The 71,625-nt window shown below is 52.8% G+C and overlaps 1 protein-coding gene across 1 annotated transcript; it reads left to right on the forward strand.

Annotated features, from left to right (window-relative positions):
* Positions 1–15,535: 15,535 nt before the first annotated feature.
* On the forward strand, positions 15,536–18,487 carry LOC308611715 (forkhead box protein J1-like; the record flags this gene model as incomplete). The annotated part of the gene is made up of 2 exons (XM_081260392.1): positions 15,536–16,033; positions 17,720–18,487. 2 exons carry the CDS (start codon positions 15,536–15,538, stop codon positions 18,485–18,487), a joined length of 1,266 nt encoding a protein of 421 aa, XP_081116518.1.
* Positions 18,488–71,625: the final 53,138 nt, after the last annotated feature.

Consider the following 71,625-nt stretch of genomic DNA (forward strand, 5'->3'; position numbering starts at 1 on the left):
TAGGTTTTCCTGCTTTAGTGAAGAAAACGGCTGGTGTTACAGTAGCAGAAGGATCACAGCCCTGGCGGCACAGCAAAGGTGAGGTGAAGAGACGTTAGCAGCTCAGCGTGCACTAGTGTTTGTAGGCTATTGGAACGAGTCTCTTTACCATCGTTCAGGCCTCAAGTAGATATTTTTTTTTTTAATTGCAAGAGTTGGTTTACAATGTTGTGTGAGTTTCTGCTGTACAGCCACGTGAATCAATTATACATATACATATATCCACTCTTTTTTTAGATTCTTTTCCCATATAGGCCATTACAGGGTACTGAGTAGAGTCCCCTGTGCTCTACAGCAGGTCCTTATTAGTTATCTATTTTATATATAGTAGTGTGTATATGTCAATCCCAATCTCCCAATTTATCCCTCCCCTCCCTTGCCCCCCGCCATAACCATAAGTTTGTTTTCTACACCTGTGACTCTATTTCTGTTTTTTAAATAAGGTCAATCTTATCTTCAGTCGGAAGAATTTTGTTTCTAGTAAGCCGAGAAGCGAAGGAAGGACCTACATATAGAGCAAGGAAGTGGCGGGTGGGGGGGCGTTAGGCGAGCTGGGAATCCCACCTGGAATTGTAGGACCAGGCGTCCCCGGAACCGGTGTCTCTTCCGTCTGCTCCTCTGAGGTGCCTCCACAGAAGGGCAACCTCTAGAGCAAACCTGGATCCCAGCCTGGATGCAGATGTCATGCTAGTCGCTTCTGCTTTGGCCATGGCGGTTGCTTGGTGGGTGGTGTGGTGTGCAGGGGGTGCACATGTGCACATGACCACTCTCTCCTGGCCAAGTAGTGCCGGAGGAGGGGTGGTCGCCCAGGCTGTGTCTCTGTCGCCCGCACACGCCAACCAAGCCGGGGTTGGGCGCTACCTCCCCTCGGTTGATGTCTTCAGGGCGCAAGGCTCCGAGTTCTCCATTGTGATTGTCATCCCCAGTAGAATATTTGCTTCTAAAAGGCACAGGGCAGTACGTGGTTTCCGCCTGACATTCCATATGTGGTTTCCACCTGACATGCTGTACACAGTAGATGTATGTTTCTTCCTCTGCCTTTCACCAAGGAAAAAAAAAAAACGGGTGGGGGGCTTGAAAAAATAACATCTAAATCTGTCCCCTTCCCATCTTACACGACTGTAGGTTTCTGGTCAGCCCCTTAAAACATCCTCAGAATAGCAAATTAAGTCTCAAAGAAAATAAATCATAATTTTGCAAGCGATTCGATTCTTTGATTTGAGGTACAAAATTACGGGACCAAAGAGCTTTAATTGCCATTTTATGTATTAGTCATTTCGCAGAGCCTTGTGGTCATAAACACACCCCACGTGCACCGACAGACACAGGCCGGAGCCTGGCGTCACTTCCCCCGTGGCTCTCCTAGCTCTTCCAGCCTGGCTTAGCTCTGCTGTGGGCCCGGGTCTGTGTGTCCGAATCCCACAGACCTCCCCAGTGCCTGATTTCCCAGGAACAAAGGCTGGAAAGGGGCCAGTTAAGGAAACAGTGCAGAACAGAGCGAGAACACACACGTACCCACACAGTTTCCTTTATTGTCCACTCTCCCCACTTAATTATTGTCTTTTTTTTAACATATGATTTGATGTTTTTTGTCTCCATCCTTAAGATTTTTATTTTAGGACAGCAAAGCAGAGAAAAACACAGCCAGGCCCTCTCTAACTGCCTTAACTCCGTTACAGGCCAGAGGACATTCGCATTTCTAGGTATGGTGTGTGACAATAACAATGACTTTGACATCGCCAGCATGAAAGCACTGAACAATAAGCTGTGCTCTGCGGTCTGCTTACCCGGTGAGTGGCAGTCTGCTGAACATGAACTAGGTGGGAGATGCTCCCCTGCTCGCACCCATGCTCTCACCCTAGGACACCCATCTCCTGCCCTGCAGTTCCTGCAAGAAGGCATGGGCTTTGCTAAGGTGCTGGGAGCCAGTTGCTGAAAGGAAGTGAGGCGGCCTCGGGAGAGTCCTTGGGCAAAGAGCGACTCTGCTCTAAACGAATCTATTTGGGCATGGAGAAAGGCGCAAAAATACCCACAAAGCCTTCCGATTTGGCCTGACCGTGCCCCCTCCATCATGATCTTGCAGATCCCATGGCAGGGGGCCTGGTCTTGTTTCCATCAACAGGCAGTTTAAGGCAGACACGGCCTCTGTGATAAGGTCTTGGAAAGAGAGCCTGAGCCCTTGAAAAGGGAACCTGTAGCCCCTCAGAGGAGAGTGGTTAGTTAGGATCAGAGAGGAATTTCAAAGCCTGCATTTTATAGACTAGCTCTGTGACCCAGTGAGCCCTGGGCGACCACCAGTTGCCTTGTGCTCCCTAGATTTGGATCCCAAAGGAACGATCAGGGGTCGAGGGTGACTCTTCTCCCTGGAGGCCTAACTCTATAAATTCAATCAGGGCCATCAACGTGCCCCTTATTCCTTCTCATGACACTAAACTGAATCCGGGATGAGTTCTCAGGAGGAGCCCACCTGTCAGTCACACTCTGCGCACTGATGTCTCTCTGCTCCGTGCTCACCAAGGGCTTCACCAACCATGGTTCTAAAGCCATATCTTGCCTGGTGGACTAGGTCGAAATTGCCCCTCCTGGGTTCACAGCAGAGACTGCCTTCAGGTTGCATGGTTTGTAATCTCTTAAACATGCCCTGGACATACTTAAGCTTCAGGACAGCCACGTCCCGTCATGGGTCCAGTGCTTTACTCTCTTGGCGACGTGGTTACAGGTGCTGGAGGGACACAAACTCCTGTGGTTGCCACTCTCCATCAGATTGCAAAAGACCCAGGTCCTCACCCCTCTGGCCCCATGAAGGCTTGTGGTGGAGGAAGCCATAATCCCCAGAGACACATCCCACGGCCATCCCAGGGGCTCTCCAGTCCCTTCCCACTTAGCGTTGACCCAGCCAGGCCTGGGCCAGAGTGGCTGAGGTCCAGGGTACACTTCACTTCCTGCCTTCCTACTCTTTACCTGGCTTCTGCCTGTCCATTTGTTTCTCATGTCTTTTTGCCAAATGTACGTCTGTCTGTCCAGTTTGTTTATTTTGAAACTCATTTACGTTATCCAGACTTCGTGTGAAAGTTCATGTTTACCAACACCCAACCCCAAGCTTGCTGGGCGCACGCACTTCCGAGGGGCCCTCGCTGAGGCTTCCGTTCCTAACTGGCAAGAGCCTGTATTTAATATGCTGAAATTTTCCAGGAAAAAACATATTTGTGAGACTAGATTAATCCCTGTTCCACAAAAGTGGGGATGCTTCTGTGGCAAAGGTTACAGGCAGGATTTATTTTGGTCACTAGTTGGGGAAGATGCCATCTCTGCCCTCACTCCACCCTGAGTCTGTGGCAGCTGTGCCGGCCAGCCGCTCACTGGGTTTCAAGAGAGGAATCTAGGCTCCTGCCTCCCCGCAGTGGCTCCCCACCAACCCCCGTGTTGGGCAGAGAGAGCTCCTGGGAATTGTTTCAGCCACCCATGCTGGTGGAAACTGACCCCAGGCCTTTTGCTTCCTCCTCTCCCTAACTCCTTCGGGCCAACCTGCTGGTGGATGTTTATTCCACTCTGGGATTGCGGCAGGGGAGCGAGACCTGGAAGGAAAACAATGCTGGGCTTCTTTATGTTTATCTCGAGAGCCAGCCATTCTCAGATTAAACTGGCTTCACCGTTCAGGCCAGACATGAAACCGAATGACAGTGGCGGCTGCCGGGAGAGGGAGTTGAGGGTCGCATCGTAGTCTCACCCCGAGGTCTCAAGGGCTCTTACGGGAGAAGGAAAGTGCATCTGCTCTCTTGGTAAAATGTTTCTCGGTTTCTGCTGTTAGCGTCACACAGGTAGTAAAGAGCTGGGGGACTCTCTGGAAGCATCTGTCGGGTTAATGTCAGGTTAATGACAGGAGCATCCACTGTGGTAGGTCCCGTGGAATCAACAGACCTCACCACGCTCAGCTGTAAGTTCAAAGTTCCATCCTATGACTGAGGTGCCTCCGGCTGGCTTGGCCATCAGGACAGCTTCTCAGGCACTTGGTCTCCCTCTCCATGCTGTTTCCCTCCCCACATGGATGCCACTCCCCTCACGGAGCGCCCACAAGGAGGGAGCCCGGGGAGCATCCCATGGTCCACCCTCCCCAGGCCCACAGGTGCTCTGCCAGAAGCCACAGCTCGCGGCAAGGATGGCTCAGGTCCCCATCCTCGCTGATCTCATCAGCCTTGTGGGAGTGATGTTGAGAAAGCACCTGTGTCATTCCAGCACCTCTTCCGCTAAGAAGCCTCTGGGTCTTCTTTGGCCCTGAGACCAAGGTGGGGGGGGTGGCGATGGTATGTTCTGAGATTGTTCTGCAAGGTTCTCAAAGGGAGGAAATCTGAGTTGACCATTGTAGGTGGTGAGCCGATTAGAAGCGTGAGGCCATGCTAGGTAGACGGGGCCCCAAGGAACCTGATGGAGTATCACACAGGCGTCAGGATAGTGGCCAGGGGACCAGTGACAATTCTGTGAAAGGGCTCTGGGGAGTGTGATGGGAAAAAGCAAAGATAATTTGAGTTTATTAGTGGAAATACAAATGTTTTTGTTTTGTTTTGTCTTGTTTTTTGTGGTACGCGTGCCTCTCACTGTTGTGGCCTCTCCCATTGCGGAGCACAGGCTCCAGACGCGCAGGCTCAGTGGCCATGGCTCACGGGCCCAGACGCTCCGTGGCATCTGGGATTTTCCCGGACCGGGGCATGAACCCGTGTCCTCTGCATCGGCAGGCAGACTCTCAACCACTGCGCCACCAGGGAAGCCCGATACAGATGTTTTTAAATGATGGCATTGGACAGGAGTGGGCATACCGATGAAATCTAAAAGTACTTATGGAGGGAATTCCCTGGCCGTCCAGAGGTTAGGACTCAGCACTTTCATTTCAGTGACCTGGTTCAATCCCTGGTCGGAGAACTAAGATCCTCCAAGCCACTGCACAGCCAAAAACAAAACAAAGAAATGTACTTATGGAGACCTGAAATAACCCAAGACTAAGACGCCACTAGGAAGGGCTATGCTTCGCAGATACTAAGGAAAAATCGGAATTAACTTTCTCTTTTCTTGGAGAGAAACTCTACAAGATGGTGGAACTGTTACAGACCTTAAATTTAATTAGTGGCTGGGTAGAGGCAGGAAAGAGGTGTGTGGAATCCCCCTAGATGTGCTCCCCAAATCTGCCTCTAGAGGTCTCCTCACTTCCCCGTTTCTGAGCCTGAGGATGGAATTAAGTGGGAACCACCTTTCTCTACCTCCCATGAAGGATTTTCAATCTCCAGGCTCCCTTTTCTGGCTGAGGGCTGGACAGAATGGCAGCACTCGCTCAGGAAGTCCTCCTGCGCCTTCCAGGCTTACCTTCTGCATCCAGGATGCACGGAGCAGCAGGGTTTCGCCGAGGGTCTGGCAGAAGCCTTTATAGAGGAAAGAGCACCACTGACTGTACTAAGAAGCTGGGGAGATCAGAGACTTCAGGTCTGAGTCTTGAGGCTGTTTCAGAAGGATCCAGTTTTCAGCCCTGGCTCGGAATCTGGACCGGTGGTGTTTGTAGCAAGGACTCAAGAATTCAGAGCCAGGCAGCCTGGCAGCCAGTGGTGGTGGCGGCGAGGCTGCGGCAGTGTTTTGATTTGACTTTCTGTGTGTGTGTGTGTGTGCGTGTGCGTGTGTGTGTGTGTGTGTGTGTGTCTTCTCTACTTTTTACCATTTGCTTTTGGTCTTTCATACCAAACAGCCACAGTTCCGGAGTCCTGCCCATTAAACACAGAGGAATAAGTATGAGATCTACCAAATTATATAAAATGAAGGAACAACTTATTTCATCTGGGGGTTCCTAACTTAAAAGGGCAATCTTGCCTGCTCTTCATCCTGTCACCCTTAGAGCGGTAAAGCACTGTGGACACATGTGCCGGACTCCGGTACACCCAGGGAGTACAGATCCCCGCATTCCGTCTGGCTGTGAGAGATACCTAAACATTTCCTGTCCCACTCACTCCCCTTCCCCTGCGGTCCACCTCCACAAGACTATTATTAGAGCCTTAGGGCGGATTAGCACACCAGGACATTTATGGGTATACACAATTTATACCCGCTGAATCCCAGTGCTTCTGCCATTAAAGGGTTTTGTGTCTTGGGCTGGCCTAACCTGAAGCTGACCCCAGACATTGGTGAGTGGCCTCCCTCAAATGTGACACAGTGAGCCTCACGCCCACCCTCCAGGGTCAGCTGGCTCCGTCCACAAACTGAGCCCTCTGAAGGGCATGGCTCTCGGCTCTGCCCTGGAAGAGATCACCGTGTGCTGGAGGATCCAGCAATTTCCACACAGCATGAGAAATTGGGTGGTCGTACGGGCCAGTGGGGGAACACTTCGGAGCATGCTGGACCCCATCTGGCTTCAGGTGGGGCCTTCTGGGGGCAGGTGCTGGAAGAGGCAGCTCAGCAGTCCTCGGCCAGAGAATGGAAGGCTTTCCCCAAACTCAGGGGGTTAGGGCTTCATCCTCTCCCTTCAGAAGGGGCATCTCGCTGCACTGGGGGGACTGAATCAGATGGAGTCAGTCTGTGGGATGGGAGGACGACTTGGGGGAGATGAGTGTAGCCTGAACAAGGCCTGGGGGGCGGATGGTTTTCGCGCACATTCTGTGAGTCAGGCGCCCTGCTCACCACTCTTCCATGTCACCTCGCTTAGTCTCACAGCATCCCTGGGGAGTAAGTACTTGTCTCCCATCTGATGGATGGGAAAACCTGGGCTCCAAGTACAGTGACCTGCCCAAGGTCACACAGTCAGTACGTTACAAGCTGGGGCTGTATCCCGGTTTTCTGACTACAGATTTAGACCTTACTAGAGCTTGAACAAGCAGGAGGTCATGGTGGATTGGATAAAGAGCATGAAGGAGAGAGAAGCACCAAGAGTGGGTTTCCAGCATGGGCAGCGGGTGCTTCTCGTGCAGGAACTGCATTACAAGGGGGGAAGATGATGAGTTTCGTGGATGGTACCCGGGGCACCCCAAAGCTCTGGAGCTAATGTCTCCTGGGGTTGGTGGCACCAGCTGATAGCAACTCTTGGTGGGCTGTTCAGGTGCAGAAGGAGAGGAACAGCTGTCACTCTATTCTCTGCCATGCCATTTGGTCCCTGCCACCCTGCTGGGCAGCCAGTCCCTTCCTGCCCCACCCTGGCCCCCACAGCAAACACTAACTCTGAGCCCAAATTAACACACTCTTCTCCCTCCCCTTCACCTCCTCCTGCTCTCGTGAAAGTCTCAGCCAGACTCAGTTTCTTTTCCTGGTCCGCTCTAACACTTAGGCAAACTTCAAGACCAAATAAAGATACAAAGGTTGAGCCTACGGCAAGCTCACAAAACAAGGACCATCCTGCATGTACCTCCATCAGAGGGCCACAGTGGCCATGACTGTCCCTAGCCCAGTGGACGCCACTGCTCCCAAGTTTCACGTGCTGTGGTTTGCACCCTGTGGGAGTTCCAGGTAATGCGCATCTTGCCAGTTTTCGTGCCAAACTCCGGACTGTCCTGCCAGAGACACCATCTACACCAAACCAAAGGTCCGGTAACCTTCCTTTCCTCTTCTCAGGTGCCTGGCAGGCTGACGACAACGTGGTGAGTCGTCGGAACACGCAGTGCAGACGCTCATCTTCTGGCAGCCTGGAGGACCCCGAGAACAGGCTCTGCGTGTGGGATCCTTTGGCCATCTGAGAGCCTTAGCCCCTGTACCAGGGCTCTCCTCCCGTTCTCACATCCCATCCTGGCCTCATGGCACCACTGACCTCCTGGGCATCCTCAGCAAGACACACGGAGACGTTTTAGACCCACGTGAAAGCTGGATGCTGAGGGCACCTGACCCTTCTCCCAGACTCAACTTCTTCCGCAACCGTGATCCTTCCCCTCTCAGAAGGGACTGGAAACCTCTTTTCTCCTTGTGGGCTAAAGCCACTCGAACTGCAGCTCATGAGACCCTTTGCAGAGAGTCTCTGGAATGTTTCCACTGTATCTTGATCTTCAGGTGGAGCTGTGGCCTACAGACTGGTTATTTCTTGTGCATCTTTTCTTTATTTTCTCCTTAGGAGGTAGACCAAGAAGACTCAAGAGTTTGGGTGACTTCATTACAAACACCCATCTGGCATTTTCTAGTCTCTTGGACATCATAACCAATCTGAGACCTGCAGTTTGGGGTGGCGTTGGGGGATGACTCCTGTGAGAAGGGAAAGCCATATTGCACTGTAAGTGGGGTTTCCCTCAAAATGCATTAGGAGCTCCTCTCTCAAGGACAAGAAGCAGTGGCAACCACCAGAAGGTTGGTTGGGAAAACAGTTCTTGCTTCTGGTAGCAGAGGCTATGCCTCGTGTGTCTGCTTAGGAAGGAGGCCTTGAATCTGAGAACCCCTCAGTTAAATGATGACCTACCGGGGACTTCTTTATGATCAGGTGCACTCAGGAAGGCCTGGGGCTCCATCCTAAGGTGACACTGCAAAGGCATTTTTGACCCCCTCTATGTACTAGGCACTTGTTAGGGACTGTCGTATATTATCACGTTTCATCACTACCGCCCTGTCAGGTGGCATTCTTATCCCTGCTGCCCCCGTCTCCACCCCGCTTTTCTGAAAGAGTTGAAGAAAGAAGCTGAGAGAGGGGTGGACCGGTGGTTCTCATTTGGTGCCCAGGAACCCCAAAGGAGGTTGGGGGAAGGGCTGAGCTGGGGTCAGTGGTGGTCTGGGAGGCTCCCCACCCCACCGGTTTTCCTCCCCTGTCCTCCAGATCAGCTGAGCCTGATGGGGGGAGCCGGAGGTACTGCCTTCCATAGGCTCATCAGAGATTTAGAGATATTGTTCAAATCACATGTGCACCCCACCTCACTCTGGTGTAGGGCATAGAAATAACAGCCTGAAACAGCAAGACCGTAAGCTGTTGGCTGTTCCTCCCTCAACACTAGTGTTATCAATGGATTCCTCATAGCTCTCTGATAGATGCATTGTCTGCTGGCTTATGGAAGAGGTGGTTATTTAGTGGAGCATGAGATTGAGAAGCAAAGTGGGATCCAACATTTTGTGAGGCTGAGATATGACAGAGCCCTAGGCTATGCCCACCATGATGGCCTGAATTAGTAGTTGGAATTGTTGCCCTAGAAGAGCTTTTCAGGGTCCTTCCCAAGGCCTCAAAGAGAGCCCAGTGCCAGGGCATGTTTTGCACCTCCTGTGTGGCTGCTTTGCGCCACCAGGTGCCTGGTGACCCTCCCTGCCTGGTGGTTGTGGTTCACATCCTGCCCTGGGTGTGGGCAGGGGGAGGCCTGTGGTCTTGACAGACACTACATGAGCCAAGCCTGAATCTCAGCTTCTGCCTTGAGTTCCCGTGTCCACCCGCTCTGAAATCCTGCAGTGGGCTCTACTGTTTCAGGCTCCATTTAATGTCCTTCATTTCCCTGAAACATTCTTACAGCCCCTTTCATATTGATGATTCCAGCAACAACCACACTTCCTGATCTCCTTGAAGTCTGAGTCCCAGAAGCACTAGGGAAGGGGGTGCTCCCTTAGCCTGGGGTGGTGGTATACAGATCCACCTCCTCTCCCGGCAGGTAGTATTCAGAGTGTGGTGTTACCTGAGATGAAGGAGATGCAGGTAAACAGTTGCCACAGTGGCCAGGAACCCTAAGAGGAAGTCATTGTCTTCACCCTTTCTGGAGCGTCTGTCTTCTCCCAGGAAGAGGCTCAGAGAGATTCCTCAAGGCCTTGGTTCCATAACCAAGACATACCCGGGTGAGAAGTGGCCCTTCACTCCTGTTTCTCAGACAGATCCTGCTCTCTCCCCCATCCCCTCACCTCTTTGCCCTCATTTAGCTCTTTGGCGAGCAGAAATATCCCATCCAAAAGGGCTGGGATCAGGGAACAGGGCACAGAGCCTGGTCGGGGAACAGGACAGCCGCCCCAGTCATCACCTGGAGATGGTCATGTTGTTAGCAGTTGACCCACAGAGAATATGACGGGGCCTGGTTTCTCACACAAGGACACAGACTAACCAGAGGCCTGGGGCTCCTTCCTGCCACACTCAGGTCGGAGCTCACCTATGAGCTCTCTTCCGGGTGGTGTGGTGATCCCAGCCTTCTCACAGAGCCCTTTTTCCTTCTCCTCCCCAGTCCCATCCCACCAGAGGTCATGCCCACGCTGGGGCATCTCCTGGGCACGGATCCACACACGTTAAGCCATCTCACCTGGGGAGAGTTTGTGTCCTGTTCACCTGACCTTGGCATGCTGCTTGCTCACTTTGCTTTAGGATCTGCACACCTACTGTGTGTAAGTATGTGTGTACTGTTGTGCCAGCTGTGTACCCCTCACTCCCTGGAGTACACTCATGGGCACACTACAGTGGGGACGTCAAGGATGCAATATTTATGGACTGCTGCATGATTCTTAAAAATGAATAGAACTGTTCACAAGGGAAGGAGAGCTATTAATTGCGCAGTTGGCTTATTTGTGAAAGTTTCTGTCCGACTTTCTCCAGCACGCTTTTAATACTTTGACTCAATAACAACTCACACTGCAGAAATATAGAAGATCAGGAGAGATTACTACAAGAAACTCTATGCCAATAAAATGGACAACCTGGAAGAAATGGACAAATTCTTAGAAATGCACAACCTGCCAAGACTGAATCAGGAAGGAATAGAAAATATGAATAGACCAATCACAAGCACTGAAATGGAAACTGTGATTAAAAATCTTCCAACAAACAGAAGAAGCCCAGGACCAGATGGCTTCACAGGCGAATTCTCTCAGACATTTAGAGAAGAGCTAACACCTATCCTTCTCAAACTCTTCCAAAATATAGCAGAGGGAGGAGCACTCCCAAACTCATTCTACGAGGCCACCATCACCTTGATACCAAAACCAGGCAAGGATGTCACAAAGAAAGAAAACTACAGGCCAATGTCACTGATGACATAGATGTAAAAATCCTCAACAAAATACTAGCAAACAGAATCCAACAGCACATTAAAAGGATCAAACACCATGATCAAGTGGGGTTTATTCCAGGAATGCAAGGATTCTTCAATATACGCAAATCAATCAATGTGATACACCATATTAACAAATTGAAGGAGAAAAACCATATGATCATCTCAACAGATGCAGAGAAAGCTTCCGACAAAATTCAACACACATTTATGATAAAACCCTGCGGAAAGTAGGCATACAGGGAACTTTCCGCAAGATAATAAAGGCCATATATGACAAACCCACAGCCAACATTGTCCTCAATGGTAAAAAGCTGAGACCATTTCCACTAACGTCAGGAACAAGACAAGGTGGACCACTCTCACCACACTTAATCAACTTAGTTTTGGAAGTTTTACCAACAGCAATCAGAGAAGAAAAGGAATCCAATTTGGGAAAGAAGAAGTAAAGCTGTCACTGTTTGCAGATGACATGATACTATACATAGAGAATCCTAAAGATGCTACCAGAAAACTACTAGAGCTAATCATTGAATTTGGTAAAGTAGCAGGATACAAAATTAATGCACAGAAATCTCTGGCATTCCTGTACACTAATGATGAAGAATCTGAAAGTGAAATCAAGAAAACACTCCCATTTACCATTGCAACAAAAAGAATAAAATACCTAGGAATAAACCTACCTAAGGAGACAAAAGACCTGTATGCAGAAAATTATAAGACACTGATGAAAGAAATGAAAGATGATACAAATAGATGGAGAGATATACCATGCTCCTGGATTGGAAGAATCGATATTGTGAAAATGACTCTACTACCCAAAGCAATCTACAGGTTCAATGCAATCCCTATCAAACTACCACTGGCATTTTTCACAGAACTGGAACAAAACATTTCAAACTTTGTTTGGAAAAACAAAAGACTCCGAATAGCCAAAGCAATCTTGAGAATGAAAAACGGAGCTGGAGGAATCAGGCTCCCTGACTTCAGACTACACTAGAAAGCTACAGTAATCAAGACAGTGTTTTACGGGCACAAAAACAGAAAGATAGATCAATGGAACAGGATAGAAAGCCCAGAGATAAACCCACGCACATATGGTCAACTTATCTTTGATCAAGGAGGCAGGAATGTACCGTGGAGAAAGGACAGCCTCTTCAATAAGTGGTGCTGGGAAAACTGGACAGGGACCTGTAAAAGTATGAGATTAGATCATTCCCTAACACCATACACAAAAATAAGCTCAAAATGGATTAAAGACCTAAATGTAAGGCCAGAAACTATCAAAGTCTTAGAGGAAAACATAGGCAGAACACTCTAGGACATAAATCCCAGCAAGATCCTTTTGGACCCACCTCCTAGAGAAATGGAAATAAAAACAAAGATAAACAAATTGGACCTAATGAAACTTCAAAGCTTTTGCACAGCAAAGGACACCATAAACAAGACCAAAAGACAACCCTCAGAATGGGAGAAAATATTTGCAAATGAAGCAACTGACAAAGGATTAATCTCCAAAATTTAAAAACAGCTCATGCAGCTCAATAGCCAAAAAAACAAACAACCCAATCCAAAAATGGGCAGAAGACTTAAATAGGCATTTCTCCAAAGAAGATATACAGACTGCCAACAAACACATGAAAGAATGCTCAACATCATTAATCATTAGAGAAATGCAAATCAAAACTACAATGAGATATCATCTCACACCAGTCAGAATGGCCATCATCAAGAAATCTAGAAACAATAAATGCTGGAGAGGGTGTGGAGAAAAGGGAACACTCTTGCACTGCTGGTGGGAATGTGAATTGGTACAGCCACTATGGAGAACAGTATGGAGGTTCCTTAAAAGACTAAACATAGAACTACCATATGACCCAGCAATCCCACTACTAGGCATATACCCTGAGAAAACCATACTTCAAAAAGAGGCATGTACCAAAATGTTCATTGCAGCTCTATTCACAATAGCCTGGAGATGGAAACAACCTAAGTGTCCATCATCAGATGAATGGATAAAGAAGATGTGGCACATATATACAATGGAATATTACTCAGCCATAAAAAGAAACGAAACTGAGCTATTTGTAATGAGGTGGATAGACCTAGAGTCTGTCGTACAGAGTGAAGTAAGTCAGAAAGAGAAAGACAAATACCGTATGCTAACACATATATATGGAATTTAAAAAAAATGTCATGAAGAACCTAGGGGTAAAACAGGAATAAAGTCACAGACCTACTTGAGAATGGACTTGAGGATATGGGGAGGGGGAAGGGTAAGCTGTGACAAAGCGAAAGAGAGGCATGGACATATATACACTACCAAACGTAAGGTAGATAGATAGTGGGAAGCAGCCGCAGAGCACAGGGAGATCAGCTCGGTGCTTTGTGACCGCCTGGAGGGGTGGGATGGGGAGGGTGGGAGGGAGGGAGATGCATGAGGGAAGGGATGTGGGAACAGATGTATATGTATGACTGATGCACTTGGTTATAAACAGAAACTAATAAAAAAATAAAAATAAAATAAAAATAAAAACAATAAATACTTGGGAAGAAAAAAAAAAAACTTTGACTCAAGACAAGCTGGACATGGAGGAGTGAGAGAGGGCAAGGGGTAGAGGGAAAGACATGTTTCTGGGTGGGAGCTGGTGTACCATCCCCTGGGCACAGCTTCTGCGCAGAGGCCTGATAAGGAGCCCTCACCTCCACCCAACCCCCTTCAACCAGAGAACTTCCAACTGCTGCTCCTCAATAATTGAAGAGCAGGAAAGCTGGTGACTAGAGGGAGGCTGGGGGAGGGGAGGAGGAAGAACCACAGTCCACCGTTAGTGCGTCACTTAAAGGCTGGTGAAATTAATGGGGCAAATGACCCCAGTCACAGAATTTGGCAAGTCCACGGCTTTCCTGGGTTTCACCCACCGGCTCTGTTTCCTCGGCTATCTGGAAAGGAGGGAGAGCACTTGCGAAGAAGCCTCTGGAATGTCAGCTTCTGGGAATCTTGCTGAGGACGGGGCAGGGAGGGAGCGATTACCGGGAAACACTGGATTACCCTAGCCGCCTTGGGGTGTCTGCGACCGGGGCTGCGGTTTCTGCGGACCTGAGCGGCAGGTGGCATCGGAGAGTCAGACCTGCTTGCGGGCACCAAGACGACACTCGGTCGGGAGACAGGGACAGGCCGCAGAAACGTGAGGAAGTGCCACTCGCAGCCCAGAGGAGAGGAAAGGAAAGCCCCAAGCATGCACCCAGCCCTGGCCCCCGCGCCACGGGCTGCGTCCCAGGAGCCGTCGCCACCTCTGAGCAGCCCAGATGGGAAGGGGGTGGGGCGGAGTACGGTTCCCGCGGCGAACTGCTCGCCGAGGGCCCCGGGGCCTCTGCGGGAGCGCCGAGCCGCGCGCCTCTCCGAGCCCGGCGCGGGGCCCTCGGGCGGGAATGCGCGGAGCCGGGACGCGATGGCGGGTAGGGGACTGGGTCGCGCGCGGGAGAGGGCGGCAGGAGGGAGCTGGAAGAGAGTTACCGCGTGAGAGAGCGGTTAAGAGCCCGCGGTCTCTTTGGAGATGCCCTGGCCAATGGCAGAAGCGGAAGCTGTTTATATGGGCGGGGCGTCGCCACGGCAGCAGGAGACGCCTTGTGAGCGGCGACTGAGTGCCGGTCCCTGGCCGCTGGCTTTCAGAGAGGCGCCGGCGGGCGTGAGTGGCGACGAGGATTGCTGGCTGGGCCCTCGAGCTGGGAGCAGAGAGCCGCGGTGAGGGTGGGCGGTGGGAGGAATTTCTTTGAGAACCTTCCTTTGGCCCGGGCTGCGCTCTGAGCCAGGTAAGGGACGGGGAGGGCTGCAGGCCGTGGGAAGGGAGGGCGTCAGTAGCAGCCCGCTCTCCCATCGGTCCCCGACGGAAGTGGTGGGCCCGGGGACTGACATCAGAGGCGTTTGGGGGACACTCACTTCCCGCCCCCTTATAACTCTCTGTATTGTTTCCTTCCTTCCCCTTGATCCCCATCCTAATATCCCTTTTCAAAGATCAGACGACCTCCCGCGCCCCCCGACCCGTCGTACTGCCCTCCTGGACTCTCTCGCCCCATTTCCATTGGTTGTGGACGGAGAGAGGGGGGTTAATTCCCCGCTTTGAGGGAGAAAGGGGTGGCCTCGCATGCCCCTACACTATTCCCTCGTTTGGCTAATTAAGTCTCCTCTAAAAGATCCAAGAGGAAAAGAGCGAGGCGAACCCCGTGTGGGTCGGACCCCCGGGCACACCTTCTGTTTCCCAGACCTCGGCAGTAAAAGATCCTCCCCAGCTGCAGGAAGGATTTTAGTAAGAGCCTCCCACCTCGCCCACACTCTCCCCTCGGGGGTGGGGAAAGAGGGCTCAGTTCCCGCTCTGGTCCCCGCAGGCACCACATTCCCTTTGGAGGAGGCTACCCCCGGATCGCGGGATGGAAGCCCGCTTCCGGGAGGCTGCGTAACTGAAGCCGCGGGAGTCAGCGGGCCGGAGAGCTCGGCGGCCACCCTCGGCTCGGCTCGTGGATGTTGACAGCCCCCTCGGAGAGTGCCCGCAGATATGGCGGAGAGCTGGCTACGCGTCTCGGGAGCAGGGGCAGCGGAGGAGGCCGGACCGGAAGGCGGCCTGGAGGAGTCCAACGCCCTGAATGACAGCCTGACCAGCCTGCAGTGGCTGCAGGAATTCTCCATTATCAAAGCCAAGGTCCCCGCCCTGCCTTCAGGGGACACCGACCCTCACGGCTACCACGAGCTGTCAGGCTCGGCCGAGCCGGGGTCTCCCCTGGCGGCGGACCCCGCCTGCCTGGGGCAGCCACACACACCCGGCAAGCCCACGTCCTTGTGCACGCCGCGGAGCGCCCCCTCGGGGCTGCAGGCCTCGCCTCCCGACGACGTGGACTACGCCACCAACCCGCACGTGAAGCCGCCCTACTCGTATGCCACGCTCATCTGCATGGCCATGCAGGCCAGCAAGGCCACCAAGATCACCCTGTCGGCCATCTACAAGTGGATCACGGACAACTTCTGTTACTTCCGCCACGCTGATCCCACCTGGCAGGTAGGGAGGCACTCCCTCCCTCCCTGCCCATGCCCGCGCGGACTGGACTCACATCCCAGATCCGCAGGCCAAGTAGGCGCGGTACGGCCAGGGCCCCGAGAGAGGAAGGCCGTCCAGGAAGGACCTCAAGGGAGCCCAGTGCTTGGACTGCTGCCCCTTTGACTTCAGAGACGGAGGAGGGAGGATGTTCAGAGGGCTGCAGGGGGGCCGACATAGAGGTTCAAGTGGAAAGAACTTGTCCCTCATCCGGCAGGCTCAGCCCAAAGACCAGGGCTGAACTATGCGTGGACACAGACCCCCAGGGTAGGTTGATGGACTGAGGGACACATTTGTGTCCCAAGTCCTGGAATTCCTACACACTACCCTCCTCAAGGTCAGTTTGTCAGGGCCTGACTGGAGGCAGAGCATGGTTGCTGCCCGGCTCTGCATCCTGCCTGCTTTCAGTTGGCTGGAGGGGCTCTGGGAGGGGAGAGGGGTGTGCTGCAGGGTGTGGTGGCCATCTGTGTCCCAGTGGAAGGGCTACGGGGCCTTCCAAAAGCTGCTGTGCCAGCCCCCACCCCAAGCCCTCCCTAGTTTCCTGCCTACACTCCTCCCCCTCTTCTCATCAACCTCCCTGCGGGGACAATTATCTCAGCCACGTGCTTTCCACAGGGGCTCTTTCCTCCCACACTGGCTTCATGTTCCAAGTCTCCGGAACCTGGCACAGAGCAGCCAAGGGGCCCAGACCACCATGTAAACCTCCCAGTCTTGCCAGGGCGCACTACTCACCTGCCGGCCCCACGCACCAGGCCCCAGAACCCTGTGCCCCAGTGTGGTTTGGACTGTGCACCCAGGCGTGAACAAGGCAGGATGGTGATTCAGACTGGGCACACACTGCCCTCAGCCTCTTCGACCATCAGGATCAGGGGCTCCTTTGGGACAGAGACCCTGAGGATGCACAGATCCTTCCCTGTGGCACAGGTCACAGGATCAGAGTTCCTGTGATCACAGCTATTCCACGTTTGCTTGGGCCCTGACCCTGGGGCAGGTACCATTTGTAACCTTGGTGAGAAAGCAGAGACCCTCCACCACCCCCCACCCTACCCCAAGCCTGAGAGCCCCCAGGAATGAGCGCTATGCTCTTGGCTGGGTAATAATCAACAGAGGCCTCAGAGCCTGGGGTGGGAGGAGGGGGACATGGTGGGTGAGGGCCCAGGCCAGCAGGCGGCTCTACAAACAAGGAAAGTCATCAGATCCTCCCACACTTCATCCCCCACCACACACACACACCCTCACACCCACTCACTCATTTCACAAACAGAGAAGGCCAGCCAGGCCCAGGCAGAGGGAGATGGCCGTCCAGGACCTGGGGAGCCAAGGCTTTTGACCAGAGGCCGCAAGCAGCGGGGTAAGGGAGGGAGGGCAGGACAGGCTGGCACTGAGAGCCACCCTGCGGCTCAGGGCTCGGATGACTGAGCAGGCAGATGTCCTGGCAAATGGGAACAAAAGCCCCCGATAGCACTCCCAGCTCCTGGTGCCCCGTGGCAGGTGTCCCAGAGCCTCCCGCTCAGAGCAGCGCTTCTGTCTCCCCTGCCCCCATCGGAGAGAAGGTGGTGGTGGGACTGGCAGTGGCGCTAGGAGCCCCCCATCACTGACCCCACCCACTCTCCCAGCTGTCTTCCTTCTCTCCTATCTCCCTGTGTCCAGAACTCCATCCACCACAACCTGTCCCTGAAGAAGGGCTTCATCAAGGTGCCTCGGGAGAAGGACGAGCCAGGCAAGGGGGGCTTCTGGCGCATCGACCCCCAGTACGCCGAGCGGCTGCTGAGTGGGGCCTTGAAGAAGCGGCGGCTGCCCCCAGTCCACATCCACCCGGCCTTTGCCCGCCAGGCCGCGCCAGAGCCCAGCGCCGCCCCATGGGCCGGGCCACTGACCGTGAGCACCAAGGCCGAGCAGCTGCTGCGGGAGTTCGAGGAGGCCACTGGGGAGGCAGGCTGGGGTGCAGGTGAGGGCAGGCTGGGGCGTAAGCGTCAACAGCCGCTGCCCAAGCAGGAGGCCAAGGTCCCGCGGCCCTCCAGCCCCCTGCTGCTGACCCAGGAGGAGCAGGCTGAGCTGGAACCCCTCAAGGGCAACTTTGACTGGGAGGCCATCTTGAACGCTGGCACGCTGGACGGGGAGCTGGGCACGCTGGAGACCTCGGAGCTGATCCCGCCGCTGAGCCCTGCCTCACACGGGGACGTGGACCTCACCATCCATGGCCACCACATCGACTGCCCTGTTACCTTGGGGCCTCCAGTGGAGCAGGCTACCGAAAGCCTGGACTTTGATGAGACCTTCCTGGCCACATCCTTCCTGGAGCACCCCTGGGACGAGAGCACCCGTAGCGCCCTGCCCCCCGAGCCCCTCTTTGAGGCCGGGGATGCCACACTGGCCTCTGTCCTGAATGACTGGGCCAGCCTGGCCGCCTTCTTGTAAGAAGACAGGCCCTGCCTCACCTCCAGACAGCACCGAAGTCTGGGCCCAGACTGCCCCCCTCCCCGCCAGTGCAGGCCCATGGACACCCTACCACCCAGGCAGGGGCTGGGCCAGGTCAACCCACCAGGCCACACGGCCCCCAGCCCAGGCCATCCTCAGATTCTAGTCCAGCAGGCTGAGAATTGGGGCCCAGGACCAAAATTGCTGCCTCCGCTCCCCAGCCCCCCATACACACAGTGTTTCATTGACCCACTTCTTCCCTGCCCCAGAGACACGCTAAGGGCCCTGCACTATGAGAGCTGCAGCTTGGAGGGGCCCTGGCCAAGCTGGAAACATCAGTACAGGGCCCGCCCCAGAACACCTTAGCTTCGAAGCTTCTCTCTCTCCTGCTCTCCTCCCCAGGTCTCTATCCAGAGCAAGTTCCCAGGTACAACAAATGCTGATTAGGTGCCTGCAAATTAACACCCAAGAGGCCTCTCCCAGCAGTCTGTGAGGAGGAGCAAGGCGGAGGGGGGAAGAGAGAGGAGACAGAAAGGAGGCCGGGGTGCTGGGTGGAGCCAGGAGATTTTCTAAGGCCTCTGGGATCTTCTGGCTTCATCCCTAGAGGTGGGGCAGAGAGTATGTGTCCCTAATCTTTGAGCCCAACTTGAGGCTGAGAGCAGCGGGGAGATGGGGATCTGGGGGTTAGGGGCTGGGGCAGCCAAGCTGCAGAGGGAAAGGGGACAGACAGACTAATGTAGTGAGTGTAGCTATAGCTGAGGCTTAACTGGGAGGGACGCAGTGCTTGCTAGAACTACTGGGATCAGGAATGGGGGGATGGACCCGTGCCCTTGCTTGCACTCCTGCAGGGGAGTGTCTTGCTCCACCATAAACGCCCTGGGCTGCATCCCACATCCACTCTCCTAACCCATCGGGCATTTTAACCTTTTTCATAGAAAGTTATTTACAATAAAATCATTTTTAAAAATAAAGTTTTAAAAAGTCTCTAAATGGACCTGCTTGCAACTTTCTCTGGGGAAAAGCATGGGCCAGTTTTGGGGAGGCCACGGCCCAAGGGGGAATGGCTGGGGGAAGATGGGGGGCACCAAAGGCCTGCAGAGTGTCCCCTGATGCACTCCTCATGATCTCTGGGTCCCCAGAGAGAAAGGGGCTGAGAGGCGGCCCTCCGGGGGCCCCTGCAGCCAGGGCCTCGGCACCTCTATATGTGCAATGGGGAGACTGTACCCACAGCCCCGAGGAGCAGGCGGCAAAGGAGGCACAGCCCCCTCCCTGGCCCTGGGGACTCACTCACAAAGGCCGTTCTTGCCCAGGGCTCGGCTCACGTTCCCCACCTCGCCCAAGTTGAGGGCCTGCCCAGACTCACCTGCGGTCCTCGCCTGGGCCTGTCTCCAGCTCCTCCCTCCCTTGGTCCCTTCCTGAAGGGACAGGGTGTGACGTCAGAGGGCCCCAGCCCCTGGTGCCCCACTTGCCACCCTGGGGTTCATTCACCCAGCCCAGGGCCTTCCCTCCAATGCAGGTTGGGGCTGAGGGAGGCCATCAGGGCAGACGGAAGAGGGGGTGCCTAGACCCTACAGCTCCAGCCTGTGAGGAATCAACGTACTAGAGTTCTGATGGGGAAACTGAGGCACAGCAAATATGTGACACTCAGCAGGCACCTTTCAACACCCTCACCCCAGCTTTGCCTGGAACCCATCTCTCCCCCGAGCCCGCACCTGGCCCCGCCAGCACACCCTTGTGGTGCACAGCCCCTTCCCCCAGCACTCACGTGCACGTGCGCACAGACACACACACACACACACACACACACACAAATGGGCACTGTACCACACAATCCTGCCCAGCCTCCACGGGCCCCTTTCTCCTGAAGCCCCTTTCTTTCCTTGCACTCGAGGCTGGCTCCAGGACAACCTGGCATTCCCCCGCCAACTTGCTGCTTTCCCTTGCTAATTATTCCAAATATTTCAGAAGGGTGCACACACTGCAGGGCCAGCCGGGTTGGGGCCTTACAGAGCTCAGGAGGCAGCCCATCCCTTTCCCACCACTTGCTGAGGAGGCTGCCCCAACCTCCCTCTGAGACTCCCTTCACCCCCTAAGCAACGACTCCCTCCCTCTCCCCAAGACCCTCCGGCCTTCCTGCCCACGCTCCCCAGCACTGGGGGAACATGGGGGCTCCAGCCCCTCCACTGGTCCCCAGGCTCAGCCTCCAGCCCCCGCCAAAAGGGGTACACCCTGGATTGACAGGTGGGGCCGGTCACTGTCCCCCCACCTCACCCTCTGCCGGGGCCCATGCTGGGGGAAGAGGGGCAAGGTCAGGGGCTGGCAGAACTGCCTGCCAGGTAAGGAGAGGCTGAAGAAGCTTCTGGCTGCCAGGAAGAATCCCCAGGAGCTCCTGAAAATCCCTATGCTTGGGACTAGCGTCTCTGGGGCTGGGACCCAAACACTGGCACTTTTAAGGGTCCATGGATGCTGCCAACGAGCAGCCAAAGCTAAGAGGGGGCTCCGAAGCGGCCAGAACACAGGGCTTCACACACCCTTTCAGCAGGCAGCATTTCTGGGTTGGCGGTGGAGGGGGCGGGAAGCGTGAGTGGAACCTGTCCCTCCTATTCATCCCTGCCCCGGCCCTTGGCTTGGTGGCTTTTTCAAAAAACGTTCAGTGACTCCGTATTTATTTAGAGATTCAATGTAATCCCAGTCAATATATACTTTGCGCCCTTAACAGTAAGTTGCAGACAGGCTGCCCCATTAGCACTAGATTCTTTAGTGTGTGTTTCCTTAGAACAAGGACACGCCTCCATAATCCCAGTACCACCATCACAATCAGGAAATGAACACTGACCTGGTAATCCCATGTAACCGCAGACCCCCTTCACGTCTTGCAGATCACCCCAGTAATGCTCCTCTCCATTCCAGCCTCCCAATCCAGGACCCCATGTTGCACTGAGCTGTCCTTTCTCTTTTGCCCTGTGTGGCTTTGAGCCCATGACTCAAGCTCTCTGCGCAGGTTTCGCATTTCCTTTGATCTCCACTTTTGAGGTGAGAAGCCCTTCAGCCACTTCACCCTCAGGTGTGGTACAGTCCCTTCCCAAAGCAAGAAGCCAGCTTTCTGTCTCCTCACTTTCCACCTCTTCCCTATCCTCCCTCCCCCATGTATCGCCAGCCAGGAAAGGGATGAGGGGCAATGTTCAGGAACTCAGTCTTTGGGGACCCTCGCCATCTGCCCACGGGACAGGCCACCCCCAGCTCCAGTGACGGGAAGGCCCCCGCGATGGGATTCCATGCTGGCCTGAAGCAAATGCGCCAGGCCTCCTGAAGAGCTGAGCTGAGGGCAGGAAACAGTCTTCTCCCCGCCTCTGCCCCCCTCAACATACTGGGGACCCAGACTTGAAGAAGGAAGGTCATGTCCATGGTGTCCTCCCAGATCAGCACCGACACCGTCTCCTCCATGTCCGGCTCCTACATCGCCCCTGGCACGGAAGAGGACGGGGAGGCTGTCCCCTGCCCCCGGGCCGCCAGCAGGACCCCCTCAGAAGAAGGAGACGTAAGAGAGGAGCATGGGATCGCCCTCCCCGCTCTGCTCTGCTGTGTACTTGAGTCCCAAGGAGCTCAGTCCAGGGCCTGCCAGGGAGATCGGCAAAGCCCCCCAGTGCTCGGGAGGGGAGCCCTGGAAAACACGGTACCGGGTTGTTGAATCAGACTCCCTCAGATGTGATCTTCCATGTGGCACCACTTCTGTCCTGAGGACTTGGATTGGGTTTGCTGCCAGGCGACCTGGGTAGGAGAGCCGGTGGCATCTGCACCTTGACTTTTGTTGCTCCTTGGCAGGTGACGCCAGCGGCGTCTCCAGACTGCAACTTTGCGGGCCTCGTCGCCACCGCTGAAGAGCAGGATGCAGAGGTAATAGCAAGGTGGACGCTGGTGCCCCTCCACAGTCAGAGGGACTGCCGGCGCTGGCACAGGATGCAAATAGGATGGGGGCTGTTCTGGAAGAAGCCTTCCAAGGTGGTGCTCTTTGATCTGTTCGAGGAAGGGTGCAGAGCAGAGGGACTGTCCGGTTAGCAGAGGGTGCTGGTCTCAGCGTAATAGGCGTGGGGTGAGTTCCAGAGGGAAGTCTTCCAGGCGAGACCCTTGAGAGGTGTTTGTCCTCCAATTCACTTAGTATTTACCTGGCACAGGCATCTCACATCTTCCTGGCACTGGGGGACACAAAGACCGAGTGACATGGCTTTTGCCTGCCCACACCCCCAATCCAACCATCCCACCCATTCCGCAGCTCCATCTGATGGAGGAATCAGAGTTATAACTCAGCGTGAGAAGTGCTCTGACGGAGGTGTGCCTGAAGTATATGGAATGCCCAGCTCCCAGTGGGGACTCTACAACTTTCTCTTGAGCCAGATGTTCTCAAAGGAGTATCTGGATGGGACTGGGGATCCTAAAGGGTTCCTGAAAGTTTTATGATCTCACGGTTTGCTTTTGCATTTGACAACTTTTATTTCCACCTGAGAGAAACAGTGTGAGCTGAACTATTACCAAGGCTATTCCTGACAGTCCCACGGTCCCTCTGTTAGGTGCCTCAGACCTGGTCCCTCTGGAACGTGCCTCAGACCTGGTCCCTATGGGCCGATCCTACCTCGCCAAGCTAAATCTGCCTCTGCTGGGCCTCCCAGCCATCTCACACGGACAGGAAATGTCTGGATAACATGAGGGTGATTAGTTCTGTCTTCTGACAATCAGTAGACTCATTTCACTGCTTTATGGATTCACAGTGCCTTCCTTCTGTCCGAGGGAAATGATGTTCTAGAAGAAGAGGACGGATCACCCACACAAGAAGATGGTAAAAGACCTGGTCTTTTGCTCCCTTTTATTATATTTCTTTCCCGGGTATTCTCTGAAGGGTAGAGAAAGGGGCACTGGTGTGACTTGGTGGCACTGCTCAAGGGTGTGGCTTTGGGGAAAGGTCGTCTTCTTGATGGAATATCAAACCAAGCAGGGTATCTAAGGACCTCAGCAGCCTTCCTCGCTCTTTCTGGGCCTCTGAGCCTAGGCTGCAGAAGATACATGGAGTTCTCCATCTACGTTGAGTAGATCCTGAAGCTTCTTGGGCAACTGCCATCACCTTCCTTCCTGCTTCAGCTTCTCAGCTGAGTCTCACAGAACTGCTCTAGCAGCCCCAAAGTTCATCTGCAGCAGGAGAACAGCTTCCTCCCCTTGGGGGAACCGACTGTTAGGCAGTAGGTTTTCCTGCTTTAGTGAAGAAAACGGCTGGTGTTACAGTAGCAGAAGGATCACAGCCCTGGCGGCACAGCAAAGGTGAGGTGAAGAGACGTTAGCAGCTCAGCGTGCACTAGTGTTTGTAGGCTATTGGAACGAGTCTCTTTACCATCGTTCAGGCCTCAAGTAGATATTTTTTTTTAATTCCAAGAGTTGGTTTACAATGTTGTGTTAGTTTCTGCTGTACAGCCACGTGAATCAATTATACATATACATATATTCACTCTTTTTTTAGATTCTTTTCCCATATAGGCCATTACAGGGTACTGAGTAGAGTCCCCTGTGCTCTACAGCAGGTCCTTATTAGTTATCTATTTTATATATAGTAGTGTGTATATGTCAATCCCAATCTCCCAATTTATCCCTCCCCTCCCTTGCCCCCCGCCATAACCATAAGTTTGTTTTCTACACCTGTGACTCTATTTCTGTTTTTTAAATAAGGTCAATCATATCTTCAATCGGAAGAAGTTTGTCTCTAGTAAGCCGAGAAGTGAAGGCACGACCTACATATAGAGCAAGGAAGTGGGGGTGCGGAGGTGACCTGGAAATCCCACCTGGGAGTGTAGGACCAGGCGTCCCAGGAACCGGTATCTCTTCCATCTGCTCCTCTGAGGTGCCTCCACAGAAGGGCAACCTCTAGAGCAAACCTGGATCCCAGCCTGGATGCAAATGTCACACTAGTCACCTCTGCTTTGGCCATGGCAGTTGCTTGGGGGGCGGTGTGGTGTGCAGGGGTGCGCATGCACACATGACCACTCTCTTCTGGCAAAGTAGTGCCGGAGGAGGGGTGGTCGCCCAGGCTGTGCCTCTGCCGCACGCAGACACCAACCAAGCCGGGGTTGGGCGCTACCTCCCCTCGGCTGATGTCTTCAGGGCACAAGGCTCCGAGATCTCCATTGTGATTGTCGTCCCCAGTAGAATATTTGCTTCTAAAAGGCACAGGGCAGTACGTGGTTTCCGCCTGACATTCCATATGTGGTTTCCACCTGACATGCCGTACGCAGTAGATGTATGTTTCTTCCTCTCCCTTTCACCAAGGAAAAAAAACCGAGTGGGGAGCTTGAAAAAATAACATCTAAAACTGTCCCCTTCCCATCTTACACGACTGTAGGTTTCTGGTCAGCCCCTTAAAACATCCTCAGAGTAGCAAATTAAGTCTCAAAGAAAATAAATCATAATTTTGAGAACAATGCGATTCTTTGATTTGAGGTGCAAAATTACGGGACCAAAGAGCTTTAATTGTCATTTTATGTATTAGTCATTTCGCAGAGCCTTGTGGTCATAAACACACCCCACGTGCACCGACAGACACAGGCCGGAGTCCGGGGTCACTTCCCCCGAGGCTCTCCTAGCTCTTCCAGCCTGGCTTAGCTCTGCTGTGGGCCCGGGTCTGCGTGTCCGAATCCCACAGACCTCCCCAGGGTCTGATTTCCCAGGAACGAAGGCTGGAAAGGGGCCAGTTAAGGAAACAGAGCAGAACAGAGCGAGAACACAAACGTACCCACACAGTTTCCTTTATTGTCCACTCTACCCACTTAATTATTGTCTTCTTTTTAACATATGATTTGATGTTTTTTGTCTCCATCCTTAAGATTTTTATTTTAAGGACAGCAAAGCAGAGGAAAACACAGCCTGGTCCTCTCTAACTGCCTTAACTCCATTACAGGCCAGAGGACATTCGCATTTCTAGGTACGGAGTGTGACAATAATAATAACTTTGACATCGCCAGCATGAAAGCACTGGACAATAAGCTGTGCTGTGCGGTCTGCTTACCCGGTGAGTGGCAGTCTGCTGAACATGAACTTGGTGGGAGACGCTCCCCTGCTCTCATCCTGGGACACCCATCTCCTGCCCTGCAGTTCCTGCAAGAAGGCATGGGCTTTGCTAAGGTGCTGGGAGCCAGTTGCTGAAAGGAAGTGAGGCAGCCTCGGGAGAGTCCTTGGGCAAAGAGCGACTCTGCTCTAAACGAATCTATTTGGGCATGGAGAAAGGCGCAAAAATACCCACAAAGCCTTCCGATTTGGCCTGACCATGCCCCCTCCATCATGATCTTGCAGATCCCATGGCAGGGGGCCTGGTCTTGTTTCCATCAACAGGCAGTTTAAGGCAGACACAGCTTCTGTGATAAGGTCTTGCAAAGCGAGCCTGAGCCCTTGAAAAGGGAACCTGTAGCCCCTCAGAGGAGAGTGGTTAGTTAGGATCAGAGAGGAATTTCAAAGCCTGCATTTTATAGACTAGCTCTGTGACCCAGTGAGCCCTGGGCGACCACCAGTTGCCTTGTGCTCCCTAGATTTGGATCCCAAAGGAACGATCAGGGGTCGAGGGTGACTCTTCTCCCTGGAGCCCTAACTCTGTAAATTCAATCAGGGCCATCAACGTGCCCCTTATTCCTTCTCATGACACTAAACTGAATCCGGGATGAGTTCTCAGGAGGAGCCCACCTGTCAGTCACACTCTGGGCACTGATGTTCCCCTGCTCCATGCTCACCAAGGGCTTCACCAACCATGGCTCTAAAGCCACATCTTGCCCGGTGGACTAGGTCGAAATTGCCCCTTCTGGGTTCACGGCAGAGACTGCCTTCATGTTGCATGGTTTGTAATCTCTTAAACATGCCCTGGACATGTTTAAGCTTCAGGACAGCCACGTCCCATCGTGGGTCCAGTGCTTTACTCCCTTGGCAACGTGGCTACAGGTGCTGGAGGGACACAAACTCCTGTGGTTGCCACTCTCCATCAGATTGCAAAAGACCCAGGTCCTCACCCCTCTGGTCCCATGCAGGCTTGTGGTGGAGGAAGCCATAATCCCCAGAGACACCTCCCACGGCCTTCCCAGGGGCTTGCCAGCCTATCCACTTAGTGTTGACCCAGCCAGGCCTGGACCAGAGCGGCTGAGGTCCAGGGTACACTTCACTTCCTGCCTTCCTACTCTTTACCTGGCTTCTGTCTGTCCATTTGTTTCTCATGTCTTTTTGCCAAATGTACGTCTGTCTGTCCAGTTTGTTTATTTTGAAACTCATTTAGGCTATCCAGAATTCATGTGAAAGTTCATGTTCACCGACACCCAACCCCAAGCTTGCTGGGCACGTGCACATCCGAGGGGCCCTCGCTGAGGCTTCCATTCCTAACTGGGAAGAGCCTGTATTTAATATGCTGAAATTTTCCAGGAAAAAACATATTTGTGAGACTAGATTAATCCCTGATCCACAAAAGCGGGGATGCTTCTGTGGCAAAGGTTACAGGCAGGATTTGTTTTGGTCACTAGTTGGGGAAGATGCCATCTCTGCCCTCACTCCGCCCTGAGTCTGTGGCAGCTGTGCAGGCCAGCCGCTCACTGGGCCTCAAGAGAGGAATCTAGGCTCCTGCCTCCCCGCAGTGGCCGCCCACCAACCCCCGAGTTTGGCAGAGAGAGCTCCTGGGAATTGTTTCAGCCACCCATGCTGGTGGAAACTGACCACAGGCCTTGTGCTTCCTCCTCTCCCTAACTCCTTCGGGCCAACCTGCTGGTGGATGTTTATTCCACTCTGGGATTGCGGCAGGGGAGCGAGACCTGGAAGGAAAACAATGCCTGGGCTTCCTTACGGTGATCTCGAGAGCCAGCCATTCTGAGATTAACCTGGCTTCACCGTTCAGGCCAGACATGAAACCGAATGACAGTGGCGGCTGCCGGGAGAGGGAGTTGAGGGTCGCATCGTAGCCTCACCTCGAGGTCTCAAGGGCTCTTACGGGAGAAGGAAAGTGCATCTGCTCTCTTGGTAAAATGTTTCTCGGGTTCTGCTATTAGCGTCACACTGGTAATAAAGAGCTGGGGAACTCTCTGGAAGCATCTGTCGGGTTAATGTCAGGTTAATGACAGGAGCATCCACTGTGGTAGTTCCCGTGGAATCAACAGACCTCACCACGCTCAGCTGTAAGTTCAAAGTTCCATCCTATGACTGAGGTGCCTCAGGCTGGCTTGGCCGTCAGGACAGCTTCTCAGGCACTTGGTCTCCCTCTCCACGCTGTTACCCTCCCCACACGGATGCCACTCCCCTCACGGAGCGACCACAAGGAGGGAGCCAGGGGAGCATCCCCTGGTCCACCCTCCCCAGGCCCACAGGTGCTCTGCCAGGAGCCCCAGCTGGCGGCAAGGATGGCTCAGGTCCCCATCCTCGCTGCTCTCATCAGCCTTGTGGGAGTGATGCTGAGAAAGCACCTGTGTCATTCCAGCACCTCTTCCGCTAAGAAGCCTCTGGGTCTTCTTTGGCCCTGAGACCAAGGTGGGGGGGGGGCGATGGTATGTTCTGAGATTGTTCTGCAAGGTTCTCAAAGGGAGGAAATCTGAGTTGACCATTGTAGGTGGTGAGCTGATTAGAATCACGAGGCCGTGCTAGGTAGACGGGCCTCCAAGGAATCTGATGGAGTATCACACAGGCGGCAGGATAGTGGCCAGCGGAAGAGTGACAATTCTGTGAAAAGGCTCTGGGGAGTGTGATGGGAAAAAGCAAAGATAATTTGAGTTTATTAGTGGAAATACAAATGTTTTTGTTTTGTTTTGTTTTGTTTTTTGTGGTACGTGGGCCTCTCACTGTTGTGGCCTCTCCCGTTGCAGAGCACAGGCTCCGGACGCACCGGCTCAGCACCATGGCTCACGGGACAAGCCGCTCCGTGGCATGTGGGATCTTCCCGGACCGGGGCACGAACCCGTGTCCTCTGCATCGGCAGGCGGACTCTCAACCAAGGGTAAGCTGTGAGAAAGCGAAAGAGAGGCATGGACATATATACACTACCAAACGTAAGGTAGATAGATAGTGGGAAGCAGCCGCAGAGCACAGGGAGATCAGCTCGGTGCTTTGTGACCGCCTGGAGGGGTGGGATGGGGAGAGTGGGAGGGAGGGAGATGCATGAGGGAAGGGATGTGGGAACAGATGTATATGTATGACTGATTCACTTTGTTATAAAGCAGAAACTAATAAAAAATAAAAATAAAATAAAAATAAAAACAATAAATACTTGGGAAGAAAAAAAAAACTTTGACTCAAGACAAGCTGGACATGGAGGAGTGAGAGTGGGCAAGGGGTAGAGGGAAAGACATGTTTCTGGGTGGGAGCTGGTGTACCATCCCCTGGGCACAGCTCCTGCGCAGAGGCCTGATAAGGAGCCCTCACCTCCACCCACCCCCTTCAACCAGAGAACTTCCAACTGCTGCTCCTCAATAATTGAAGAGCAGGAAAGCTGGTGACTAGAGGGAGGCTGGGGGAGGGGAGGAGGAAGGACCACAGTCCACCGTTAGGGCGTCACTTTAAGGCTGGTGAAATTAATGGGGCAAATGACCCCAGTCAAAGAATTTGGCAAGTCCACGGCTTTCCTGGGTTTCACCCACCGGCTCTGTTTCCTCGGCTATCTGGAAAGGAGGGAGAGCACTTGCGAAGAAGCCTCTGGAATGTCAGCTTCTGGGAATCTTGCTGAGGACGGGGCGGGGAGGGAGCGCTTACCGGGAAACACTGGATTACCCTAGCCGCCTTGGGGTGTCTGCGACCGGGGCTGCGGTTTCTGCAGACCTGAGCGGCAGGTGGCATCGGAGAGTGAGACCTGCTTGCGGGCACCAAGACGACACTCGGTCGGGAGACAGGGACAGGCCGCAGAAACGTGAGGAAGTGCCACTCGCAGCCCAGAGGAGAGGAAAGGAAAGCCCCAAGCATGCACCCAGCCCTGGCTCCCGCGCCACGGGCTGCGTCCCAGGAGCCGTCGCCACCTCTGAGCAGCCCAGATGGGAAAGGGGTGGGGCGGAGTACGGTTCCCGCGGCGAACTGCTCGCCGAGGGCCCCGGGGCCTCTGCGGGAGCGCCGAGCCGCGCGCCTCTCCGAGCCCTGCGCGGGGCCCTCGGGCGGGAATGCGCGGAGCCGGGACGCGATGGCGGGTAGGGGACTGGGTCGCGCGCGGGAGAGGGCGGCAGGAGGGAGCTGGAAGAGAGTTACCGCGTGAGAGAGCGGTTAAGAGCCCGCGGTCTCTTTGGAGATGCCCTGGCCAATGGCAGAAGCGGAAGCTGTTTATATGGGCGGGGCGTCGCCACGGCAGCAGGAGACGCCTTGTGAGCGGCGACTGAGTGCCGGTCCCTGGCCGCTGGCTTTCAGAGAGGCGCCGGCGGGCGTGAGTGGCGACGACTATTGCTGGCTGGGCCCTCGAGCTGGGAGCAGAGAGCCGCGGTGAGGGTGGGCGGTGGGAGGAATTTCTTTGAGAACCTTCCTTTGGCCCGGGCTGCGCTCTGAGCCAGGTAAGGGACGGGGAGGGCTGCAGGCCGTGGGAAGGGAGGGCGTCAGTAGCAGCCCGCTCTCCCATCGGTCCCCGACGGAAGTGGTGGGCCCGGGGACTGACATCAGAGGCGTTTGGGGGACACTCACTTCCCGCCCCCTTATAACTCTCTGTATTGTTTCCTTCCTTCCCCTTGATCCCCATCCTAATATCCCTTTTCAAAGATCAGACGACCTCCCCCGCCCCCCGACCCGTCGTACTGCCCTCCTGGACTCTCTCGCCCCATTTCCATTGGTTGTGGACGGAGAGAGGGGGGTTAATTCCCCGCTTTGAGGGAGAAAGGGGTGGCCTCGCATGCCCCTACACTATTCCCTCGTTTGGCTAATTAAGTCTCCTCTAAAAGATCCAAGAGGAAAAGAGCGAGGCGAACCCCGTGTGGGTCGGACCCCCGGGCACACCTTCTGTTTCCCAGACCTCGGCAGTAAAAGATCCTCCCCAGCTGCAGGAAGGATTTTAGTAAGAGCCTCCCCCCTCGCACACACTCTCCCTTCGCGGGTGTGGAAAGAGGGCTCAGTTCCCTCTCTGGTTCCCGCAGGCACCACATTCCCTTTGGAGGAGGCTACTCCAGGATCGCGGGATGGAAGCCCGCTTCCGGGAGGCTGCGTAACTGAAGCCGCGGGAGTCAGCGGGCCGGAGAGCTCGGCGGCCACCCTCGGCTCGGCTCGTGGATGTTGACAGCCCCCTCGGAGAGTGCCCGCAGATATGGCGGAGAGCTGGCTACGCGTCTCGGGAGCAGGGGCAGCGGAGGAGGCCGGACCGGAAGGCGGCCTGGAGGAGTCCAATGCCCTGAATGACAGCCTGACCAGCCTGCAGTGGCTGCAGGAATTCTCTATTGTCAACGCCAAGGTCCCCGCCCTGCCTTCGGGGTACACCGACCCTCACGGCTACCACGAGCTGTCAGGCTCGGCCGAGCCGGGGTCTCCCCTGGCGGCGGACCCCGCCTGCCTGGGGCAGCCACACACACCCGGCAAGCCCACGTCCTTGTGCACGCCGCGGAGCGCCCCCTCGGGGCTGCAGGCCTCGCCTCCCGACGACGTGGACTACGCCACCAACCCGCACGTGAAGCCGCCCTACTCGTATGCCACGCTCATCTGCATGGCCATGCAGGCCAGCAAGGCCACCAAGATCACCCTGTCGGCCATCTACAAGTGGATCACGGACAACTTCTGTTACTTCCGCCACGCTGATCCCACCTGGCAGGTAGGGAGGCACTCCCTCCCTCCCTGCCCATGCCCGCGCGGACTGGACTCACATCCCAGATCCGCAGGCCAAGTAGGCGCGGTACGGCCAGGGCCCCGAGAGAGGAAGGCCGTCCAGGAAGGACCTCAAGGGAGCCCAGTGCTTGGACTGCTGCCCCTTTGACTTCAGAGACGGAGGAGGGAGGATGTTCAGAGGGCTGCAGGGGTGCCGACATAGAGGTTCAAGTGGAAAGATCTTGTCACTCATCCGGCAGGCTCAGCCCAAAGACCAGGGCTGAACTATGCATGGACACAGCCCCCCAGGTTAGGTTGATGGACTGAGGGACACATTTGTGTCCCAAGTCCTGGAATTCCTACACACTACCCTCCTCAAGGTCAGTTTGTCAGGGTCTGACTGGAGGCAGAGCATCGTTGATGCCAGGCTCTGCATCCCGCCTGCTTTCAGTTGGCTGGAGGGGCTCTGGGAGGGGAGAGGGGTGTGCTGCAGAGTGTGAAGGCCATCTGTGTCCCAGTGGAAGGGCTACGGGGCCTTCCGAAAGCTGCTGTGCCAGCCCCCACCCCAAGCCCTCCCTAGATTCCTGCCTACACTCCTCCCCCTCTTCTCATCAACCTCCCTGGGGGGACAATTATCTCAGCCACGTGCTTTCCACAGGGGCTCTTTCCTCCTTTCCTCCCACACTGGCTTCATGTTCAAATCTCCGGAACCTGGCACAGAGCAGCCAAGGGGCCCAGACCACCATGTAAACCTCCCAGTCTTGCCAGGGGGCACTACTCACATGCCGGCCCCACCCACCAGGCCCCAGACCCCTGTGCCCCAGCGTGGTTTGGACTGTGCACCCAGGCGTGAACAAGGCAGGATGGTGATTCAGGCTGGGCACACACTGCCCTGAGCCTCTTCGACCATCAGGATCAGGGGCTACTTGGGGACAGAGACCCTGAGGATGCACAGATCCTTCCCTGTGGCACAGGTCACAGGATCAGAGTTCCTGTGATCACAGCTATTCCACGTTTGCTTGGGCCCTGACCCTGGGGCAGGTACCATTTGTAACCTTGGTGAGAAAGCAGACACCCTCCACCACCCCCCACCCTACCCCAAGCCTGAGAGCCCCCAGGAATGAGCGCTATGCTCTTGGCTGGGTAATAATCAACTGAGGCCTCAGAGCCTGGGGTGGGAGGAGGGGGACATGGTGGGTTAGGGCCCAGGCCAGCAGCCGGCTCTAGAAACAAGGAAAGTCATCAGATCCTCCCACACTTCATCGCCCCCCACACACACACCCTCACACCCACTCACTCATTTCACAAACAGAGAAGGCCAGCCAGGCCCAGGCAGAGGGAGATGGCCGTCCAGGACCTGGGGGAGCCAAGGCCTTTGACCAGAGGCCGCAAGCAGCGGGGTAAGGGACGGAGGGCAGGACAGACTGGCACTGAGAGCCACACTGCGGCACAGGGCTCGGATGACTGAGCAGGCAGATGTCCTGGCAAAAGGGAACAAAAGCCCCCGACAGCACTCCCAGCTCCTGGTGCCCCGTGGCGGGTGTCCCAGAGCCTCTCGCTCGGAGCAGCGCTTCTGTCTCCCCTGCCCCCATCGGAGAGAAGGTGGTGGTGGGACTGGCAGTGGCGCTAGGAGCCCCCCATCACTGACCCCACCCACTCTCCCAGCTGTCTTCCTTCTCTCCTATCTCCCTGTGTCCAGAACTCCATCCGCCACAACCTGTCCCTGAAGAAGGGCTTCATCAAGGTGCCTCGGGAGAAGGACGAGCCAGGCAAGGGGGGCTTCTGGCGCATCGACCCCCAGTACGCCGAGTGGCTGCTGAGTGGGGCCTTGAAGAAGCGGCGGCTGCCCCCAGTCCACATCCACCCGGCCTCAGCCGGCCAGGCCGCGCCAGAGCCCAGCGCCGCCCCATGGGTCGGGCCACTGACCGTGAGCGCCGTGGCCCAGCAGCTGCTGCGGGAGTTCGAGGAGGCCACTGGGGAGGCGGGCTGGGGTGCAGGCGAGGGCAGGCTGGGGCGTAAGCGTCAACAGCCGCTGCCCAAGCAGGAGGCCAAGGTCCCGCGGCCCTCCAGCCCCCTGCTGCTGACCCAGGAGGAGCAGGCTGAGCTGGAACCCCTCAAGGGCAACTTTGACTGGGAGGCCCTCTTGGACTCTGGCATGCTGGACGGGGAGCTGGGCACGCTGGAGACCTCGGAGCTGATCCCGCCGCTGAGCCCTGCCTCACACGGGGACGTGGACCTCACCATCCATGGCCACCACATCGACTGCCCTGTTACCTGGGGGCCTCCAGTGGAGCAGGCTACCGAAAGCCTGGACTTTGATGAGACCTTCCTGGCCCCATCCTTCCTGGAGCACCCCTGGGACGAGAGCACCCGTAGCTCCCTGCCCCCCGAGCCCCTCTTTGAGGCCGGGGATGCCACACTGGCCTCTGACCTGCATGACTGGGACAGCCTGGCCGCCTTCTTGTAAGAATCCAGGGCCTGCCCCACCTCCAGACAGCACCGAAGTCTGGGCCCAGGCTGCCCCCCTCCCCCCAGTGCAGGCCCATGGACACCCTACCACCCAGGCAGGGGCTGGGCCAGGTCAACCCACCAGGCCACACGGCCCCCAGCCCAGGCCATCCTCAGATTCTAGTCCAGCAGGCTGAGAATTGGGGCCCAGGACCAAAATTGCTGCCTCCGCTCCCCAGCCCCCCATACACACAGTGTTTCATTGACCCACTTCTTCCCTGCCCCAGAGACACGCTAAGGGCCCTGCACTATGAGAGCTGCAGCTTGGAGGGGCCCTGGCCAAGCTGGAAACATCAGTACAGGGCCCGCCCCAGAACACCTTAGCTTCGAAGCTTCTCTCTCTCCTGCTCTCCTCCCCAGGTCTCTATCCAGAGCAAGTTCCCAGGTACAACAAATGCTGATTAGGTGACTGCAAATTAACACCCAAGAGGCCTCTCCCAGCAGTCTGTGAGGAGGAGCAACTCGGAGGGGGGAAGAGAGAGGAGACAGAAAGGAGGCCGGGGTGCTGGGTGGAGCCAGGAGATTTTCTAAGGCCTCTGGGATCTTCTGGCTTCATCCCTAAGAGGTGGGGCAGAGGGCATGTGTCCCTAATCTTTGAGCCCAACTTGAGGCTGAGAGCAGCGGGGAGATGGGGATCTGGGGGTTAGGGGCTGGGGCAGCCAAGCTGCAGAGGGAAAGGGGACAGACAGACTAATGTAGTGAGTGTAGCTATAGCTGAGGCTTAACTGGGAGGGACGCAGTGCTTGCTAGAACCACTGGGACCAGGAATGGGGGGATGGCCCCGGCCCTTGCTTGCACTCCTGCAGGGGAGTGTCTTGCTCCACCATAAACGCCCTGGGCTGCATCCCACATCCACTCTCCTAACCCATCGGGCATTCTAACCTTTTTCATAGAAAGTTATTTACAATAAAAACATTTTTAAAAATAAAGTTTTAAAAAGTCTCAAAATGGACCTGCTTGCAACTTTCTCTGGGGAAAAGCATGGGCCAGTTTTGGGGAGGCCACGGCCCAAGGGGGAATGGCTGGGAGCAAGATGGGGGGCACCAAAGGCCTGCAGAGTGTCCCCTGATGCACTCCTCATGATCTCTGGGTGCCCAGAGATAAAGGGGCTGAGAAGCGGCCCTCGGGGGTCCCCTGCAGCCAGGGCCTCGGCACCTCTATATGTGCAATGGGGAGACTGTACCCACAGCCCCGAGGAGCAGGCGGCAAAGGAGGCACAGCCCCCTCCCTGGCCCTGGGGACTCACTCACAAAGGCCGTTCTTGCCCAGGGCTCGGCTCACGTTCCCCACCTCGCCCAAGTTGAGGGCCTGCCCAGACTCACCTGCGGTCCTCGCCTGGGCCTGTCTCCAGCTCCTCCCTCCCTTGGTCCCTTCCTGAAGGGACAGGGTGTGACGTCAGAGGGCCCCAGCCCCTGGTGCCCCACTTGCCACCCTGAGGTTCATTCACCCCGCCCAGGGCCTTCCTTCCGATGCAGGTTGGGGCTGAGGGAGGCCATCAGTGCTGACGGAAGTTGGGGTGCCTAGACCCTACAGCTCCAGCCTGTGAGGAATCAACGTACTAGAGTTCTGATGGGGAAACTGAGGCACAGCAAATATGTGACACTCAGCAGGCACCTTTCAACCCCCTCACCCCAGCTTTGCCTGGAACCCCATCTCTCCCCCGAGCCCGCACCTGGCCCCGCCAGCACACCCTTGTGGTGCACAGCCCCTTCCCCCAGCACTCACGTGCACGTGCGCACAGACACAGACACACACACACACACACACACACTCACACACACACAAATGGGCACTGTCCTACACAATCCTGCCCAGCCTCCACGGGCCCCTTTCTCCTGAAGCCCCTTTCTTTCCTTGCACTCGAGGCTGGCTCCAGGACAACCTGGCATTCCCCCGCCAACTTGCTGCTTTCCCTTGCTAATTATTCCAAATATTTCAGAAGGGTGCACACACTGCAGGGCCAGCCGGGTTGGGGCCTTACAGAGCTCAGGAGGCAGCCCATCCCCTTCCCACCGCTTGCTGAGGAGGCTGCCGCAACCTCCCTCTGAGACTCCCTTCACCCCCTAAGCAACGACTCCCTCCCTCTCCCCACCACCCTCCAGCCTTCCTACCCACGCTCCCCAGCACTGGGGGAACATGGGGGCTCCAGCCTCTCCACTGGTCCCCAGGCTCAGCCTCCAGCCCCCGCCCAAAGGGGTACACCCTGGATTGACAGGTGGGGCCGGTCACTATCCCCCCTCCTCACCCTCTGCCTGGGCCCATGCTGGGGGAAGAGGGGCAAGGTCAGGGGCTGGCAGAATTGCCTGCCAGGTAAGGAAAGGCTGAAGAAGCTTCTGGCTGCCAGGAAGAATCCCCAGGAGCTCCTGAAAATCCCTATGCTTGGGACTAGCGTCTCTGGGGCTGGGACCCAAACACTGGCACTTTTAAGGGTCCATGGATGCTGCCAACGAGCAGCCAAAGCTAAGAGGGGGCTCCGAAGCGGCCAGAACACAGGGCTTCACACACCCTTTCAGCAGGCAGCGTTTGGGGGTTGGCGGTGGAGGGGGCGGGAAGCGAGAGTGGATCCTGTCCCTCCTATTCATCCCTGCCCCGGCCCTTGGCTGGGTGGCTTTTTCAAAAAACGTTCAGTGACTCCGTATTTATCTAGAGATTCAATGTAATCCCAGTCAATATATATTTTGCGCCCTTAACAGTAAGTTGCAGACAGGCTGCCCCATTAGCACTAGATACTTTAGTGTGTGTTTCCTTAGAACAAGGACACGCCTCCTTAATCCCAGTACCACCATCACAATCAGGAAATGAACACTGACCTGGTAATCCCATGTAACCGCAGACCCCCTTCACGTCTTGCAGATCACCCCAGTAATGCTCCTCTCCATTCCAGCATCCCAATCCAGGACCCCATGTTGCACTGAGCTGTCCTTTCTCTTTTGCCCTGTGTGGCTTTGAGCCCATGACTCAAGCTCTCTGCGCAGGTTTCGCATTTCCTTTGATCTCCACTTTTGAGGTGAGAAGCCCTTCAGCCACTTCACCCTCAGGTGTGGTACAGTCCCTTCCCAAAGCAAGAAGCCAGCTTTCTGTCTCCTCACTTCCCACCTCTTCCCTATCCTCCCTCCCCCATGTATCGCCAGCCAGGAAAGGGATGAGGGGCAATGTTCAGGAACTCAGTCTTTGGGGACCCTCGCTGTCTGCCCACCCGACAGGCCACCCCCAGCTCCAGTGACGGGAAGGCTCCCGGGATGGGATTCCATGCTGGCCTGAAGCAAATGCGCCAGGCCTCCTGAAGAGCTGAGCTGAGGGCAGGAAACACTCTTCTCCCCGCCTCTGCCCCCCTCAACATACTGGGGACCCAGACTTGAAGAAGGAAGGTCATGTCCATGGTGTCCTCCCAGATCAGCACCGACACCGTCTCCTCCATGTCTGGCTCCTACATCGCCCCTGGCACGGAAGAGGACGGGGAGGCTGTCCCCTGCCCCCGGGCCGCCAGCAGGACCCCCTCAGAAGAAGGAGACGTAAGAGAGGAGCATGGGATCGCCCTCGCCGCTCTGCTCTGCTGTGTACTCGAGTCTCAAGGACCTCAGTCCAGGGCCTGCCAGGGAGATCGGCAAAGCCCCCCAGTGCTCGGGAGGGGAGCCCTGGAAAACACGGTACCGGGTTGTTGAATCAAAGACTCCCTCAGATGTGATCTTCCATGTGGCACCACTTCTGTCCTGAGGTCTTGGTTTGGGTTTGCTGCCAGGCGAGCTGGGTAGGAGAACCGGTGGCATCTGCACCTTGACTTTTGTTGCTCCTTTGCAGGTGACGCCAGCGGCGTCTCCAGACTGCAACTTTGCGGGCCTCGTCGCCACCGCTGAAGTGCAGGATGCAGAGGTAAGAGCAAGGAGGACGCTGGTGTCCCTCCCCGGTCAGAGGGACTGCCGGCGCTGGCAGAGGATGCATATAGGATGGGGGCTGTTCTGGAAGAAGCCTACCAAGGTGGTGCGCTTGGATCTGTTAGAGGCAGGGTGCAGAGCAGAGGGACTCTCCGGTTACCACAGGGTGCTGGTCTCAGCGTAATAGGCATGGGGTGAGTTCCAGAGGGAAGTCTTTCAGGCCAGACCCTTGAGAGGTGTTTGTCCTCCAATTCACTTAGTATTTACCTGGCACAGGCATCTCACATCTTCCTGGCACTGGGGGACACAAAGACCGAGTGACATGGCTTTTGCCTGCCCACGCCCCCAATCCACCCATCCCACCCATCCCGGAGCTCCAAATGATGGAGGAATCAGAGTTATAACTCAGCGTGAGAAGTGCTCTGACGGAGGTGTGCCTGAAGTATATGGAATGCCCAGCTCCCAGTGGGGACTCTACAACTTTCTCTTGAGCCAGATGTTCTCAAAGGAGTATCTGGATGGGACTGGGGATCCTAAAGGGTTCCTGAAAGTTTTATGATCTCACAGTTTGCTTTTTCATTTGACAACTTTTATTTCCACCTGAGAGAATCAGTGTGAGCTAAACTATTACCAAGGCTATTCCTGGCAGTCCCAGGGTCCCTCTGTAAGGAGCCTCAGACCTGGTCCCTCTGGAACGTGCCTCAGACCTGGTCCCTACGGGCCGATCCTGCCTCGCCAAGCAAAATCTGCCTCTGCTGGGCCTCCCAGCCATCTCACACGGACAGGAAATGTGTGGATAACATGAGGGTGATTAGTTCTGTCTTCTGACAATCAGTAGACTCATTTCACTGCTTTATGGACTCACAGTGCCTTCCTTCTGTCCGAGGGAAATGATGTTCTAGAAGAAGAGGACGGATCACCCACACAAGAAGATGGTAAAAGACCTGGTCTTTTGCTCCCTTTTATTATATTTCTTTCCCGGGTATTCTCTGAAGGGTAGAGAAAGGGGCACTGGTGTGACTTGGTGGCACTGCTCAAGGGTGTGGCTTTGGGGAAAGGTTGTCTCCTTGATGGAATATCAAAGCAAGCAGGGTATCTGAGGACCTCAGCAGCCTTCCTCGCTCTTTCTGGGCCTCTGAAACAAGGCTGCAGAAGATACATGGTGTTCTCCATCTACGTTGAGTAGATCCTGAAGCTTCTTGGGCAACTGCCATCACCTTCCTTCCTGCTTCAGCTTCTCAGCTGAGTCTCACAGAACTGCTCTAGCAGCCCCAAAGTTCATCTGCAGCAGGAGAACAGCTTCCTCCCCTTGGGGGAACCGACTGTTAGGCAGTAGGTTTTCCTGCTTTAGTGAAGAAAACGGCTGGTGTTACAGTAGCAAAAGGATCACAGCCCTGGCGGCACAGCAAAGGTGAGGTGAAGAGACGTTAGCAGCTCAGCGTGCACTAGTGTTTGTAGGCTATTGGAACGAGTCTCTTTACCATCGTTCAGGCCTCAAGTAGATATTTTTTTTTTAATTGCAAGAGTTGGTTTACAATGTTGTGTGAGTTTCTGCTGTACAGCCACGTGAATCAATTATACATATACATATATCCACTCTTTTTTTAGATTCTTTTCCCATATAGGCCATTACAGGGTACTGAGTAGAGTCCCCTGTGCTCTACAGCAGGTCCTTATTAGTTATCTATTTTATATATAGTAGTGTGTATATGTCAATCCCAATCTCCCAATTTATCCCTCCCCTCCCTTGCCCCCCGCCATAACCATAAGTTTGTTTTCTACACCTGTGACTCTATTTCTGTTTTGTAAATAAGGTCAATCTTATCTTCAGTCGGAAGAATTTTGTTTCTAGTAAGCCGAGAAGCGAAGGAAGGACCTACATATAGAGCAAGGAAGTGGCGGGTGGGGGGGCGTTAGGCGAGCTGGGAATCCCACCTGGAATTGTAGGACCAGGCATCCCCGGAACCGGTGTCTCTTCCGTCTGCTCCTCTGAGGTGCCTCCACAGAAGGGCAACCTCTAGAGCAAACCTGGATCCCAGCCTGGATGCAGATGTCATGCTAGTCGCTTCTGCTTTGGCCATGGCGGTTGCTTGGTGGGTGGTGTGGTGTGCAGGGGGTGCACATGTGCACATGACCACGCTCTCCTGGCCAAGTAGTGCCGGAGGAGGGGTGGTCGCCCAGGCTGTGTCTCTGTCGCCCGCACACGCCAACCAAGCCGGGGTTGGGCGCTACCTCCCCTAGGTTGATGTCTTCAGGGCGCAAGGCTCCGAGTTCTCCATTGTGATTGTCGTCCCCAGTAGAATATTTGCTTCTAAAAGGCACAGGGCAGTACGTGCTTTCCGCCTGACATTCCATATGTGGTTTCCACCTGACATGCTGTACACAGTAGATGTATGTTTCTTCCTCTGCCTTTCACCAAGGAAAAAATAAAACCGGGTGGGGGGCTTGAAAAAATAACATCTAAATCTGTCCCCTTCCCATCTTACACGACTGTAGGTTTCTGGTCAGCCCCTTAAAACATCCTCAGAATAGCAAATTAAGTCTCAAAGAAAATAAATCATAATTTTGCAAGCGATGCGATTCTTTGATTTGAGGTACAAAATTACGGGACCAAAGAGCTTTAATTGTCATTTTATGTATTAGTCATTTCGCAGAGCCTTGTGGTCATAAACACACCCCACGTGCACCGACAGACACAGCCCGGAGCCTGGCGTCACTTCCCCCGTGGCTCTCCTAGCTCTTCCAGCCTGGCTTAGCTCTGCTGTGGGCCCGGGTCTGTGTGTCCGAATCCCACAGACCTCCCCAGCGCCTGATTTCCCAGGAACAAAGGCTGGAAAGGGGCCAGTTAAGGAAACAGTGCAGAACAGAGCGAGAACACACACGTACCCACACAGTTTCCTTTATTGTCCACTCTCCCCACTTAATTATTGTCTTTTTTTTAACATATGATTTGATGTTTTTTGTCTCCATCCTTAAGATTTTTATTTTAAGGACAGCAAAGCAGAGAAAAACACAGCCAGGCCCTCTCTAACTGCCTTAACTCCGTTACAGGCCAGAGGACATTCGCATTTCTAGGTATGGTGTGTGACAATAACAATGACTTTGACATCGCCAGCATGAAAGCACTGGACAATAAGCTGTGCTCTGCGGTCTGCTTACCCGGTGAGTGGCAGTCTGCTGAACATGAACTTGGTGGGAGATGCTCCCCTGCTCGCACCCCTGCTCTCACCCTAGGACACCCATCTCCTGCCCTGCAGTTCCTGCAAGAAGGCATGGGCTTTGCTAAGGTGCTGGGAGCCAGTTGCTGAAAGGAAGTGAGGCGGCCTCGGGAGAGTCCTTGGGCAAAGAGCGACTCTGCTCTAAACGAATCTATTTGGGCATGGAGAAATGCGCAAAAATACCCCCAAAGCCTTCCGATTTGGCCTGACCGTGCCCCCTCCATCATGATCTTGCAGATCCCATGGCAGGGGGCCTGGTCTTGTTTCCATCAACAGGCAGTTTAAGGCAGACACGGCCTCTGTGATAAGGTCTTGGAAAGAGAGCCTGAGCCCTTGAAAAGGGAACCTGTAGCCCCTCAGAGGAGAGTGGTTAGTTAGGATCAGAGAGGAATTTCAAAGCCTGCATTTTATAGACTAGCTCTGTGACCCAGTGAGCCCTGGGCGACCACCAGTTGCCTTGTGCTCCCTAGATTTGGATCCCAAAGGAACGATCAGGGGTCGAGGGTGACTCTTCTCCCTGGAGCCCTAACTCTATAAATTCAATCAGGGCCATCAACGTGCCCCTTATTCCTTCTCATGACACTAAACTGAATCCGGGATGAGTTCTCAGGAAGAGCCCACCTTTCAGTCACACTCTGTGCACTGATGTCTCTCTGCTCCGTGCTCACCAAGGGCTTCACCAACCATGGCTCTAAAGCCACATCTTGCCCGGTGGACTAGGTCGAAATTGCCCCTCCTGGGTTCACAGCAGAGACTGCCTTCATGTTGCGTGGTTTGTAATCTGTTAAACATGCCCTGGACATACTTAAGCTTCAGGACAGCCACGTCCCGTCATGGGTCCAGTGCTTTACTCTCTTGGAGACGTGGTTACAGGTGCAGGAGGGACACAAACTCCTGTGGTTGCCACTCTCCATCAGATTGCAAAAGACCCAGGTCCTCACCCCTCTGGTCCCATGAAGGCTTGTGGTGGAGGAAGCCATAATCCCCAGAGACACCTCCCACGGCCTTCCCAGGGTCTCTCCGGTCCCTTCCCACTTAGCGTTGACCCAGCCAGGCCTGGGCCAGAGTGGCTGAGATCCAGGGTACACTTCACTTCCTGCCTTCCTACTCTTTACCTGGCTTCTGCCTGTCCATTTTTTTCTCATGTCTTTTTGCCAAATGTACGTCTGTCTGTCCAGTTTGTTTATTTTGAAACTCATTTAGGTTATCCAGACTTCGTGTGAAAGTTCATGTTCACCCACACCCAACCCCAAGCTTGCTGGGCGCACGCACATCCGATGGGCCCTCGCTGAGGCTTCCGTTCCTAACTGGCAAGAGCCTGTATTTAATATGCTGAAATTTTCCTGGAAAAAACATATTTGTGAGACTAGATTAATCCCTGTTCCACAAAAGCGGGGATGCTTCTGTGACAAAGGTTACAGGCAGGATTTGTTTTGGTCACTAGTTGGGGAAGATGCCATCTCTGCCCTCACTCCGCCCTGAGTCTGTGGCAGCTGTGCCGGCCAGCCGCTCACTGGGTTTCAAGAGAGGAATCTAGGCTCCTGCCTCCCTGCAGTGGCTCCCCACCAACCCCCGTGTTGGGCAGAGAGAGCTCCTGGGAATTGTTTCAGCCACCCATGCTGGTGGAAACTGACCCCAGGCCTTTTGCTTCCTCCTCTCCCTAACTCCTTCGGGCCAACCTGCTGGTGGATGTTTATTCCACTCTGGGATTGCGGCAGGGGAGCGAGACCTGGAAGGAAAACAATGCTGGGCTTCTTTATGTTTATCTCGAGAGCCAGCCATTCTCAGATTAAACTGGCTTCACCGTTCAGGCCAGACATGAAACCGAATGACAGTGGCGGCTGCCGGGAGAGGGAGTTGAGGGTCGCATCGTAGTCTCACCCGGATTTCTCAAGGGCTCTTACAGGAGAAGGAAAGTGCATCTGCTCTCTTGGTAAAATGTTTCTCGGGTTCTGCTGTTAGCGTCACACAGGTAGTAAAGAGCTGGGGAACTCTCTGGAAGCATCTGTCGGGTTAATGTCAGGTTAATGACAGGAGCATCCACTGTGGTAGGTCCCGTGGAATCAACAGACCTCACCACGCTCAGCTGTAAGTTCAAAGTTCCATCCTATGACTGAGGTGCCTCAGGCTGGCTTGGCCGTCAGGACAGCTTCTCAGGCACTTGGTCTCCCTCTCCACGCTGTTTCCCTCCCCACATGGATGCCACTCCCCTCACGGAGCACCCACAAGGAGGGAGCCCGGGGAGCATCCCATGGTCCACCCTCCCCAGGCCCACAGGTGCTCTGCCAGGAGCCCCAGCTCGTGGCAAGGATGGCTCAGGTCCCCATCCTCGCTGCTCTCATCAGCCTTGTGGGAGTGATGTTGAGAAAGCACCTGTGTCATTCCAGCACCTCTTCCGCTAAGAAGCCTCTGGGTCTTCTTTGGCCCTGAGACCAAGGTGGGGGGGGCGATGTTATGTTCTGAGATTGTTCTGCAAGGTTCTCAAAGGGAGGAAATCTGAGTTGACCATTGTAGGTGGTGAGCCGATTAGAAGCGTGAGGCCATGCTAGGTAGACGGGGCCCCAAGGAACCTGATGGAGTATCACACAGGCGTCAGGATAGTGGCCAGGGGACCAGTGACAATTCTGTGAAAAGGCTCTGGGGAGTGTGATGGGAAAAAGCAAAGATAATTTGAGTTTATTAGTGGAAATACAAATGTTTTTGTTTTGTTTTGTTTTGTTTTTTGTGGTACGCGTGCCTCTCACTGTTGTGGCCTCTCCCATTGCGGAGCACAGGCTCCAGACGCGCAGGCTCAGCGGCCATGGCTCACGGGCCCAGACGCTCCGTGGCATCTGGGATTTTCCCGGACCGGGGCATGAACCCGTCTCCTCTGCATCGGCAGGCAGACTCTCAACCACGGCGCCACCAGGGAAGCCCGATACAGATGTTTTTAAATGATGGCATTGGACAGGAGTGGGCACACCGATGAAATCTAAAAGTACTTATGGAGGGAATTCCCTGGCCGTCCAGAGGTTAGGACTCAGCACTTTTACTTCAGTGGCCTGGTTCAATCCCTGGTCGGAGAACTAAGATCCTCCAAGCCACTGCACAGCCAAAAACAAAACAAAGAAAAGTACTTATGGAGACCTGAAATAACCCAAGACTAAGACGCCACTAGGAAGGGTTATGCTTCGCAGATACTAAGGAAAAATCGGAATTAACTTTCTCTTTTCTTGGAGAGAAACTCTACAAGATGGTGGAACTGTTACAGACCTTAAATTTAATTAGTGGCTGGGTAGAGGCAGGAAAGAGGTGTGTGGAATCCCCCTAGATGTGCTCCCCAAATCTGCCTCTAGAGGTCTCCTCACTCCCCCGTTTCTGAGCCTGAGGATGGAATTAAGTGGGAACCACCTTTCTCTACCTCCCATGAAGGATTTTCAATTTCCAGGCTCCCTTTTCTGGCTGAGGGCTGGACAGAATGGCAGCACTCGCTCAGGAAGTCCTCCTGCGCCTTCCAGGCTTACCTTCTGCATCCAGGATGTACGGAGCAGCAGGGTTTCGCCGAGGGTCTGGCAGAAGCCTTTTTAGAGGAAAGAGCACCGCCAACTGTACTAAGAAGCTGGGGAGATCAGAGACTTCAGGTCTAGTCTTGAGGCTGTTTCAGAAGGAGCCAGTTTTCAGCCCTGGCTCAGAATCTGGACCGGTGGTGTTTGTAGCAAGGACTCAAGAATTCAGAGCCAGGCAGCCTGGCAGCCAGTGGTGGTGGCGGTGAGGCTGCGGCAGTGTTTTGATTTGACTTTGTGTGTGTGTGTGTGCATGCGTGTGTGTGTGTGTGTGTGTGTGTGTGTGTCTTCTCTCCTTTTTACCATTTGCTTTTGGTCTTTCATACCAAACAGCCGCAGTTCCGGAGTCCTGCCCATTAAACACAGAGGAATAAGTATGAGATCTACCAAATTATATAAAATGAAGGAACAACTTATTTCATCTGGGGGTTCCTAACTTAAAAGGGCAATCTTGCCTGCTCTTCATCCTGTCACCCTTAGAGCGGTAAAGCACTGTGGACCCATGTGCCGGACTCCGGTACCCCCAGGGAGTACAGATCCCCGCATTCCGTCTGGCTGTGAGACATACCTAAACATTTCCTGTCCCACTCACTCCCCTTCCCCTGGGGTCCACCTCCACATGACTATTAGAGCCTTAGGGCGGATTAGCACACCAGGACATTTATGGGTATACACAATTTATACCCGCTGAATCCTAGTGCTTCTGCCATTAAAGGGTTTCGTGTCTTGGGCTGGCCTAACCTGAAGCTGACCCCAGACATTGGTGAGTGGCCTCCCTCAAATGTGACACAGTGAGCCTCAAGGCCACCCTCCAGGGTCAGCTGGCTCCATCCACGAATTGAACCCTCTGAAGGGCATGGCTCTCGGCTCTGCCCTGGAAGAGATCACCGTGTGCTGGAGGATCCAGCAATTTCCACACAGCATGAGAAATTGGGTGGTCATACGGGCCAGTGGGGGAACACTTCGGAGAACGCTGGACCCCATCTGGCTTCAGGGGGCGCCTTCTGGGGGCAGGTGCTGGAAGAGGCAGCTCAGCAGTCCTCGGCCAGAGAATGGAAGGCTTTCCCAAACTCAGGGGGTTAGGGCTTCATCCTCTCCCTTCAGAAGGGGAATCTCGCTGCACTGGGGGGACTGAATCAGATGGAGTCAGTCTGTGGGATGGGAGGACGACTTGGGGGAGATGAGTGTAGCCTGAACAAGGCCTGGGGGGCGGATGGTTTTCGCGCACATTCTGTGAGTCAGGCGCCCTGCTCACCACTCTTCCATGTCACCTCGCTTAGGCTCACAGCATCCCTGGGGAGTAAGTACTTGTCTCCCATCTGATGGATGGGAAAACCTGGGCTCCAAGTACAGTGACCTGCCCAAGGTCACACAGTCAGTACGTTACAAGCTGGGGCTGTATCCCGGTTTTCTGACTACAGATTTAGACCTTACTAGAGCTTGAACAAGCAGGAGGTCATGGTGGATTGGATACAGAGCATGAAGGAGAGAGAAGCACCAAGAGTGGGTTTCCAGCATGGGCAGCGGGTGCTTCTCGTGCAGGAACTGCATTACAAGGGGGAAAGATGATGAGTTTCGTGGATGGTACCCGGGGGACCCCAAAGCTCTGGAGCTAATGTCTCCTGGGGTTGGTGGCACCAGCTGATAGCAACTCTCGGTGGGCTGTTCAGGTGCAGAAGGAGAGGAACAGCTGTCACTCTGTTCTCTGCCATGCCATTTGGTCCCTGGCACCCTGCTGGGCAGCCAGTCCCTTCCTGCCCCACCCTGGCCCCCACAGCAAACACTAACTCTGAGCCCAAATTAACACACTCTTCTCCCTCCCTTTCACCTCCTCCTGCTCTCGTGAAAGTCTCAGCCAGACTCAGTTTCTTTTCCTGGTCCGCTGTAACACTTAGGCAAACTTCAAGACCAAATAAAGATACAAAGGTGGAGCTTACGGCAAGCTCACAAAACAAGGACCATCCTGCATGTCCCTCGATCAGAGGGCCACAGTGGCCATGACTGACCCTCGCCCAGTGGACGCCACTGCTCCCAAGTTTCACGTGCTGTTGTTTGCACCCTGTGGGAGTTCCAGGTAATGCGCATCTTGCCAGTTTTCGTGCCAAACTCCGGACTGTCCTGCCAGAGACACCATCTACACCAAACCAAAGGTCCGGTAACCTTCCTTTCCTCTTCTCAGGTGCCTGGCAGGCTGACGACAACGTGGCCAGTCGTCGGAACACGCAGTGCAGACGCTCATCTTCTGGCAGCCTGGAGGACCCCGAGAACAGGCTCTGCGTGTGGGATCCTTTGGCCATCTGAGAGCCTTAGCCCCTGTACCAGGGCTCTCCTCCCGTTCTCACATCCCATCCTGGCCTCATGGCACCACTGACCTCCTGGGCATCCTCAGCAAGACACACGGAGACTTTTGAGACCCACGTGAAAGCTGGATGCTGAGGGCACCTGACCCTTCTCCCAGACTCATCTTCTTCCGCAACCGTGATCCTTCCCCTCTCAGAAGGTACTGGAAACCTCTTTTCTCCTTGTGGGAGAAAGCCACTCGAACTGCAGCTCATGAGACCCTTTGCACAGAGTCTCTGGAATGTTTCCACTGTATCTTGATCGTCAGGTGGAGCTGTGGCCTACAGACTGGTTATTGCTTGCGCGTCTTTTCTTTTTTTTCTCCTTGGGAGATAGACCAAGAAGACTCAAGAGTTTGGGTGACTTCATTACAAACACCCATCTGGCATTTTCTAGTCTCTGGGACATCATAACCAATCTGAGACCTGCAGTTTGGGGTGGCGTTGGGGGATGACTCCTGTGAGAAGGGAAAGCCATATTGCACTGTAAGTGGGGTTTCCCTCAAAATGCATTAGGAGCTCCTCTCTCAAGGACAAGAAGCAGTGGCAACCACCAGAAGGTTGGTTGTGAAAACAGTTCTTGCTTCTGGTAGCAGAGGCTATGCCTCGTGTGTCTGCTTAGGAAGGAGGCCTTGAATCTGAGAACCTCTCAGTTAAATGATGACCTACCAGGGAGTTCTTTATGATCAGGTGCACTCAGGAAGGCCTGGGGCTCCATCCTAAGGTGACACTGCAAAGGCATTTTTGACCCCCTCTATGTACCAGGCACTTGTTGGGGACTGTCGTATATTATCACGTTTCATCACTACCGCCCTGTCAGGTGGCATTCTTATCCCTGCTGCCCCCGTCTCCACCCCGCTTTTCTGAAAGAGTTGAAGAAAGAAGCTGAGAGAGGGGTGGACCGGTGGTTCTCATTTGGTGCCCAGGAACCCCAAAGGAGGTTGGGGGAAGGGCTGAGCTGGGGTCAATGGTGGTCTGGGAGGCTCCCCACCCCACCAGTTTTCCTCCCCTGTCCTCCAGATCAGCTGAGCCTGATGGGGGGAGCCGGAGGTACTGCCTTCCATAGGCTCATCAAAGATTTAGAGATATTGTTCAAATCACATGTGCACCCCACCTCACTCTGGTGTAGGGCATAGAAATAACAGCCTGAAACAGCAAGACCGTAAGCTGTTGGCTCTTCGTCCCTCAACACTAGTGTTATCAATGGATTCCTCATAGCTCTCTGATAGATGCATTGTCTGCTGGCTTTTGGAAGAGGTGGTTATTTAGTGGAGCATGAGATTGAGAAGCAAAGTGGGATCCAACATTTTGTGAGGCTGAGATATGACAGAGCCCTAGGCTATGCCCACCATGATGGCCTGAATTAGTAGTTGGAATTGTTGCCCTAGAAGAGCTTTTCAGGGTCCTTCCCAAGGCCTCAAAGAGAGCCCAGTGCCAGGGCATGTTTTGCACCTCCTCTGTGGCTGCTTTGTGCCACCAGGTGCGTGGTGATCCTCCCTGCCTGGTGGTTGTGGTTCACATCCTGCCCTGGGGGTGGGCAGGGGGAGGCCTGTGGTCCTGACAGACACTACATGAGCCAAGCCTGAATCTCAGCTTCTGCCTTGAGTTCCCGTGTCCACCCGCTCTGAAATCCTGCAGTGGGCTCTGCTGTTTCAGGCCCCATTTAATGTCCTTCCTTTCCCCGAAACATTCTTACAGCCCCTTTCATATTGATGATTCCAGCAATAATCACACTTCCTGATCTCCTTGAAGTCTGAGTCCCAGAAGCACTAGGGAAGGGGGCGCTCCCTTAGCCTGGGGTGGTGGTATACAGATCCACCTCCTCTCCCGGCAGGTAGTATTCAGAGTGTGGTGTTACCTGAGATGAAGGAGATGCAGGTAAATAGTTGCCACAGTGGCCAGGAACCCTAAGAGGAAGCCATTATCTTCACCCTTTCTGGAGGGTCTGTCTTCTCCCAGGAAGAGGCTCAGAGAGATTCCTCAAGGCCTTGGTTCCATAACCAAGACATACCCGGGGGAGAAGTGGTCCTTCACTCCTGTTTCTCAGACAGTTCCTGCTCTCTTCCCCATCCCCTCATCTCTTTGCCCTCATTTAGCTCTTTGGCGAGCAGAACTATCCCATCCAAAAGGGCTGGGATCAGGGAACAGGGCACAGAGCCTGATCGGGGAACAGGACTGCCACCCCAGTCATCATCTGGAGATGGTCATGTTGTTAGCAGTTGACCCACAGAGAATATGACGGGGCCTGGTTTCTCACACAAGGACACAGACTAACCAGAGGCCTGGGGCTCCTTCCTGCCACACTCAGGTCGGAGCTCACCTATGAGCTCACTTCCGGGTGGTGTGGTGATCCCAGCCTTCTCACAGAGCCCTTTTTCCTTCTCCTCCCCAGTCCCATCCCACCAGAGGTCATGCCCACGCTGGGGCATCTCCTGGGCACGGATCCACACACGTTAAGCCATCTCACCTGGGGAGAGTTTGTGTCCTGTTCACCTGACCTTGGCATGCTGCTTGCTCACTTTGCTTTAGGATCTGCACACCTACTGTGTGTAAGTATGTGTGTACTATTGTGCCAGCTGTGTACCCCTCACTACCTGGAGTACACTCATGGGCACACTACAGTGGGGACGTCAAGGATGCAATATTTATGGACTGCTGCATGATTCTTAAAAATGAATAAAACTGTTCACAAGGGAAGGAGAGCTATTAATTGCGCAGTTGGCTTATTTGTGAAAGTTTCTGTCCGACTTTCTCCAGCACGCTTTTAATTCTTTGACTCAACAACAACTCACACTGCAGAAATATAGAAGATCAGGAGAGATTACTACAAGAAACTCTATGCCAATAAAATGGACAACCTGGAAGAAATGGACAAATTCTTAGAAATGCACAACCTGCCAAGACTGAATCAGGAAGGAATAGAAAATATGAATAGACCAATCACAAGCACTGAAATGGAAACTGTGATTAAAAATCTTCCAACAAACAGAAGAAGCCCAGGACCAGATGGCTTCACAGGCGAATTCTATCAGACATTTAGAGAAGAGCTAACACCTATCCTTCTCAAACTCTTCCAAAATATAGCAGAGGGAGGAGCACTCCCAAACTCATTCTACGAGGCCACCATCACCTTGATACCAAAACCAGGCAAGGATGTCACAAAGAAAGAAAACTACAGGCCAATGTCACTGATGAACATAGATGTAAAAATCCTCAACAAAATACTAGCAAACAGAATCCAACAGCACATTAAAAGGATCAAACACCATGATCAAGTGGGGTTTATTCCAGGAATGCAAGGATTCTGCAATATATGCAAATCAATCAATGTGATACACCATATTAACAAATTGAAGGAGAAAAACCATATGATCATCTCAATAGATGCAGAGAAAGCTTTCGACAAAATTCAACAGCCATTTATGATAAAAACCCTGCAGAAAGTAGGCATACAGGGAACTTTCCACAAGATAATAAAGGCCATATATGACAAACCCACAGCCAACATTGTCCTCAAAGGTGAAAAGCTGAGACCATTTCCACTATGATCAGGAATAAGACAACGTGGCCCACTCTCACCACACTTATTCAACTTAGTTTTGGAAGTTTTAGCAACAGCAATCAGAGAAGAAAAGGAAATAAAAGGAATCCAAATTGGAAAAGAAGAAGTAAAGCTGTCGCTGTTTGCAGATGACATGATACTATACATAGAGAATCCTAAAGATGCTACCAGAAAACTACTAGAGCTAATCAATGAATTTGGTAAAGTAGCAGGATACAAAATTAATGCACAGAAATCTCTGGCATTCCTGTACACTAATGATGAAGAATCTGAAAGTGAAATCAAGAAAACACTCCCATTTACCATTGCAACAAAAAGAATAAAATACCTAGGAATAAACCTACCTAAGGAGACAAAAGACCTGTATGCAGAAAATTATAAGACACTGATGAAAGAAATGAAAGATGATACAAATAGATGGAGAGATATACCATGCTCCTGGATTGGAAGAATCGATATTGTGAAAATGACTCCACTACCCAAAGCAATCTACAGGTTCAATGCAATCCCTATCAAACTACCACTGGCATTTTTCACAGAACTGGAAGAAAACATTTCAAACTTTGTTTGGAAAAACAAAAGACTCCGAATAGCCAAAGCAATCTTGAGAATGAAAAACGGAGCTGGAGGAATCAGGCTCCCTGACTTCAGACTACACTACAAAGCTACAGTAATCAAGACAGTGTTTTACGGGCACAAAAACAGAAAGATAGATCAATGGAACAGGATAGAAAGCCCAGAGATAAACCCACCCACATATGGTCAACTTATCTTTGATCAAGGAGGCAGGAATGTACAGTGGAGAAAGGACAGCCTCTTCAATAAGTGGTGCTGGGAAAACTGGACAGGGACATGTAAAAGTATGAGATTAGATCATTCCCTAACACCATACACAAAAATAAGCTCAAAATGGATTAAAAACCTAAATGTAAGGCCAGAAACTATCAAAGTCTTAGAGGAAAACATAGGCAGAACACTCTAGGACATAAATCCCAGCAAGATCCTTTTGGACCCACCTCCTAGAGAAATGGAAATAAAAACAAAGATAAACAAATGGGACCTAATGAAACTTCAAAGCTTTTGCACAGCAAAGGACACCATAAACAAGACCAAAAGACAACCCTCAGAATGGGAGAAAATATTTGCAAATGAAGCAACTGACAAAGGATTAATCTCCAAAATTTAAAAACAGCTCATGCAGCTCAAGAGCCAAAAAACAAACAACCCAATCCAAAAATGGGCAGAAGACTTAAATAGGCATTTCTCCAAAGAAGATATACAGACTGCCAACAAACACATGAAAGAATGCTCAACATCATTAATCATTAGAGAAATGCAAATCAAAACTACAATGAGATATCATCTCACACCAGTCAGAATGGCCATCATCAAGAAATCTAGAAACAATAAATACTGGAGAGGGTGTGGAGAAAAGGGAACACTCTTGCACTGCTGGTGGGAATGTGAATTGGTACAGCCACTATGGAGAACAGTATGGAGGTTCCTTAAAAGACTAAAAATAGAACTACCATATGACCCAGCAATCCCACTACTAGGCATATACCCTGAGAAAACCATACTTCAAAAAGAGGCATGTACCAAAATGTTCATTGCAGCTCTATTCACAATAGCCCGGAGATGGAAACAACCTAAGTGTCCATCATCGGATGAATGGATAAAGAAGATGTGGCACATATATACAATGGAATATTACTCAGCCATAAAAAGAAACGAAACTGAGCTATTTGTAATGAGGTGGATAGACCTAGAGTCTGTCATACAGAGTGAAGTAAGTCAGAAAGAGAACGACAAATACTGTATGCTAATATATATATATGGAATTAAAAAAAAATGTCATGAAGAACCTAGGGGTAAAACAGGAATAAAGTCACAGACCTACTTGAGAATGGACTTGAGGATATGGGGAGGGGGAAGGGTAAGCTGTGACAAAGCGAAAGAGAGGCATGGACATATATACACTACCAAACGTAAGGTAGATAGATAGTGGGAAGCAGCCGCAGAGAACAGGGAGATCAGCTCGGTGCATTGTGACCGCCTGGAGGGGTGAGAGAGGGAGGGTGGGAGGGAGGGAGATGCATGAGGGAAGGGATGTGGGAACAGATGTATATGTATGACTGATGCACTTGGTTATAAAGCAGAAACTAATAAAAAAATAAAAATAAAATAAAAATAAAAATAAAAACAATAAATAATTGGGAAGAAAAAAAAAACTTTGACTCAAGACAAGCTGGACATGGAGGAGTGAGAGTGGGCAAGGGGTAGAGGGAAAGACATGTTTCTGGGTGGGAGCTGGTGTACCATTCCCCGGGCACAGCTCCTGCGCAGAGGCTTGATATGGAGCCCTCACCTCCACCCACCCACAGCAATCAGAGAAGAAAAGGAAATAAAAGCAATCCAAATTGGAACAGAAGAAGCAAAGCTGTCACTGTTTGCAGATGACATGACATTATACATAGAGAATCCTAAAGATGCTACCAGAAAACTACTAGAGCTAATCAATGAATTTGGTAAAGTAGCAGGATACAAAATTAATGCACAGAAATCTCTGGCATTCCTGTACACTAATGATGAAGAATCTGAAAGTGAAATCAAGAAAACACTCCCATTTACCATTGCAACAAAAAGAATAAAATACCTAGGAATAAACCTACCTAAGGAGACAAAAGACCTGTATGCAGAAAATTATAAGACACTGATGAAAGAAATGAAAGATGATACAAATAGATGGAGAGATATACCATGCTCCTGGATTGGAAGAATCGATTTTGTGAAAATGACTCTACTACCCAAAGCAATCTACAGGTTCAATGCAATCCCTATCAAACTACCACTGGCATTTTTCACAGAACTGGAAGAAAACATTTCAAACTTTGTTTGGAAAAACAAAAGACTCCGAATAGCCAAAGCAATCTTGAGAATGAAAAACGGAGCTGGAGGAATCAGGCTCCCTGACTTCAGACTACACTACAAAGCTACAGTAATCAAGACAGTGTTTTACGGGCACAAAAACAGAAAGATAGATCAATGGAACAGGATAGAAAGCCCAGAGATAAACCCACGCACATATGGTCAACTTATCTTTGATCAAGGAGGCAGGAATGTACAGTGGAGAAAGGACAGCCTCTACAATAAGTGGTGCTAGGAAAACTGGACAGGGACCTGTAAAAGTATGAGATTAGATCATTCCCTAACACCATACACAAAAATAAGCTCAAAATGGATTAAAGACCTAAATGTAAGGCCAGAAACTATCAAAGTCTTAGAGGAAAACATAGGCAGAACACTCTAGGACATAAATCCCAGCAAGATCCTTTTGGACCCACCTCCTAGAGAAATGGAAATAAAAACAAAGATAAACAAATGGGACCTAATGAAACTTCAAAGCTTTTGCACAGCAAAGGACACCATAAACAAGACCAAAAGACAACCCTCAGAATGGGAGAAAATATTTGCAAATGAAGCAACTGACAAAGGATTAATCTCCAAAATTTAAAAACAGCTCATGCAGCTCAAGAGCCAAAAAACAAACAACCCAATCCAAAAATGGGCAGAAGACTTAAATAGGCATTTCTCCAAAGAAGATATACAGACTGCCAACAAACACATGAAAGAATGCTCAACATCATTAATCATTAGAGAAATGCAAATCAAAACTACAATGAGATATCATCTCACACCAGTCAGAATGGCCATCATCAAGAAATCTAGAAACAATAAATGCTGGAGAGGGTGTGGAGAAAAGGGAACACTCTTGCACTGCTGGTGGGAATGTGAATTGGTACAGCCACTATGGAGAACAGTATGGAGGTTCCTTAAAAGACTAAACATAGAACTACCATATGACCCAGCAATCCCACTACTAGGCATATACCCTGAGAAAACCATACTTCAAAAAGAGGCATGTACCAAAATGGTCATTGCAGCTCTATTCACAATAGCCCGGAGATGGAAACAACCTAAGTGTCCATCATCGGATGAATGGATAAAGAAGATGTGGCACATATATACAATGGAATATTACTCAGCCATAAAAAGAAACGAAACTGAGCTATTTGTAATGAGGTGGATAGACCTAGAGTCTGTCATACAGAGTGAAGTAAGTCAGAAAGAGAACGACAAATACCGTATGCTAACACATATATATGGAATTTTAAAAAAAATGTCATGAAGAACCTAGGGGTAAAACAGGAATAAAGTCACAGACCTACTTGAGAATGGACTTGAGGATATGGGGAGGGGGAAGGGTAAGCTGTGACAAAGCGAAAGAGAGGCATGGACATATATACACTACCAAACGTAAGGTAGATTGATAGTGGGAAGCAGCCGCAGAGCACAGGGAGATCAGCTCGGTGCATTGTGACCGCCTGGAGGGGTGGGATGGGGAGGGTGGGAGGGAGGGAGATGCATGAGGGAAGGGATGTGGGAACAGATGTATATGTATGACTGATGCACTTGGTTATAAAGCAGAAACTAATAAAAAAATAAAAATAAAATAAAAATAAAAATAAAAACAATAAATACTTGGGAAGAAAAAAAAACTTTGACTCAAGACAAGCTGGACATGGAGGAGTGAGAGAGGGCAAGGGGTAGAGGGAAAGACATGTTTCTGGTTGGGAGCTGGTGTACCATCCCCCGGGCACAGCTCCTGCGCAGAGGCTTGATATGGAGCCCTCACCTCCACCCACCCACAGCAATCAGAGAAGAAAAGGAAATAAAAGGAATCCAAATTGGGAAAGAAGATGTAAAGCTGTCACTGATTGCAGATGACATGATACTATACATAGAGAATCCTAAAGATGCTACCAGAAAACTACTAGAGCTAATCAATGAATTTGGTAAAGTAGCAGGATACAAAATGAATGCACAGACATCTCTGGCATTCCTGTACACTAGTGATGAAGAATCTGAAAGTGAAATCAAGAAAACACTCCCATTTACCATTGCAACAAAAAGAATAAAATACCTAGGAATAAACCTACCTAAGGAGACAAAAGACCTGTATGCAGAAAATTATAAGACACTGATGAAAGAAATGAAAGATGATACAAATAGATGGAGAGATATACCATGCTCCTGGATTGGAAGAATCGATATTGTGAAAATGACTCTACTACCCAAAGCAATCTACAGGTTCAATACAATCCCTATCAAACTACCATTGGCATTTTTCACAGAACTGGAAGAAAACATTTCAAACTTTGTTTGGAAAAACAAAAGACTCCGAATAGCCAAAGCAATCTTGAGAATGAAAAACGGAGCTGGAGGAATCAGGCTCCCTGACTTCAGACTACACTAGAAAGCTACAGTAATCAAGACAGTGTTTTACGGGCACAAAAACAGAAAGATAGATCAATGGAACAGGATAGAAAGCCCAGAGATAAACCCACGCACATATGGTCAACTTATCTTTGATCAAGGAGGCAGGAATGTACAGTGGAGAAAGGACAGCCTCTACAATAAGTGGTGCTAGGAAAACTGGACAGGGACCTGTAAAAGTATGAGATTAGATCATTCCCTAACACCATACACAAAAATAAGCTCAAAATGGATTAAAGACCTAAATATAAGGCCAAAAACTATCAAAGTCTTAGAGGAAAACATAGGCAGAACACTCTAGGACATAAATCCCAGCAAGATCCTTTAGGACCCACCACCTAGAGAAATGGAAATAAAAACAAAGATAAACAAATGGGACCTAATGAAACTTCAAAGCTTTTGCACAGCAAAGGACACCATAAACAAGACCAAAAGACAACCCTCAGAATGGGAGAAAATATTTGCAAATGAAGCAACTGACAAAGGATTAATCTCCAAAATTTAAAAACAGCTCATGCAGCTCAATAGCCAAAAAACAAACAACCCAATCCAAAAATGGGCAGAAGACATAAATAGGCATTTCTCCAAGGAAGATATACAGACTGCCAACAAACACATGAAAGAATGCTCAACATCATTAATCATTAGAGAAATGCAAATCAAAACTACAATGAGATATCATCTCACACCAGTCAGAATGGCCATCATCAAGAAATCTAGAAACAATAAATACTGGAGAGGGTGTGGAGAAAAGGGAACACTCTTGCACTGCTGGTGGGAATGTGAATTGGTACAGCCACTATGGAGAACAGTATGGAGGTTCCTTAAAAGACTAAAAATAGAACTACCATATGACCCAGCAATCCCACTACTAGGCATATACCCTGAGAAAACCATACTTCAATAAGAGGCATGTACCAAAATGTTCATTGCAGCTCTATTCACAATAGCCCGGAGATGGAAACAACCTAAGTGTCCATCATCAGATGAATGGATAAAGAAGATGAGGCACATATATACAATGGAATATTACTCAGCCATAGAAAGAAACGAAACTGAGCTATTTGTAATGAGGTGGATAGACCTAGAGTCTGTCATACAGAGTGAAGTAAGTCAGAAAGAGAACGACAAATACTGTATGCTAATATATATATATGGAATTAAAAAAAAATGTCATGAAGAACCTAGGGGTAAAACAGGAATAAAGTCACAGACCTACTTGAGAATGGACTTGAGGATATGGGGAGGGGGAAGGGTAAGCTGTGACAAAGCGAAAGAGAGGCATGGACATATATACACTACCAAACGTAAGGTAGATAGATAGTGGGAAGCAGCCGCAGAGAACAGGGAGATCAGCTCGGTGCATTGTGACCGCCTGGAGGGGTGAGAGAGGGAGGGTGGGAGGGAGGGAGATGCATGAGGGAAGGGATGTGGGAACAGATGTATATGTATGACTGATGCACTTGGTTATAAAGCAGAAACTAATAAAAAAATAAAAATAAAATAAAAATAAAAATAAAAACAATAAATAATTGGGAAGAAAAAAAAAACTTTGACTCAAGACAAGCTGGACATGGAGGAGTGAGAGTGGGCAAGGGGTAGAGGGAAAGACATGTTTCTGGGTGGGAGCTGGTGTACCATTCCCCGGGCACAGCTCCTGCGCAGAGGCTTGATATGGAGCCCTCACCTCCACCCACCCACAGCAATCAGAGAAGAAAAGGAAATAAAAGCAATCCAAATTGGAACAGAAGAAGCAAAGCTGTCACTGTTTGCAGATGACATGACATTATACATAGAGAATCCTAAAGATGCTACCAGAAAACTACTAGAGCTAATCAATGAATTTGGTAAAGTAGCAGGATACAAAATTAATGCACAGAAATCTCTGGCATTCCTGTACACTAATGATGAAGAATCTGAAAGTGAAATCAAGAAAACACTCCCATTTACCATTGCAACAAAAAGAATAAAATACCTAGGAATAAACCTACCTAAGGAGACAAAAGACCTGTATGCAGAAAATTATAAGACACTGATGAAAGAAATGAAAGATGATACAAATAGATGGAGAGATATACCATGCTCCTGGATTGGAAGAATCGATTTTGTGAAAATGACTCTACTACCCAAAGCAATCTACAGGTTCAATGCAATCCCTATCAAACTACCACTGGCATTTTTCACAGAACTGGAAGAAAACATTTCAAACTTTGTTTGGAAAAACAAAAGACTCCGAATAGCCAAAGCAATCTTGAGAATGAAAAACGGAGCTGGAGGAATCAGGCTCCCTGACTTCAGACTACACTAGAAAGCTACAGTAATCAAGACAGTGTTTTACGGGCACAAAAACAGAAAGATAGATCAATGGAACAGGATAGAAAGCCCAGAGATAAACCCACGCACATATGGTCAACTTATCTTTGATCAAGGAGGCAGGAATGTACAGTGGAGAAAGGACAGCCTCTACAATAAGTGGTGCTAGGAAAACTGGACAGGGACCTGTAAAAGTATGAGATTAGATCATTCCCTAACACCATACACAAAAATAAGCTCAAAATGGATTAAAGACCTAAATGTAAGGCCAGAAACTATCAAAGTCTTAGAGGAAAACATAGGCAGAACACTCTAGGACATAAATCCCAGCAAGATCCTTTTGGACCCACCTCCTAGAGAAATGGAAATAAAAACAAAGATAAACAAATGGGACCTAATGAAACTTCAAAGCTTTTTTTTTTTTTTTTTTTTTTTTTTTTGCGGTATGCGGGCCTCTCACTGCTGTGGCCTCTCCCGCTGCGGAGCACAGGCTCCGGACGCGCAGGCTCAGCGGCCACGGCTCACGGGCCCAGCCGCTCCGCGGCATATGGGATCCTCCCAGACCGGGGCACGAACCCGTATCCCCTGCATCGGCAGGCGGACTCTCAACCACTGCGCCACCAGGGAGGCCCAACTTCAAAGCTTTTGCACAGCAAAGGACACCATAAACAAGACCAAAAGACAACCCTCAGAATGGGAGAAAATATTTGCAAATGAAGCAACTGACAAAGGATTAATCTCCAAAATTTAAAAACAGCTCATGCAGCTCAAGAGCCAAAAAACAAACAACCCAATCCAAAAATGGGCAGAAGACTTAAATAGGCATTTCTCCAAAGAAGATATACAGACTGCCAACAAACACATGAAAGAATGCTCAACATCATTAATCATTAGAGAAATGCAAATCAAAACTACAATGAGATATCATCTCACACCAGTCAGAATGGCCATCATCAAGAAATCTAGAAACAATAAATGCTGGAGAGGGTGTGGAGAAAAGGGAACACTCTTGCACTGCTGGTGGGAATGTGAATTGGTACAGCCACTATGGAGAACAGTATGGAGGTTCCTTAAAAGACTAAACATAGAACTACCATATGACCCAGCAATCCCACTACTAGGCATATACCCTGAGAAAACCATACTTCAAAAAGAGGCATGTACCAAAATGGTCATTGCAGCTCTATTCACAATAGCCCGGAGATGGAAACAACCTAAGTGTCCATCATCGGATGAATGGATAAAGAAGATGTGGCACATATATACAATGGAATATTACTCAGCCATAAAAAGAAACGAAACTGAGCTATTTGTAATGAGGTGGATAGACCTAGAGTCTGTCATACAGAGTGAAGTAAGTCAGAAAGAGAACGACAAATACCGTATGCTAACACATATATATGGAATTTTAAAAAAAATGTCATGAAGAACCTAGGGGTAAAACAGGAATAAAGTCACAGACCTACTTGAGAATGGACTTGAGGATATGGGGAGGGGGAAGGGTAAGCTGTGACAAAGCGAAAGAGAGGCATGGACATATATACACTACCAAACGTAAGGTAGATTGATAGTGGGAAGCAGCCGCAGAGCACAGGGAGATCAGCTCGGTGCATTGTGACCGCCTGGAGGGGTGGGATGGGGAGGGTGGGAGGGAGGGAGATGCATGAGGGAAGGGATGTGGGAACAGATGTATATGTATGACTGATGCACTTGGTTATAAAGCAGAAACTAATAAAAAAATAAAAATAAAATAAAAATAAAAATAAAAACAATAAATACTTGGGAAGAAAAAAAAACTTTGACTCAAGACAAGCTGGACATGGAGGAGTGAGAGAGGGCAAGGGGTAGAGGGAAAGACATGTTTCTGGTTGGGAGCTGGTGTACCATCCCCCGGGCACAGCTCCTGCGCAGAGGCTTGATATGGAGCCCTCACCTCCACCCACCCACAGCAATCAGAGAAGAAAAGGAAATAAAAGGAATCCAAATTGGGAAAGAAGATGTAAAGCTGTCACTGATTGCAGATGACATGATACTATACATAGAGAATCCTAAAGATGCTACCAGAAAACTACTAGAGCTAATCAATGAATTTGGTAAAGTAGCAGGATACAAAATGAATGCACAGACATCTCTGGCATTCCTGTACACTAGTGATGAAGAATCTGAAAGTGAAATCAAGAAAACACTCCCATTTACCATTGCAACAAAAAGAATAAAATACCTAGGAATAAACCTACCTAAGGAGACAAAAGACCTGTATGCAGAAAATTATAAGACACTGATGAAAGAAATGAAAGATGATACAAATAGATGGAGAGATATACCATGCTCCTGGATTGGAAGAATCGATATTGTGAAAATGACTCTACTACCCAAAGCAATCTACAGGTTCAATACAATCCCTATCAAACTACCATTGGCATTTTTCACAGAACTGGAAGAAAACATTTCAAACTTTGTTTGGAAAAACAAAAGACTCCGAATAGCCAAAGCAATCTTGAGAATGAAAAACGGAGCTGGAGGAATCAGGCTCCCTGACTTCAGACTACACTAGAAAGCTACAGTAATCAAGACAGTGTTTTACGGGCACAAAAACAGAAAGATAGATCAATGGAACAGGATAGAAAGCCCAGAGATAAACCCACGCACATATGGTCAACTTATCTTTGATCAAGGAGGCAGGAATGTACAGTGGAGAAAGGACAGCCTCTACAATAAGTGGTGCTAGGAAAACTGGACAGGGACCTGTAAAAGTATGAGATTAGATCATTCCCTAACACCATACACAAAAATAAGCTCAAAATGGATTAAAGACCTAAATATAAGGCCAAAAACTATCAAAGTCTTAGAGGAAAACATAGGCAGAACACTCTAGGACATAAATCCCAGCAAGATCCTTTAGGACCCACCACCTAGAGAAATGGAAATAAAAACAAAGATAAACAAATGGGACCTAATGAAACTTCAAAGCTTTTGCACAGCAAAGGACACCATAAACAAGACCAAAAGACAACCCTCAGAATGGGAGAAAATATTTGCAAATGAAGCAACTGACAAAGGATTAATCTCCAAAATTTAAAAACAGCTCATGCAGCTCAATAGCCAAAAAACAAACAACCCAATCCAAAAATGGGCAGAAGACATAAATAGGCATTTCTCCAAGGAAGATATACAGACTGCCAACAAACACATGAAAGAATGCTCAACATCATTAATCATTAGAGAAATGCAAATCAAAACTACAATGAGATATCATCTCACACCAGTCAGAATGGCCATCATCAAGAAATCTAGAAACAATAAATACTGGAGAGGGTGTGGAGAAAAGGGAACACTCTTGCACTGCTGGTGGGAATGTGAATTGGTACAGCCACTATGGAGAACAGTATGGAGGTTCCTTAAAAGACTAAAAATAGAACTACCATATGACCCAGCAATCCCACTACTAGGCATATACCCTGAGAAAACCATACTTCAATAAGAGGCATGTACCAAAATGTTCATTGCAGCTCTATTCACAATAGCCCGGAGATGGAAACAACCTAAGTGTCCATCATCAGATGAATGGATAAAGAAGATGAGGCACATATATACAATGGAATATTACTCAGCCATAGAAAGAAACGAAACTGAGCTATTTGTAATGAGGTGGATAGACCTAGAGTCTGTCATACAGAGTGAAGTAAGTCAGAAAGAGAACGACAAATACCGTATGCTAACACATATATATGGAATTTAAAAAAAATGTCATGAAGAACCTAGGGGTAAAACAGGAATAAAGTCACAGACCTACTTGAAAATGGACTTGAGGATATGGGGAGGGGGTAGGGTAAGCTGTGACAAAGCGAAAGAGAGGCATGGACATATATACACTACCAAACGTAAGGTAGATAGATAGTGGGAAGCAGCCGCAGAGCACAGGGAGATCAGCTCGGTGCTTTGTGACCGCCTGGAGGGGTGGGATGGGGAGGGTGGGAGGGAGGGAGATGCATGAGGGAAGGGATGTGGGAACAGATGTATATGTATGACTGATGCACTTGGTTATAAAGCAGAAACTAATAAAAAAATAAAAATAAAATAAAAATTAAAACAATAAATACTTGGGAAGAAAAAAAAAAACTTTGACTCAAGACAAGCTGGACATGGAGGAGTGAGAGAGGGCAAGGGGTAGAGGGAAAGACATGTTTCTGGGTGGGAGCTGGTGTACCATCCCCTGGGCACAACTCCTGCGTAGAGGCCTGATAAGGAGCCCTCACCTCCACCCACCCCCTTCAACCAGAGAACTTCCAACTGCTGCTCCTCAATAATTGAAGAGCAGGAAAGCTGGTGACTAGACGGAGGCTGGGGGAGGGGAGGAGGAAGGACCACAGTCCACCGTTAGTGCGTCACTTAAAGGCTGGTGAAATTAATGGGGCAAATGACCCCAGTCACAGAATTTGGCAAGTCCACGGCTTTCCTGGCTTTCACCCACCGGCTCTGTTTCCTCGGCTATCTGGAAAGGAGGGAGATCACTTGCGAAGAAGCCTCTGGAATGTCAGCTTCTGGGAATCTTGCTGAGGACGGGGCGGGGAGGGAGCGCTTACCGGGAAACACTGGATTACCCTAGCCGCCTTGGGGTGTCTGCGACCGGGGCTGCGGTTTCTGCGGACCTGAGCGGCAGGTGGCATCGGAGAGTCAGACCTGCTTGCGGGCACCAAGACGACACTCGGTCGGGAGACAGGGACAGGCCGCAGAAACGTGAGGAATTGCCACTCGCAGCCCAGAGGAGAGGAAAGGAAAGCCCTAAGCATGCACCCAGCCCTGGCCCCCGCGCCACGGGCTGCGTCCCAGGAGCCGTCGCCACCTCTGAGCAGCCCAGATGGGAAGGGGGTGGGGCGGAGTATGGTTCCCGCGGCGAACTGCGCGCCGAGGGCCCCGGGGCCTCTGCGGGAGCGCCGAGCCGCGCGCCTCTCCGAGCCCGGCGCGGGGCCCTCGGGCGGGAATGCGCGGAGCCGGGACGCGATGGCGGGTAGGGGGCTGGGTCGCGCGCGGGAGAGGGCGGCAGGAGGGAGCTGGAAGAGAGTTACCGCGTGAGAGAGCGGTTAAGAGCCCGCGGTCTCTTTGGAGATGCCCTGGCCAATGGCAGAAGCGGAAGCTGTTTATATGGGCGGGGCGTCGCCACGGCAGCAGGAGACGCCTTGTGAGCGGCGACTGAGTGCCGGTCCCTGGCCGCTGGCTTTCAGAGAGGCGCCGGCGGGCGTGAGTGGCGACGAGGATTGCTGGCTGGGCCCTCGAGCTGGGAGCAGAGAGCCGCGGTGAGGGTGGGCGGTGGGAGGAATTTCTTTGAGAACCTTCCTTTGGCCCGGGCTGCGCTCTGAGCCAGGTAAGGGACGGGGAGGGCTGCAGGCCGTGGGAAGGGAGGGCGTCAGTAGCAGCCCGCTCTCCCATCGGTCCCCGACGGAAGTGGTGGGCCCGGGGACTGACATCAGAGGCGTTTGGGGGACACTCACTTCCCGCCCCCTTATAACTCTCTGTATTCTTTCCTTCCTTCCCCTTGATCCCCATCCTAATATCCCTTTTCAAAGATCAGACAACCTCCCCCGCCCCCCGACCCGTCGTACTGACCTCCTGGACTCTCTCGCCCCATTTCCATTGGTTGTGGACGGAGAGAGGGGGGTTAATTCCCCGCTTTGAGGGAGAAAGGGGTGGCCTCGCATGCCCCTACACTATTCCCTCGTTTGGCTAATTAAGTCTCCTCTAAAAGATCCAAGAGGAAAAGAGCGAGGCGAACCCCCTGTGGGTCGGACACCCAGGCACACCTTCTGTTTCCCAGACCTCGGCAGTAAAAGATCCTCCCCAGCTGCAGGAAGGATTTTAGTAAGAGCCTCCCCCCTCGCCCACACTCTCCCCTCGGGGGTGGGGAAAGAGGGCTCAGTTCCCGCTCTGGTCCCCTCAGGCACCACATTCCCTTTGGAGGAGGCTACCCCCGGATCGCGGGATGGAAGCCCGCTTCCGGGAGGCTGCGTAACTGAAGCCGCGGGAGTCAGCGGGCCGGAGAGCTCGGCGGCCACCCTCGGCTCGGCTCGTGGATGTTGACAGCCCCCTCGGAGAGTGCCCGCAGATATGGCGGAGAGCTGGCTACGCGTCTCGGGAGCAGGGGCAGCGGAGGAGGCCGGACCGCAAGGCGGCCTGGAGGAGTCCAACGCCCTGAATGACAGCCTGACCAGCCTGCAGTGGCTGCAGGAATTCTCCATTCTCAACGCCAAGGTCCCCGCCCTGCCTTCAGGGGACACCGACCCTCACGGCTACCACGAGCTGTCAGGCTCGGCCGAGCCGGGGTCTCCCCTGGCGGCGGACCCCGCCTGCCTGGGGCAGCCACACACACCCGGCAAGCCCACGTCCTTGTGCACGCCGCGGAGCGCCCCCTCGGGGCTGCAGGCCTCGCCTCCCGACGACGTGGACTACGCCACCAACCCGCACGTGAAGCCGCCCTACTCGTATGCCACGCTCATCTGCATGGCCATGCAGGCCAGCAAGGCCACCAAGATCACCCTGTCGGCCATCTACAAGTGGATCACGGACAACTTCTGTTACTTCCGCCACGCTGATCCCACCTGGCAGGTAGGGAGGCACTCCCTCCCTCCCTGCCCATGCCCGCGCGGACTGGACTCACATCCCAGATCCGCAGGCCAAGTAGGCGCGGTACGGCCAGGGCCCCGAGAGAGGAAGGCCGTCCAGGAAGGACCTCAAGGGAGCCCAGTGCTTGGACTGCTGCCCCTTTGACTTCAGAGACGGAGGAGGGAGGATGTTCAGAGGGCTGCAGGGGGGCCGACATAGAGGTTCAAGTGGAAAGAACTTGTCCCTCATCCGGCAGGCTCAGCCCAAAGACCAGGGCTGAACTATGCGTGGACACAGCCCCCCAGGGTAGGTTGATGGACTGAGGGACACATTTGTGTCCCAAGTCCTGGAATTCCTACACACTACCCTCCTCAAGGTCAGTTTGTCAGGGCCTGACTGGAGGCAGAGCATGGTTGCTGCCCGGCTCTGCATCCTGCCTGCTTTCAGTTGGCTGGAGGGGCTCTGGGAGGGGAGAGGGGTGTGCTGCAGGGTGTGGTGGCCATCTGTGTCCCAGTGGAAGGGCTACGGGGCCTTCCAAAAGCTGCTGTGCCAGCCCCCACCCCAAGCCCTCCCTAGTTTCCTGCCTACACTCCTCCCCCTCTTCTCATCAACCTCCCTGCGGGGACAATTATCTCAGCCACGTGCTTTCCACAGGGGCTCTTTCCTCCCACACTGGCTTCATGTTCCAAGTCTCCGGAACCTGGCACAGAGCAGCCAAGGGGCCCAGACCACCATGTAAACCTCCCAGTCTTGCCAGGGCGCACTACTCACCTGCCGGCCCCACCCACCAGGCCCCAGACCCCTGTGCCCCAGCGTGGTTTGTACTGTGCACCCAGGCGTGAACAAGGCAGGATGGTGATTCAGGCTGGGCACACACTGCCCTCAGCCTCTTCGACCATCAGGATCAGGGGCTACTTGGGGACAGAGACCCTGAGGATGCACAGATCCTTCCCTGTTGCACGGGTCACAGGATCAGAGTTCCTGTGATCACAGCTATTCCACGTTTGCTTGGGCCCTGACCCTGGGGCAGGTACCATTTGTAACCTTGGTGAGAAAGCAGAGACCCTCCACCACCCCCCACCCTACCCCAAGCCTGAGAGCCCCCAGGAATGAGCGCTATGCTCTTGGCTGGGTAATAATCAACTGAGGCCTCAGAGCCTGGGGTGGGAGGAGGGGGACATGGTGTGTGAGGGCCCAGGCCAGCAGCTGGCTCTACAAACAAGGAAAGTCATCAGATCCTCCCACACTTCATCCCCCACCACACACACACACCCTCACACCCACTCACTCATTTCACAAACAGAGAAGGCCAGCCAGGCCCAGGCAGAGGGAGATGGCCGTCCAGGACCTGGGGGAGCCAAGGCCTTTGACCAGGGGCCGCAAGCAGCGGGGTAAGGGAGGGAGGGCAGGACAGGCTGGCACTGAGAGCCACCCTGCGGCTCAGGGCTCGGATGACTGAGCAGGCAGATGTCCTGGCAAATGGGAACAAAAGCCCCCGACAGCACTCCCAGCTCCTGGTGCCCCGTGGCGGGTGTCCCAGAGCCTCCCGCTCAGAGCAGCGCTTCTGTCTCCCCTGCCCCCATCGGAGAGAAGGTGGTGGTGGGACTGGCAGTGGCGCTAGGAGCCCCCCATCACTGACCCCACCCACTCTCCCAGCTGTCTTCCTTCTCTCCTATCTCCCTGTGTCCAGAACTCCATCCGCCACAACCTGTCCCTGAAGAAGGGCTTCATCAAGGTGCCTCAGGAGAAGGACGAGCCAGGCAAGGGGGGCTTCTGGCGCATCGACCCCCAGTACGCCGAGCGGCTGCTGAGTGGGGCCTTGAAGAAGCGGCGGCTGCCCCCAGTCCACATCCACCCGGCCTTTGCCCGCCAGGCCGCGCCAGAGCCCAGCGCCGCCCCATGGGCCGGGCCACTGACCGTGAGCGCCGAGGCCCAGCAGCTGCTGCGGGAGTTCAAGGAGGCCACTGGGGAGGCGGGCTGGGGTGCAGGCGAGGGCAGGCTGGGGCGTAAGCGTCAACAGCCGCTGCCCAAGCAGGAGGCCAAGGTCCCGCGGCCCTCCAGCCCCCTGCTGCTGACCCAGGAGGAGCAGGCTGAGCTGGAACCCCTCAAGGGCAACTTTGACTGGGAGGCCATCTTGGACGCTGGCACGCTGGACGGGGAGCTGGGCACGCTGGAGACCTCGGAGCTGATCCCGCCGCTGAGCCCTGCCTCACACAGGGACGTGGACCTCACCATCCATGGCCACCACATCGACTGCCCTGTTACCTTGGGGCCTCCAGTGGAGCAGGCTACCGAAAGCCTGGACTTTGATGAGACCTTCCTGGCCCCATCCTTCCTGGAGCACCCCTGGGATGAGAGCACCCGTAGCTCCCTGCCCCCCGAGCCCCTCTTTGAGGCCGGGGATGCCACACTGGCCTCTGACCTGCATGACTGGGCCAGGCTGGCCGCCTTCTTGTAAGAAGCCAGGCCCTGCCCCACCTCCAGACAGCACCGAAGTCTGGGCCCAGACTGCCCCCCTCCCCGCCAGTGCAGGCCCATGGACACCCTACCACCCAGGCAGGGGCTGGGCCAGGTCAACCCACCAGGCCACACGGCCCCCAGCCCAGGCCATCCTCAGATTCTAGTCCAGCAGGCTGAGAATTGGGGCCCAGGACCAAAATTGCTGCCTCCGCTCCCCAGCCCCCCATACACACAGTGTTTCATTGATCCACTTCTTCCCTGCCCCAGAGACACGCTAAGGGCCCTGCACTATGAGAGCTGCAGCTTGGAGGGGCCCTGGCCAAGCTGGAAACATCAGTACAGGGCCCGCCCCAGAACACCTTAGCTTCAAAGCTTCTCTCTCTCCTGCTCTCCTCCCCAGGTCTCTATCCAGAGCAAGTTCCCTGGTACAACAAATGCTGATTAGGTGACTGCAAATTAACACCCAAGAGGCCTCTCCCGGCAGTCTGTGAGGAGGAGCAAGGCGGAGGGGGGAAGAGAGAGGAGACAGAAAGGAGGCCGGGGTGCTGGGTGGATCCAGGAGATTTTCTAAGGCCTCTGGTATCTTCTGGCTTCATCCCTAGAGGTGGGGCAGAGGGCATGTGTCCCTAATCTTTGAGCCCAACTTGAGGCTGAGAGCAGCGGGGAGATGGGGATCTGGGGGTTAGGGGCTGGGGCAGCCAAGCTGCAGAGGGAAAGGGGACAGACAGACTAATGTAGTGAGTGTAGCTATTGCTGAGGCTTAAGTGGGAGGGACGCAGTGCTTGCTAGTACTACTGGGATCAGGAATGGGGGGATGGCCCCGTGCCCTTGCTTGCACTCCTGCAGGGGAGTGTCTTGCTCCACCATAAACGCCCTGGGCTGCATCCCACATCCACTCTCCTAACCCATCGGGCATTTTAACCTTTTTCATAGAAAGTTATTTACAATAAAATCATTTTTAAAAATAAAGTTTTAAAAAGTCTCAAAATGGACCTGCTTGCAACTTTCTCTGGGGAAAAGCATGGGCCAGTTTTGGGGAGGCCACGGCCCAAGGGGGAATGGCTGGGAGCAAGATGGCGGGCACCAAAGGCCTGCAGAGTGTCCCCTGATGCACTCCTCATGATCTCTGTGTCCCCAGAGAGAAAGGGGCTGAGAGGCGGCCCTCGGGGGTCCCCTGCAGCCAGGGCCTCGGCACCTCTATATGTGCAATGGGGAGACTGTACCCACAGCCCCGAGGAGCAGGCGGCAAAGGAGGCACAGCCCCCTCCCTGGCCCTGGGGACTCACTCACAAAGGCCGTTCTTGCCCAGGGCTCGGCTCACGTTCCCCACCTCGCCCAAGTTGAGGGCCTGCCCAGACTCACCTGCGGTCCTCGCCTGGTCCTGTCTCCAGCTCCTCCCTCCCTTGGTCCCTTCCTGAAGGGACAGGGTGTGACGTCAGAGGGCCCCAGCCCCTGGGGCCCCACTTGCCACCCTGGGGTTCATTCACCCCACCCAGGGCCTTCCCTCCAATGCAGGTTGGGGCTGAGGGAGGCCATCAGGGCAGACGGAAGACGGAGTGCCTAGGCCCTACAGCTCCAGCCTGTGAGGAATCAACGTACTAGAGTTCTGATGGGGAAACTGAGGCACAGCAAATATGTGACACTCAGCAGGCACCTTTCAACCCCCTCACCCCAGCTTTGCCTGGAACCCATCTCTCCCCCGAGCCCGCACCTGGCCCCGCCAGCACACCCTTGTGGTGCACAGCCCCTTCCCACAGCACTCACGTGCACGTGCGCACAGACACACACACACACACACACACTCACACACACACAAATGGGCACTGTCCTACACAATCCTGCCCAGCCTCCACGGGCCCCTTTCTCCTGAAGCACCTTTCTTTCCTTGCACTCGAGGCTGGCTCCAGGACAACCTGGCATTCCCCCGCCAACTTGCTGCTTTCCCTTGCTAATTATTCCAAATATTTCAGAAGGGTGCACACACTGCAGGGCCAGCCGGGTTGGGGCATAACAGAGCTCAGGAGGCAGCCCATCCCTTTCCCACCACTTGCTGAGGAGGCTGCCCCAACCTCCCTCTGAGACTCCCTTCACCCCCTAAGCAACGACTCCCTCCCTCTCCCCACCACCCTCCGGCCTTCCTGCCCACGCTCCCCAGCACTGGGGGAACATGGGGGCTCCAGCCTCTCCACTGGTCCCCAGGCTCAGCCTCCAGCCCCCGCCAAAAGGGGTACACCCTGGATTGACAGGTGGGGCCGGTCACTGTCCCCCCTCCTCACCCGTTGCCTGGGCCCATGCTGGGGGAAGAGGGGCAAGGTCAGGGGCTGGCAGAACTGCCTGCCAGGTAAGGAGAGGCTGAAGAAGCTTCTGGCTGCCAGGAAGAATCCCCAGGAGCTCCTGAAAATCCCTATGCTTGGGACTAGCGTCTCTGGGGCTGGGACCCAAACACTGGCACTTTTAAGGGTCCATGGATGCTGCCAACGAGCAGCCAAAGCTAAGAGGGGGCTCCGAAGCGGCCAGAACACAGGGCTTCACACACCCTTTCAGCAGGCAGCGTTTGGGGGTTGGCGGTGGAGGGGGCGGGAAGCGTGAGTGGATCCTGTCCCTCCTATTCATCCCTGCCCCGGCCCTTGGCTGGGTGGCTTTTTCAAAAAACGTTCAGTGACTCCGTATTTATTTAGAGATTCAATGTAATCCCAGTCAATATATACTTTGCGCCCTTAACAGTAAGTTGCAGACAGGCTGCCCCATTAGCACTAGATACTTTAGTGTGTGTTTCCTTAGAACAAGGACACGCCTCCTTAATCCCAGTACCACCATCACAATCAGGAAATGAACACTGACCTGGTAATCCCATGTAACCGCAGACCCCCTTCACGTCTTGCAGATCACCCCAGTAATGCTCCTCTCCATTCCAGCATCCCAATCCAGGACCCCATGTTGCACTGAGCTGTCCTTTCTCTTTTGCCCTGTGTGGCTTTGAGCCCATGACTCAAGCTCTCTGCGCAGGTTTCGCATTTCCTTTGATCTCCACTTTTGAGGTGAGAAGCCCTTCAGCCACTTCACCCTCAGGTGTGGTACAGTCCCTTCCCAAAGCAAGAAGCCAGCTTTCTGTCTCCTCACTTTCCACCTCTTCCCAATCCTCCCTCCCCCATGTATCGCCAGCCAGGAAAGGGATGAGGGGCAATGTTCAGGAACTCAGTCTTTGGGGACCCTCGCCGTCTGCCCACGGGACAGGCCACCCCCAGCTCCAGTGACGGGAAGGCCCCCGCGATGGGATTCCATGCTGGCCTGAAGCAAATGCGCCAGGCCTCCTGAAGAGCTGAGCTGAGGGCAGGAAACAGTCTTCTCCCCGCCTCTGCCCCCCTCAACATACTGGGGACCCAGACGTGAAGAAGGAAGGTCATGTCCATGGTGTCCTCCCAGATCAGCACCGACACCGTCTCCTCCATGTCCGGCTCCTACATCGCCCCTGGCACGGAAGAGGACGGGGAGGCTGTCCCCTGCCCCCGGGCCGCCAGCAGGACCCCCTCAGAAGAAGGAGACGTAAGAGAGGAGCATGGGATCGCCCTCCCCGCTCTGCTCTGCTGTGTACTTGAGTCCCAAGGAGCTCAGTCCAGGGCCTGCCAGGGAGATCGGCAAAGCCCCCCAGTGCTCGGCAGGGGAGCCCTGGAAAACACGGTACCGGGTTGTTGAATCACACTCCCTCAGATGTGATCTTCCATGTGGCACCACTTCTGTCCTGAGGTCTTGGTTTGGGTTTGCTGCCGGGCGAGCTGGGTAGGAGAGCCGGTGGCATCTGCACCTTGACTTTTGTTGCTCCTTTGCAGGTGACGCCAGTGGGGTCTCCAGACTGCAACTTTGCGGGCCTCGTCGCCACCGCTGAAGAGCAGGATGCAGAGGTAAGAGCAAGGTGGATGCTGGTGCCCCTCCACAGTCAGAGGGACTGCCGGCGCTGGCACAGGATGCAAATAGGATGGGGGCTGTTCTGGAAGAAGCCTTCCAAGGTGGTGCTCTTGGATCTGTTAGAGGCAGGGTGCAGAGCAGAGGGACTGTCCGGTTAGCAGAGGGTGCTGGTCTCAGCGTAATAGGCGTGGGGTGAGTTCCAGAGGGATGTCTTTCAGGTGAGACCCTTGAGAGGTGTTTGTCCTCCAATTCACTTAGTATTTACCTGGCACAGGCATCTCACATCTTCCTGGCACTTGGGGACACAAAGGCCGAGTGACATGGCTTTTGCCTGTCCACACCCCCAATCCACCCATCCCACCCATTCCGCAGCTCCATCTGATGGAGGAATCAGAGTTATAACTCAGCATGAGAAGTGCTCTGACGGAGGTGTGCCTGAAGTATATGGAATGCCCAGCTCCCAGTGGGGACTCTACAACTTTCTCTTGAGCCAGATGTTCTCAAAGGAGTATCTGGATGGGACTGGGGATCCTAAAGGGTTCCTGAAAGTTTTATGATCTCACGGTTTGCTTTTTCATTTGACAACTTTTATTTCCACCTGAGAGAAACAGTGTGAGCTGAACTATTACCAAGGCTATTCCTGACAGTCCCACGGTCCCTCTGTTAGGTGCCTCAGACCTGGTCCCTCTGGAACGTGCCTCAGACCTGGTCCCTATGGGCCGATCCTGCCTCGCCAA

This window comes from Mesoplodon bidens (genome assembly GCF_964165515.1).
Source record: "Mesoplodon bidens genome assembly, contig: HAP1_SCAFFOLD_297, whole genome shotgun sequence".
Classification (NCBI taxonomy): domain Eukaryota; kingdom Metazoa; phylum Chordata; class Mammalia; order Artiodactyla; family Ziphiidae; genus Mesoplodon; species Mesoplodon bidens.